Here is a 72,089-nt window from a genome sequence, read left to right as displayed (position 1 = left end):
GTCACAGCGGGATTACGGCGTACTTTCCTGAGGTCCGGGTGAAATTCCTAATCACCCAGACACAAAGATAAGTGGTTCACTTCATGAATTTTCTGTTTTCTATTATAAGCGCGTTGCGCTTTTGATTTCTTGGTTGAGGAATTCTCGTGTAAGGCAATGCCGACCCATTCCATTTGAGTTCTACAAATGAGATGCTCGATGAGCAGGCAATCTTTAGAGCAGTACCCCTTGAGTGACAATCTTGGTTATCGAGTATGAAGGAATACTCCCCAGAAAGCCCGTAAACAGAGTAGTGGGTACAACTGGGCCATACAGGTCACGCCGGAAGTAGCAACAGGCTAATCAGACATTGGCAATGATTCATAGTTTGGGCAAAGGAAGAGTTCATGTTTATGTTGCTTTGCTCGCCCAATGGGCCATGTTTTACGTCTAATTCATCATGGAAGCAGCTTCCTTGTCTGTGTCATCACGCTTGCTGCTAATTGTTTGTTCAGAATGTGTATTCATGCTATGTTGATCAATGTATGCACACTATGTGAGTAAGAGCATGACACTGCGCATGACACTGTTTAGTATATGAGTTAGGTAGGTAAGGTATGATATGGTTATGAAGAGTCAGTAACTAGAGTGGAGGTTAGGATCAGGAGTAACGTCTCTTCATTTAGAGGTAACTGTGTTAGTTATAGAGATATGTATGTTTTCTCCCCATCTTTCCTTTGTCAGTCCACACCCTTTCACTAACTGTGTCTTCCCCCTTTGGCTGCCATGTGGTTCTCTGTGATATTTATATTCATACGCCCGTGGCAACCACGGTGGGAGGGTCGATCTATTCGGCTTCTGTGGTTCGGGAGAGGGGGTCGATACCCTCTACTCCCTTATGAGTTATTGACAAAATAGCAGTAACTAGAAGGATGAAATGGACAAAATCGTGATCTCCTCACACGTGATTCAGAAGTCAAAAACAAGGGCTATTTATTAAGCACCAGATGAAGAAAATGGTGTATCGAGACTCCCTTGAACGCCCCAAAACGTAGAACAGGCTGCAAGGTCAACTATAAAGCAGAAGCCTTGTTTTAGGGCCTTACCGATGAGAGATGATGGACTAATTGGGCAAGTGGGTAGTAGTGTAACATTGTTTTCTGTATCAGAGTTTCGTTTTGCTTACGTGCTGCTAACAAGCCGAAAGTCTGAGGTTGGGAGAGAATGCCAACCAATCAGAGGGTCTATGTAGCAACACACTATACAATGTTACGAAGGCCAACCGGCTGCTGTTATTATGCTATGATCTGTATTGTATGTATTTAGAAGCGTACCCACTAGATAAGGGGCATCCTGTGATATTACTAATACTTATATGAAATATAGGCATATATGTTCCCTTAACCAATCCCTGCCTTCAATAGGTTTTACAGTTTGCCACAAAGGACGACATCATAGATGATGTACATTGAGGTATACAACCTTTGTGTAATCAAAATTGAAGTTTGAGTGTGCAGACTACAGTTTGTTCAAGCTGGCAATACATTTGTACTGCCATTTTCTTTGAGTCTGTCTGGTTATTTGGGTCTGAGATCATTTTTGGTAATTCCAACTAGCACATGAGGTGCTTCAAGGTGCTAGAGCACAGCATCCAGAGAAAATAGCATATGCACATCCAGGCCTGTCACGAAGAAGTCCCCTCAACAAGCTAACAACATTATGACATCCGATGCTTGTGGCTGTATAATTGTGAAATCTCAGTAGCCACCGTGCAATAACCAGACATAGCTGCCACCAGGATGCTGGGATGTACAATTTGCAGAATTTGACCCAGAGTTGTAGATGGGTAAAAAGCACCTCTTTATGTTGGAACTTTGGGTTCCAGCTGTTGTGTCCAGGAATGCACATATCATACTTGAAACTGTCCTATTGCCACTGCAAGGGCAACCAGAGTGGTATGTCAGGAGACTGTCCCAACAAAGGTACATGGGTGCACTATGTTTTTTGCATTGAGCATTATGAATGGGGCTCTGATTAACAGACCTAGAATTTCAGAAACAGCATCACATGCAACAATTTAGTCTTAAAAATAAAACATTGTAGGACCTCCGCACCCACAGATGGCATTCTGTTAATGTTTATCAGACTTAGCAGTGACAGGAGGGTTGTCAGTGATATCAGCGTCTGCCTCCCCTTCCTCCTCACCTGAATCCTCTGAAGATGTCTCCTGCCGGGTAAACTTCTTCTTTGTTTTCTTTCTTCTGGAGAAGAGGTAGGGTCTCCCGCGGTAAGAAGCCACCCTGATTCCCTGCCAAGCAGGGAAGCAGTGGGCCCCCTTCCCGCAGGAACCAGGAAAGAGGGAAAAAAGCAACGGCTCAAAAAAACCCTCTTGGAGATGCTAACAACTGAAGACTGCAGAAATGCCTTGGCCGATCCGGGTGAAAAGTCGATTGGAAAAAAACGCAGCGTAACTGCACAGCGTCCGAATGAGTGTGGTAGAGAGGACTGGTCAGCTCAGGACCTGAAGGGAGAAAGTCAGAAGAAAACACACAGGAAGGGAATACCACGAGAAACTGGAGCAGCAGGTTCGGCACTGGAAGGTAAGAGAGTTCCGTAGCAGGAGAGGAGGGAAATCCAAGCACCGGCGAGACGGGACTCACCGGAGCAGCAAAGGCGAGTGGGAGGCCAGGGGAAAAAAGGAAAGCAAAGGCGGCGGGGGGGTGCCGAGGGGAGAAGGAGAAGGGACAGGAGGGAAGGGAGGAGAACAGAATACAAGAGGAAAAATAGCACAGACTTGGAGCAAAGCGAAAGCACGGGAGCAAGCAACAGAGCGTACTGACAAAGTTGCAACGCACCGGCCCCGATAGGGGGCGGGGCTTACATAGGAAAACAGAGATACAGAAGAAAAAGACTAGAACGGCAACCAGGAAGTAGAGAGCAAACCCGGGACATCCTAATGGCGCCACCATCGCCAAGTGTTCCATAGTCTCCAGCGGCTCCCCACAGCCCGTGGCATGACACTGTTGCCTTCAATGTTTTTTCTGCTTGTTTTCCACTGGTATATTTGGAACTCCAGTATTCTCAGACCCTTGAGCTCAAATGAAATCTATAGATCAAGACCCTTTTGAGGTGAGGAGAATTATATTTCACCTCCTGGTGTCAAGGTATGGTCACAACGAATTTTCAGTCTCTTTAATGCTCAATGTTCCAATGTGTTGGGGTTGTTTTCAGTATTTGGTTAATTGGAAGGGCTATGCATTTACTGATAGCACCTAGGAAACTGCATCCTTTGTTCACTCTCGTCAGTTGTTCTGTCATTTCAATTATCGGTTGCCTAATAAGCCCAGCGTGCTTGGGGTGCAGATGCGAAGAGCAATCAAGGTATTCCTGTGTGTTTAGACTAGTATGGTGCTTAGTGGCACCAGGACATTTTTAAGCATATGGGGACATCAGGGCCAGCATAGCAGAGGTGGTATAGGGGTCCCAGCATGGCAGCATGGGGTTTCATGCGTAATGTCAGGAGCATACAAGGATGCATTCATGGCTTTACATTATTCTAGGGCCTGTTTTGCTACATGGCCTTTTGGTAATGGAAATAGGACATCAAATAGTTCTGTGTCAAGACGTCTACCAACTTTTGTGCAGCCCCGTTCAATAAACCTGCAAATTCTGCTGGCCTTTCCTGCTCTATAATGGCTGGAATGTGGAGCACACAGTCTTTCCTCCATTGGCAAGCAGCATTTATAAAAGCAAATGTTGCCCGGATAATGGGGCTTTGCTCATTGTTAGGTAAGAATTTGAGCAGTCACTACACATGACTTATCTCCTTGGTATTAGGTAACCCACCTTTTGGTATAGGTCCGTACTACACACGTTGGTAGTGTGACTGAGCAGCCAGCCCTATCTCAAGAGGGGTAAATGTGAGCTGTAGAGCTGTACAGATGAAATCAGTCAATACAAGTAACCAGGAAACACACACAAGGTTTCAGTTATAAATAATTGTTTATTTATTACACATATGTTTTAGTTTTTTTTTTTTATTATTATTTTTTATGTTTTAGTTAAGCATTCATTAAAAAGGCAATTGTTTGTAACGGTTCAAGCAAAGTTTGAAATCACTTTTCAAAATCAATAAAGTTGGAATAACAATGATAGTATTGCATTTATATATAACACCAATACACTTTTCAGACTCTGAGTTTCAGAAAGGAAGGGTTAAGGAAAAATAGAAAGGTTAGAACATACTTTCTTATCAACACAGGATAATTTGAATCCTCCAATGAAATCTAGGCAAGCTTTTCCCAGCAGTAAAAAGTGTTCAACAAATTACAACCTATTGAAGGACAAGCAATGCCAAACTCAATGAATTCAGAAAGGTACCTTTAGGGATCCAGGACAACGAAAGTCATTTGGACAATGTCTGTAGTTCTGATGCACTTCTTGGATAAAAGTCTTTTACAAAGTCAGATAGTTCAGAAAATCATTGTAGGAACACAAGTTGTTAAGCCTGTGCAAAAGGGAGTTGAAACCAACTCAGAAAGTTAAGCAAGTGCAATTCTCAAGTGCGAAAGCACGACTTAAGACAAGAAGTTAAGTACCCAAGCCCAAACAGTACCTCTGGTTTGAAGAAAGTGGTCCAGCTGGATTCTGTCTGGCTACAGCCAAGCAGACCCTGTTTCCTGAGGACTCCTGTGGCAGTGCTTGGGAAGACATTCGGCAGCTATGGGCTCTATTTGAATCAGCGGCACTTCGCGGTTTCAGTGCCTCGCAAACAGCAGTGATGCAGATTGAATATCTCTGGTTGGACTTTCCTTGCTCCCTCAGTCTGGGACTCTGGTGAGGGGACACTGGATTGGGATTTTCTACTTCTAGAGTGTCCTGTCAAGGGTCCTGGAACTTTTGCACTCGGTTATGGACACGAAACCCCTGCCATTGGGCTTGGGCAGCAACGGAGAGGCACAGCAAGTCAGGGATTGCGCCAAAGTGGAGTTTATCTCGGGGTTAGCTGGTACCACTAACCCAAGGGAAGAAGTCATCCCATCCGGAAGCTTCTCTGTCGATACAAAAAAGGAAGTCAGCACAGCAGCAGGGCTTCATCGGGCAATTCAAGGCCCAGGAGGTTGCAGCGGGCTTCGCTTCACGGTTTCTTCTTCAGATATTTCTTCCAGTGGTCGACTCTGCCTCTAGTACCAAAACCTTCGTCTTTTAAGCAAGTTTTCCCATTCATGCACAACCTAGGCTGTCAATTGCACAGCAGAGTGGCTTTCCTAACCGGACAGCCAGTCGGCCAATCAAGTCTGGTTTCCTGCAGGCACACCTGGAGACAAAGGACAGGGGAGTTTCGGGATCCTCCCTCACGTCCTGCCCTTTCAGACACACTGGAGCCAGAGGTGGGCTTCAGGGCTGAAGCCCACCAAAGGCAAAACACACAAAGTGCTCAAACCCATCTCAACACACAGAGTAAAAGCCAAGAAAGACCTCACAAACAGAAAATGGCAAAGAAAGAAGACAGTGGCCTTTTTGACATATATATATATAATATATATTATATTTCACTCAAAATAAGAGGATTGAGCATTTGACTCACCCTGTTAGATTATTCCAAATTGTGTCTTTATGTGTCCAAATGTTCAACTTTTAAGTTTGAAGAAATACCAAGTAAGGAATCAAATTTTGTTGGTCAAATTGCATAAGTCTTTGAGTTTCCTTAGCGTAGAATGTTTCTTTTAGGTCCTAAATGTAGGCTGTTATCCCAGAGAAAAAGAGAAGAGGAATAAATATAGGAAGAGAAGAGAAAGATAATATGATTTTTGTTTTTTGCATTGAGGGAAAGTAACAGATAATTCTGAATGTATTAGGCTGAGTTAGAGAACTTGTTCATAGTTAGCCTCTGATGATAACTTAAATAGAAACAAAAGCAGCAAACAAAGGAGGTAAAATCACCTCTATTAACAGAATGGACTACATTAGAGAAGGATGTAAACACCTCAATATGGAAGAATGCTATGAGAAACTATCGACCAACCCTACACCAGATTAAGAAAAAGAATGGAATGCCAAAATTAAGATCTGGTGCGAAAAAGGACTCTTCACAGAGAATAAATTCCATAGTCCACAATGTAAAGATTCCATCATGTTGACAATATATTTTCTACCTAAAGTGCACAAAAACTACAAAGACTTTCCACTACTTCGACCCATTATTATGCCCTCAGAATGTCTCAAGCTATATCCGAAAAGGAATTGCACTTGCTTGCTGTGCATCGTGGGGATCAGTGTGGTCATTCATTCATTTGTATAGCGCCTTTTACCATAATTATGGTTCCAACACGCTGTTGGTTGAACGCCCTCGGTGCGACATGAATCCAAATTGGTGGGTGCTATTATGCGTGTTGCATTTCAGCCAATTAAAGCTATTAGAGGGTGGCCAAAACCCTCCTAGTCAGCCATGTCTGTGGAAGGGCGCCACAGGGGTAAACTATGAACTAAAGCGAGGGGATGGTGTTTAATGAGATAGAGAGTTATGTGAGAAGCTACAGTTCGAATCCGGTGAGATAAGTCTTCTTCAGCTGGCCAAATTGCTTTGAAGTCCCCTATTAAGGATTGAGTCATATACGTAACTAGGTTTATGCGCGTACTGCAAAGTTTGTGGAGGTGCAGGTCCACTTCTGACCTACAGGACATTCTCGTGGAAACCATGAAAAGGGTACAACTTTGTAATAACTCTAGGAACACTTATTTTATTGGCCTCTTCTCCAGCAATTACTGGGACTGTGGCATTGATAATCCTGGAATCAGTGTAACAGGTTTCGCTACCATAGATAATACAGGAGGAGGTGGAGGGAGAGGTTTGGAAGATATATCCGAGTCAGGGGTGTGGGGGGTTCTGTGGCAGAGTGAGAGCCAAAGCAGGCATAGTGGGAAAGGTAGAAATTTCAGGGTTCACAGGCATTGCTCGGGAGGAATGCCTAAGAGAATGCTTCTTCTTGTCTATGTGGTGAAGGAGATTCATTTAAATGCTTTCTCTGACATCTCCACTTTTGCAGGCGTGGTAGAATTTTTTTTTCATATGCAGGCGGGGCACGAGCAGTGCTTTAAGTCGAAGGAACCGTCGAGGGGGTCTCAATTAGGGAGTGTGGCCTAAGAACGGGTGTTTAGGGTGGGTGGAGGGGTGTCAATTGTCCTGGGTGCGAAGTAGGAGAGATGGAGCACACTGCTCTCATTCTTTTGGTTTCTTAATGACAACCTCGGGTCCCCACTAGCATGCTGTCTATGGGGGTCAGAGCCTGTGATGAAGAAACAAAAGGAGTGGTAAGGTGCATCAGAAGGAATGATAGCAGTGTTCCCCACTTCTCTTGCTGTTTCTTCATGAGAGGCACCAATCTACTCAGGCAGCCCCATAGCTAATGGGCTGCCTGCGGGCTCAGCACTTCCGATTAAGAAACAACTGAGAGGCCGAGGCAATGCTATCATACTTTTTGGTACTCCCGCCTCTCCTCTAATCAGAAGTGCCAACAGTCCCTTGATCATGCAGCACTATGAGTGAAAGGGCTGCCTGAGGGGGTTGTCACTTCGGGTGCTAGTCGAGCGGGGGTGTCCCCAAAGAGCCCCAGATCTGGAGCAGTATTTGAGACTGCCAGGGCTCCACCTTGGCTATCTAAGGGCACTTATAGCGCTGGCAAGGCTTCGTACAGACTGTGCTGGAAAACCTAGGTTTTGAAACTTTAAAGACGTCCTTGAACACTTGGCTGTATTACAATAATGATCAGTCAGTGCCAAATGCCATGTTTAACAAGTGCCTTATAGCCACTGTTTTGCGAGCCCTATGTTCTAATGTGCATGTACTAACATCGAAGGCTTTACCGCCTAGTACCGAGTGGTGCTCGCTTCCATAGTTCTCTGTTTCTCTTTTGGCATATGGAAGCGAGTATTAGAGTACTGCTTTCCGAGGATAGGTCACTTTAGCAGACGGAAGTTGTCATATAGTAAATGGGCTTGCATGCCCCCGAACCGTGTGAGAACTGAAGAAATACCTTACCCAGAAAGAATAGAAATGTATCACTATATGACTCCCATTCTGAGGCGTGCATGATGTAACTTTCACAGACATCCACTTGCTCTAGAGCCCCTCAGTGCGCCGATGGAGGGGTACATGATGAGACTCTCACAGGAATCCACTTGTTCCAGAGCCCTTAGGAGTGCTGAAGGAGGGGTACATGATGTGACGCGCACATGGATCCACTTGCTCCAGAGCTCTTCAGAGTGCTGATGGAGGGGTACATGATGTGACTTTCACAGCATGAATTCACTTGCTTCAGAGCCCCTCAGAGTGCCGGATGGGTACATGATGTGACTCTGACAGGGATCCACCTGCTCCAGAGCTTATCAGAGTGCTGAAGGAGGGGTACATTATGTGACTCTCACAGGCATCCACTTGCTCCAGAGCCCCTCAGAGTGCCGGAGGGGTACATGATGTGATTCACACGGGGATCCATTTGCTGCAGAGCCCCTCAGAGTGCTGAAGGAGGGGTACATGATGTGATTCTCACAGGGATCCAGTTGCTGCAGAGCCCCTCAGAGTGGTGAAGGAGGGGAACATGATGTGACTCTTAACAGCAGGAATCCACTTGTTCCAGAGCCCCTCACAGTGACAGAGGGGTACATGATGTGACTCTCACAGGGATCCACTTGCTCCAGAGCTCCTCAGAGTGCTGACAAAGGGGTGCACAATGTGACTCTCACAGCTGGAATCCACTTGCTCCAGAGCCCCTCAGAGTGCCGGATGGGTACATGATGTGACTCTGACAGGGATCCACCTGCTCCAGAGCTTATCAGAGTGCTGAAGGAGGGGTACATTATGTGACTCTCACAGGCATCCACTTGCTCCAGAGCCCCTCAGAGTGCTGAAGGAGGGGTACACGATGTGACTCTCACAGCTGGAATCCACTTGCTCCAGAGCCCATCAGAGTGCTGATGGAGGGGTACACAATGTGACTCTCACAGCAGGAATCCACGTGCTCCAGAGCCCCTCAGAGTGCTGAAGGAGGGGTACATGATGTGACTCTCATAGGAATCCACTTGCTGCAGAGCTCCTCAGAGTGCTGAAGAAGGGGTACATGATGTGACTCTGACAGAGATCCACATGCTCTGGTGCCCCTCAGAGAGCCTAAGGGGTTCATGATGTGACTCTCACAGGCATGCACTTGCTCCAGAGGCCCTCAGACCGCTGAAGGAAGGGTACATGATGTGACTCCCACAGGCATCCACTTGCTCCAGACTCCCTCAGAGTGCTGATGGAGGGGTACATGATGTGACTCTCACATGGATCCACTTACTCCAGAGGCCATCAGATTGCTGAAGGAGGGTTACATGGTGTGACTCTCACAGGAATTCACTTGCTCCAGAGCCCCTCAGAGTGCTGAAGGAGGGGTACATGATGTGACTCTCGCAGTAGGAATCCACTTGCTCCAGAGCCTCTCAGAGTGCCAGATTGGTACATGATGTGACATTCACAGGGATCCACTTGCTCCAGAGCCCCTCAGAGTGCCAGAGGGGTACATGATGTGGCTCTCACAGGAATCCACTTGCTGCAGCGCCCCTCAGAGTGCTGAAGGAGGTGTACATAATGTGACTCTCACAGTAGGAATCCACTTGCTCCAGAGCCCCTCAGAGTGCTAGAGGGGTACAGGATGTGACTCCCACAGGGATCCACTTGCTCCAGAGCTCCTCAGAGTGCCAGAGGGGTACATGATGTGACTCGCACATGGATCCACTTACTCCAGAGCTCCTCAGAGTGCTGAAGGAGGGGTACATTATGTGACTCTCACAGCAGGAATCCACTTGCTCCAGAGCCCCTCAGAGTGCCAGAGGGGTACATGATGTGACTCTCACAGGGATCCACTTGTTTCAGAGCTTCTCAGAGTGCTGAAGGAGGGCTACATGATGTGACTCGCACATGGATCCACTTACTCCAGAGCTCCTCAGAGTGCTGAAGGAGGGGTACACGATGTGACTCTCACAGCTGGAATTCACTTGCTCCAGAGCCCCTCAGAGTGCCGATGGAGGGGTACACGATTTGACTATCACAGCTGGAATCCACTTGCTCCAGAGCCCCTCAGAGTGCTGAAAAAGGGGTACATGATATGACTCTGACAGAGATCCACTTGCTCCAGAGCCCATCAAGAGCCTGATTGGTTCAAGGTGTGACTCTCACATGGATCCACTTACTCCAGAGGCCCTCAGACTGCTGAAGGAGGGGTACATGGTGTGACTCTCGCAGGAATCCACTTGCTCCAGAGACCCTCAGAGTGCTGAAACAGGAGTACATGATATGACCCTCACATGAATCCACTTGCTCCAGAGCCCCTCGAAGTGCTGAAGGAGGGTACATGATGTGACTCTCACAGGAATCCACTTGCTGCAGAGCCCCTCAGAGTGCTGAAGGAGGGTACATGATGTGACTCTCACAGGAATCCACTTGCTCCAGAGCCCCTCGGAGTGCTGAAGGAGGGTACATGATGTGACTCTCACAGGAATCCACTTGTTCCAGAGCCCCTCAGAGTGCTGAAACAGGAGTACATGATATGACCCTCACATGAATCCACTTGCTCCAGAGCCCCTCGGAGTGCTGAAGGAGGGTACATGATGTGACTCTCACAGGAATCCACTTGCTCCAGAGCCCCTCAGAGTGCTGAAGGAGGGTACATGATGTGACTCTCACAGGAATCCACTTGCTCCAGAGCCCCTCAGAGTGCTGAAACAGGAGTACGTGATGTGACCCTCACATGAATCCACTTGCTCCAGAGCCCCTCGGAGTGCTGAAGGAGGGTACATGATGTGACTCTCACAGGAATCCACTTGCTCCAGAGCCCCTCAGAGTGCTGAAACAGGAGTACGTGATGTGACCCTCACATGAATCCACTTGCTCCAGAGCCCCTCGGAGTGCTGAAGGAGGGTACATGATGTGACTCTCACAGGAATCCACTTGCTCCAGAGCCCCTCGGAGTGCTGAAGGAGGGTACATGATGTGACTCTCACAGGAATCCACTTGCTCCAGAGCCCCTCAGAGTGCTGAAGGAGGGTACATGATGTGACTCTCACAGGAATCCACTTGCTGCAGAGCCCCTCAGAGTGCTGAAGATGGGCTACATGATGTGACTCCCCCAGGCATCCACTTACTCCATCTGTCAATGGGCAATTCGCCGATCCTCCTTCCTGCTAATGTGGTTTAACACAGCTCATAGCACACAATAGTGAGATAGAGCAGAGTACATTAACTATATTGGAAGGTTGAAGTGTGGGTTCAAATAAGTAATATTGGTGGCTAGTGGTTGCTGCTAGAAAAACATGAGGTTCGGCAACAAGGAAAGAAGGGAAGGGGAAGAGGGTGAATCTGTGTATCAACATGTCTAATGGTAATATTTAGTAGGACTGCATGGTAAGATTTGTTCAGTAGGTAAGCAAGGGGACGAGATGTAAAATGGTCTGTAATGTGAAATGAAAAGGCAGTGGAAGATGAGAGGGCTATGGTCCCTGGGTGCTCGTGCTCCAGAGCTTTGTGTGGGGTAGTAGAAGCCACTCAGATTGAGTTGTTGGCTTTATTGCTGCCCACCTCTTAGCATCCTCCCTTTGCCCCTGGGGCTATTAATCATTTAAGACTTAGGCTGCTCGTTTTGGTTAATATCTAGCGCCACTTTCTCCATCTATGTTTGGCTCACATCGTTCTTCCGCCGTGCTGTCTTCACCGCTGGAAGGATATGGGGAGGGGGCCACTCAGTGGGTACTGCTCAAGGGACCCGTGTAATCCTGCTTTTTCAGTGCCACCGTGCCTCCCAACCCTGCATTCCGGACACGACTCTCACCTCACGCCAACACACACCCGAGCACTGTGATCAGCCCGGCATGCTGGTAACACGCTGCCTGACCCCGTCTCCTTTTGGCCATTGCCAAGGAGCAAGCAGTCAAGCCACCATCATGGCAGCAGGTCGGAACTCACAGGCAGGCTGGCCTTCTCGGTTTCCCACACCCCACACATCTTTCTTTCTCTGGTTGAATGTGGATTAACCTTCTGGAATTGTATATGCCACTGAGGAAAGGAACTCGTGTCCTATGTGCCCATTTATTATGTGTAGCTTCATTATGGAAGCCACCCCTTTTGCTCCCCAGGACTGTTGTGATTTGTAGTGCGGTATGATGGAGATAGAGAAGGGACAGGTTCTCTCTGTTGCCATTGGCCCCGGCGGATTACCACTATGCTTGGTGGTGGGTTGCAGGCTATTCCATTTGAATGCTAGGGTCGCCATTTGATTTGATCTTAGTACACAGTATGCTGTATCCTGGACAGCCTACTGGACATCAAGTGGTTCCCAATGACTGTTTATGCCTGGTGGAGCTCTTGATTTCCCTAACATGTTTTGCAAGAGGATTATGGAGTGTCAAACTTGGACACTCTCCCAGAGAGTGTGGGAACAGCCCTCCCATCCGTGCAGCTAAGCTTCTTGTTTCTATGCATGGGGCCACTGCTTTTTCGAGGCAGAATAAGGACTTCTCCCCAGAGGACTCTGACCTTAATGTGGCCTACAGAAGAGAAGAGAAGGAAGAGCCCTAACCTATAGGTTTTTCCAGGATCTGCAAGATTGCTGATCCATGGCAAACACTAACCCATGGCCAGCTCTATTGTTGGAGGTATTTTAGGGAACCCTGAAAGACTGACTGAGAACCCCAGTTTCTTCTGGTTAAAGACCACTGGTGGCCCCCATCTCCTCGATAACCATGTTTCTACTTTCCAGCACTGTTTCTATTACCGGGCTTTCCCCACTTCTCGATACGTTGATTGATCTTGAGGCCAATATTAGCCAATGGCCTATGAACATCATTGGGACATCTGGTAACTTAATGTATTTCAATGATTCAATGTCATCCTGTAGGTAGATTTGCTTCCAGTGTCCTATAAATCAAACATAGAAAGCTGCTGTCATTATAAATGCAGCATTTCTACATCAAGAGTTGCAACATGTCCCTGTAGCTTGTGAAAACATAGTGTGACTTTGGGCAGGAATGCCAGGAGTCATGGGATTTCCCGCTATCTCTTTCATTTCCCATTGGATATGTTCTGGATCTAATATGCTTTAGATTTACCTTCATGAAGCAGGTGGCTGAGCCTATCTTTATTTTTTGTGTCCCATTTTCTCTAGTGACATGTTTGGGAGTAGTTCTACCACCCCTCACCAGAACACCTCAAGTCAGTGGACCCCAGGTTGCTCAGCCATGCAGCCCCACCCCCCACAGGGCTCTGTTTTGGAGGAAGAACGGAACACTTAAATACCTATTTTCATCAACTCATGCATGCACTGACATAGCATATTTGCATCAAATCTGGCCATTTTGGGAATTTGTCAAGATTTGTGTGCAATAAGAGAGGTAATTTATTCTAGTGTATGATTATCTGTGGATTTTATTTTATACAACGAGTTTACATAACAGGCTGGAACCCAAAATTCAGGGCTTTTCCCCAGACTGTATATGAGTGTGACACTATGAAATCCCCTCTCCTTCTTTGTAACTTGGTGTATCTCCCTGAAAAAAACACCTCTGGATATTTAGTTATGTTTGGGTCTGTCTGTGAAATCTCCTTACAGTATCGGTATAGGTTTGGTTATATCTTAAATCTCCCCTCAGTTTGGATAGGAGCACGCATCTTTAAAAGTCATTTCTATTGTAAAGAAGCCATGTCGCTGAAATAGCCACTCATAGTTTTGTTTGTGATTGTATGTTTCTGTACGAGCGAGAGGTTTTCCGTGTTGTAACCCCAAAATAGGACAGAAAGGCTTAATTCGCAAAAACATGGACACCTCTTTGCAGCCCAAATGTTGTACTGAACAGAGTTGCCTGAAGTTCCCAAAATGCTCAGGTCCCTTTATTTCACAACATTAATGTGGCTCATTACGATTTTGTGGTATTCTATTGGAATTACTGTCAAACTCAGTTACGGATCCCACCAATCGGTCCAGTGAAATTATAGCCAGATTACAAGTGGTGGTACGGCGGTGTTAGTCGCCATTCATGGAGTCCACAGTACTCCATGGGGGTTTTGGAGGAATTATTGTGCGTGCTTGTACCGCCTATAGTAATTTAGTGTTACAGTGAAGTATTCACCGCCAGCACTTGGGTGGAGGTAACTCCTCCACTTTAACACCAAACTCATCAACGGTGCTGGCAAAAATGGTGGTGGCAACAGAATTACAGTCAGATGATTTTTACAGCACTAGTACCAAACCTCATAACTTGTGTGACGAATCAACTTCTGGGGCACCAGTGCACCAGGGATGAATATCGGTTTCTAAACCATCAATCAACCCCACACTACTAGTACACCAGAAGGGATCCGAACAGATTGGAATACAAGTAAATTATAAGACCTCCCTGTCCAATTTTGGTAACGTAGATGGAACTGCAGGCTTATCTCCGCAAGATCATGGATCATTGGTTAGTTGCAACACAGTGAAAATACAATTATTACTCAATGATAAAAGGTACTGTCCAGTCAAGGTTGTATACAAATATCTACTTTATTATTACTACAACAGTCAGTTCTAGCACACTACAAAATACAACCCACGCTGTAAAGTAACACAGACAGTTTCACAAAGGAAAGGGATGCACTCTGGATACTGACAGGAGGGTAGTTGGTAAAGTAATCAGTTTTACTGTTCAAGGTTATTCGGTTCCAGCAGCAATGGGGCAAAGGGTCATAACTGTCTCTAGGGGCCTTCAGAGAAGGATCAGGGGAGGAGAACCACAATGTCCCTTGTGCTGAAGAAGTTCTTGGTGCTCGACAGCGTTGAGGCGGTTCCAGGGTGCTTCACAGCCCTTGGGACAGAGTTAGTGACGTGAAACAGCTGCGGTTACCAGGCAGCAGGTATTTCGGCAAGCGAGGCTGGATGGACGTCTGCAGGATGTCCGGCGTGGCGGCTCAGGGCCAAGAATCGGTGTCTCTGTGCTGGTTGGCAGATCTGGAATGCTGATTGAGGTGACTCGGGTAGCTCTGGTGACTGCAGCTTGACAACAGTCAGCAGTGCAGCCGGATTCGGTTTGAGGACTTGACTGTCTCGAAAATGCCCTTAAAAGATGGATGCTGGATAATGCTTGTGTGGCACTCCTCATAGCTTCTTCGCAGAGCTTGTGCTTTCAAGGTGGACGGCCCAAAGCTCAGGAAAGTGATTGCAGGCAACGGCCATGTCCTTTGTCCATAGACTCTCAGGAACTTCCCAACTAGGAAGCTTGCTAGCAGAACCTAACAGGGCACACTGTGTGCTGGCTGGGTACCAGTTCTGGGTGCATCCGATATCTCCCTCTGTTCCGTGGGTGATGTTTAGGGGAGGGATACTGCTTCCCTCTTGGGACACTTTGCCTTCCTTCACTGGCAGAAGTTGTAAGGTAGATTGTACCCTCAGCTCAGGTCTAAATTAATCCTTCTTCTTACTTCTTTCAAAGTCTTCAGATGATCTGCTGAGTGAGGGGTTCAACACTCTTTTAAGGCCAAATGGGCCACAGTGATTGGTGCAGGCTAGGTCTACCTTAGTGAACCAATCCTGGGTCCCCACCAACAATCTTCTGTTATGCATGAGGTCAGGACCAGGGTGCTCGGCAACAGGACAGACAAGAGGTGACAAAATATACCTAAGTCCCACCAATTTTCCTGCCTGTTGTAGATCAAAGTGTCTCCCTGGTTAACTGAGCCCTCTGTGACTCTTGATTAAAGCACAGGCTTCCCTTGAAGTATGGTCTAGTGGCAGACTACCAGTCTCTCCCAAATCGCATCCTTCCTCCCTTTGAAAGGGATCTGCTCTGCAGGGACACCTGAGGTAACTGCGGGACCCAGACAGGCCATTCACTGCCTTTCATACAGAGAGGTGGGAACTAGCTTTAAGTTGACACATTGCATACCAAAGGGATGTTAGAACCACCTTCCTGTATTATCTTCCAGCAACCAGTCTCTCCTCTAGGCTTGCTTCAATTATCTCGTTAGTATGCACTGCCACCAGATAGAGAAGTCAAAAGGAATGCAGATCCATGGAGCCTTTGATATTTAAATTAGGCTGCTCATGGCTGGAGGAAGGTGTGCCTTTCCCACTTCTGGGGATGCTTTGATGTACCCAGGGCTGTCACATTCCAGCTGAATATGTTATGTTAAATGTTAAAGATATTTATATTGCACACCGTCACCAACGCAGTTGGTCCTCGGGCGCTGAGGTGGATCTGTAAACAAGAAGGCGGGAGGGTTAGGTTAGTCGGGTGGAGAGGGAGCAGGAGAGGGAGAGAAGTGGTGTGCTGTTGGCGGCTTCAGTTCGGTTATCACCGTGTGTTGAGCGTTGGTGCAAGTATCGGACTGAAGCGAGACCTCGTGTGCTGTCGGTGTGGTGTATGTGCTGTTTGTAGGTTGTTGTTGCAGTGTGGTGAAGTGTGTGCGGTTTGCTGGGCGAGAAATGGTTGTGTCAGTTTTCAGGTGAATTAGGCATGCAGAGATTAGAGGATGGGTTAGTGGTTTGTATATCCTAGTCCTTGGAGATCTTTCCTATATAGTTAGTATTTCTGTGGTTACGCTTAGTAGATATTTTCCTTTAGTCCATCTAACTGTTGTGGGCAGTGGCACAGCGCATTCCCGGCTTTGTTGTATTATACCTACTCTAATGGATGGGGTTTGTCTGGTCACCCCATCTAATTTGGTGCTTTGGATTGGCCGTCTCCTATGCCCTCGCTATTTGTCGCCGGTGATCTGATGGTGCTTGGTGTGGTTCGGGCCAGAATGCTATTGGTAATTGTCCTTGTCCTTCCGACCTGAATTAGCTATTTATTCAGACATTTGTGTCGTCCTATCATAGCTATCTCTCAGTTGGTGAGTTTGGTATGTCGTGGAATGTCTTCCTTGGGTTCTGTTTGTAGTTGATTAGTTAGTGGGATCTGGAATCAGTTTCTCCACTTATCAATGTTTCAGCTGTTTGTATGCCCCTGTGGGCTTTCTTCTAGTTATGCAGCGAAGAGCCAGGATTTGAGGAGTTTTCTGAATAGTAGGTGGTTTCTACTCTTACGTATGTTCTTTGGTGAGTCGTTTGACAGAGGAAGACGGCGCCTGTAGGCTGTGTCTTCCCGGAGTACATGCGACTATGCGTTTTGTGCCGGAAGCAGATGGACTGTGTGCGGAATGGCCTCATACAGTCCTTGGAGGTTGATCTCCCATCATTCATTTTCATTATTAAAAAAGCCCAGATGAGCACACCCTCCCTGTGCGGATGGTCGAATTCCTCACAACTAGCCCAATGTAATGTGCTTTTGATTAGTGCAATGTCTGTAATTTTGGCGTGTCCTGTATACATTGTACGAGTGTCCGATGAACAGCACAAGGCCACGCAGTCAGACCCCCATGAACTGAATACATGTGCATCAGGCAATTGTCCAATAATTACATATACACTTGTTCCCCGCAAAGGATGGGTGGGGCCTGTTGGAACCAACACAACTTAACAGGTGTGCAATTTGTGAAGATATAGAGGCTTAAAAATAGTTTTGCTATTAAACTGTGCCCTGTTGCATGTTATATCACGATGCAGGCCACTTCTTAAATTTTAAATATGATTATTTTTAATTCATTAAGGTTAGAATTTCCAACAATTGGTCTTGTGTCCCCTGCAAGCGTTCTTGTCGTGATTTGTTTTAGCTACCATTGACAAAGGAAGACTTTGCGGATGCCAAAAGCTTGCGATCGAAAAGTTGACCAATTAATAGACGCATGCAATGAATCATTCTATCCAAACTCTATCGGGGGCAATACATCATCATCCCAATCTGGAAGGGCAAAACAGCAGCACTAGTCCAGTGAAGCAGAATAAAACCTGCTGAATAAATACGAGATAAGCTGCTATCGAAAATCCTGATTTAAAAGGTAAAGAAAATATAACAAGGCTATACAGACAACTGTACGCAAACATGCCCAAACATGCCATCAATAAGCAAGACAGATAAGATGCATAATTAAATTTGAGCCACTTCCAAGAAAATGGATTCCTTAACAACAGAAACCAGAAGGGCCATGACTAGGATAACAGCCCAGACATGTTGTTTGCATTTAATGCAAATGAGATTCAATAATCAGTTTGGGTACCACACAATAAAATTGTGTGTGGTTCTTATGCATTGAAGAAGTGATATTTACAACTTTGAAGCAATCATCAGAAACACTGTGTGGAATAGAAATAGGCCATATGCAAACATGTGAAGAATCTTGCATAATGAGCCTCCAACTGACTCCTGGGGAGCTGCTGATTGCCATTTTAGAATCAATCTTTGTCACTCTGCAACAAATAAATAAGTATAGCAGTGCTCAGCCGAGGCTACATCCTGCCTGAAAAGAAAAATAGGTACACATTGTATCACAACACTACACGATAGACAATTTGACTGAAAATATTAGTTCTTTCTAGGGGTATCTCACTCTCTCTCTCGGAAGATCTATGTGGATGCCCACAACGTTGTCAGTGCAAGCAGGAGTGTGCACACGGGCAAAGGTGTATGAACAGGCACAGAGATATTTTCGTGTGCAGAGATATGTGATTGTGCACTGAGGTGTGTGACAACACTGAAGTTATTATGTGTATGAAGAGGTAGAAAGTGAGTGAGAGAGAGTGTGTGTGTGTGTGTGCGCGCGTGTGTTCAATTGTGTGTAAGCACAGATAATTGAATGCATGGAAAGTTGTGCATGCATGCCCATAAACCTCTGTGCTTGCATCGCATTGGACCGGTGTCCACCCACACCTTTGCATGAATTCACCCCACCACAAACACCTTCACTCTTCTTATTCACTTTGCATCTTTCTCCCCATCTCTCTGACTGACCACGAAAAGAGGTGGATTAGGGCTTATGATCAACAGAACTGCCCCTCCCCGGGTTTCTTCTCTCTGCCTTTGAACTCATTGCTGTTCAACTACTTGCACCACCCCCTCTCTCCATCCTGCTCAAATATCACCCCTCGCTTGGAGGTACAAAGTATTTTTTTTCTTGACCTCATCCTCACACTCACCTCCCTCCCAACCTGGACCCTCGTCATCCTTAGGAGGTGCTTTGACATCTTGAACTAGATGCCATCCGCGGAAGAAGTCAATTTCCTGACCATGTCCCGAGCACTAAGGAGGACTCTGGGCACCAGGAAAGGGGCCTATCAGAACACACCAGTGGGACAAGATCCTGAGAGTCCTCCTCCCATTTCCAACCCATCCTAGCCGCCTCCCCCACCCCAATCAACTGATTACAGACACTGCATATGATGAGAAAATTAAGAGTTTGTCTCCCCTTTGTCTCTTCTCTGCTTTCCTACATTATTATGATGCCAGTGTCTGCACCCCTCTATCATCAAGCAGAGAAACAGTATGGTGACACCAGTGAGATATGCACAACTGCTTATTTTCACTACCGCAAAGCCCATGCTTCATTTGACATACTTTTTGCTGAGTGGGCACTCAGCCAGAACCCAACACGTGAGTGGGTTGCCCATTTGACATCAAGAACATTGCAGAGAAACATAGTGCTGGAAACCACGGGACAACCAGATCTGGCAGAGCCATGCAGGGAGGGTATGTAGAGGTGCAAAGATTGGACGTGACTTCTGGCTTGTACAGAAATGGCTGATTAGTCCCTTAAAGCCAAGCCTGCAGGGGGGACGCTGTTGAGCAGCCTGCAAAATGGCCACCTATACTGGAGCCTCTGGTGAGGCCACCCACTTAACTGGATTTATGTCCTGAAAAACAGCAACCAGGAATGCTGAAAATGAGTGTATATGTCGGCGATGACCCGTGGCACATACTGTTAGAATTTGGGGCTCCTTGACCCGGGGAAGAAGAGATCCTCGGTACTGATAGTGCACAGTGAGCCCCAGGTGTGCCGAGACATGCCAGCAGGGAGAAAGGGGAGGCATGGTGTGGAGGGTACCAATCGCCAGAACAGCTGTAGCTCCATACGCTACTGATTGCTGTGAGTGGACAGCATGGTAAGGAGAAGGTGAGGTGTAGGCCAGCAGGGGATGGCAACATAATGGCCATGCTCTAGGTACCGCGGGAGCGAGTGCACGGGCATCTGAACTCCAAGTGCAGAGGTACTTGGCCCCATTTAGATAATAGATTTAAGAGGCAGCGCTGATGCGGATGACGAAGTGTTGGACAGGCGAAGCAGTGTGAGCTGAGGCAGGACTTTATTGTGGCAGAGACCGAAAATACTGCTACAAGATATTAAGAGCAAAACAAAAGAGGTGATCGCTAGAAGGTTTAGAATTAATCTTAAACTCTAGCATTGCTCTGGGCAACCCTCCAGACCATCGTTCTTCACCTGCCAATCCATCACAAAAGGGGAGAGGCCATATGCAAATCAGGGTTGGTTCTACCCCAAAAGGGGCCGTCCGGCCCAAACTGCTTGGTCACATCCCTTCTGCATGAGACCACAAGGATCCCCAAACATGTTTCAGCCTCATTGGGCTTTATCAGTGAGGAGTAGCTTGTGTCTCTAAGCCCAGCAGGCACAGGACCCATGTCTGGGCATCCCCGTCCCACTCGGGGTGACTACAGCAAAACAAAAGAGGTGACGGCTGGAAGGTTTTAGAATTAATCTTAACTTCTTGTATTGCTCTGGGCAGCCTTCCAGACCATCGTTCTTCACCTGCCAGCCACCACAAAAGGAGAGAGGCCATATGCAAATCAGGCTTGGTCCCACCCCAAAAGGGGCAGTCCTGCCCGAACTGCTTGATCACATCCCATCTGAACAAGACCACATGCATTCCCAAGCATGTATCAGCCTCATTGGAGTAGCTTGGGTTTTTAGACCCAGCAGGCACGGCCCATGTCTGAGCATACCTATCCCACTGGGGTGCCTACAGCAAAACAAAAGAAGTGATTGCTGGAAGGCTTAGAATTAATCTTAACCTCTGGCATTTCTCTGGGAAACACTCCAGGCCATCGTTCTTCAGCCTTCCGAGCCAATACAAAAGGCGAAAGACCATATGCAAATCAGGCTTGATCCCACCCCAAAAGGGGCATTCCAGCCCGAACTCCTTGGTCACAACTCTTCTGCATGAGACCACAAGCATCGCCAAACATGTTTTGGCCTGAACAGTGAGGAGTAGCTTACATCTCTAGGCCCAGCAGGCACAGGACCCACATCTGTGCATAGCCGTCCCACTCAGGGTGACTACAGCAAAACAAGAAAGATGAAGGCTGGAAGGTTTAGAATTTAATCTTAACCTCTGGCATTGCTTTGGGCAACCCTCCAGAACATCATTCTTTTCCTACCAAGCATTACAAAAGGGGAAAGATCATGTGCAAATCAGGCTTGTTTCCACCCCAAAAGGGGCAGTACAGCTCGAACTGTTTGGTCACATCCCTTCTGCACGAGACTATACACACCCCCACACATGTTTCTGCCTTGTTGGCCCTCGTCAATGAGTAGTAGCTTGGGTCTCTAGGCCCAGCAGGCACAGGACCCACATCTGGTCCCATTCAGGGTGACTACTACAAAACAAAAGAGGTGATTGCTGGTGTTAGGAAAGATTTCATTTTATATGTAATTTTCCCTCCAGTTGTACACCCCCAAACTTTTTTTGCTGCTGGTTAAACACCTTAGTCTGACTTTGCCAGGGGAGCACAGCCTTCTGCTGCACTCCTCTGGACATTCGCTCACTTTCTATGGGGAAATTGACATGCCCTTAAGACAGTCAGTGCTGCAGGACTGTTTCCCTTAGTCCTTTTCCAATGTTGCAAGTGTTAGGCAACATGTAACAAGTGCCCAATGTACCTTACAGTACAGTTTACCTGGGTCTCATAGTTAATTACAAAGACCCTAGATACTCTCGTAGGACTTTTTGGGAGATGTGCAGATGTGTCATGGACAGGGCTGGTGGCAGCTTGTCGTTTCATATAATTTTAACCCTTTCCTGTCATTTAAACCGCGTTAACCGCGTTTGGCACGAATAGGTGGCCTTGCTCCAAAATGGCCCTTCCACGAGGTTCTTTGGCCTGTTCTTTGGCCATCTTGCTTCTTTGCCTTCCCCAGGTCGAGCCAACCCGGGTCAGTCCTTATTTGGTCATGCAGTTTCCCACAAAACGCCAAGTTTTTGCGGGCTTCTGCATGCCTTGTGTGTGTGCCTCCAGGATGTGGGCTGGGGTGTCTGTCCCCAATACACATCCTGGGTGGCAGAGAGTCTGGAGTGCTGTGAATGGCTGGGACCACCGTGGTCCATGATTGGAGTGTGTGTTTGTAAACAGATCTCCCATTGGGTTCTCTCCGTTTTGGCACGAAGGGAACTTTTAATAAGAGGAGGCTGAAAACACCCATACCATGTCGATCTCTGGAGTTCTCACTGAACGAAGGATAGGATCCAAGTATCCTGAAACTAAGAAGCTGAGTCGAGGAACCGCTGGAAGGTTTGGCACCCTGAGCCCACTGTCGTCGCGTGGGACCCCTCTCCATCCGGTCATCCTAGAAGGTCTGCGAAGATGCTTTGACCCATTAGAATAGTGGGACCAACTATTCTCGGCACCTTCAACAAAACCTGTAATTAAGCCTTCTTGGAAGTGTCCCTGAGCCAACCAGTGGGCTGACCAGCTTATGCAGGACCTTTGCTCTGTCTCCACCGTCCTTTCGAGGAGGCCCTCGAAACTGGGTATACTGCTAGCTCTCTTGTCCCTGGCACCCTCACATCGAATTTTGAACACTTGGCACTCCCAGGTCTGAAGTGAGACGAGTGCACCAGGACCGGAGTAAACGCGGTTACCGTGTTGCCCAGCCGCGGCAACAATCTTTGCAGCTGCGCTGCATTTGTTATTCTCTTGCCTCTGAAGCCTGCTGCAGTGAAGCTGGCCTGAGAAATCACCACTGTCCCGTTTGGGAATCTTCACAGTATCGCCACAACTGAAAGCCGCAGAGACGTCCTTTTTGTCGAATTTGAACCCGCAACCGAAGTCGACTCGACTGGCGAAGTTTGGTCTGGAGTGCACCTGTGGTTGGTGAGTAAACCTAACCCTAACTGGTGGCCCCTAGCACCTCCATCCATTATTACGCACAAGTGGCCCCTGGGGGTCTCTCTCTTTCCACTGCTAGTGCAAACTAGCAAACTATTTCCGAACCTTGGAATCACCTGTGTCTTCAAGTGGAGGCCCTCCTCGAATAGTGGGAATCTATTCTTCATCGCCTCACCCACCTTCCTGAGCTGCTAGAGACCCCTGAAGAGACCCCGCTTTGCCCATTGGAACAACCACGCGACTGCACTGCATGTACTATTGAGCATAAGGCTTCTCTCTTCTTAGGGTTTGGACTGGCTCTTAGTTAGGTGTGTGCTTGATGTTGAAGGGGACTAAAGACTATCTGCACTGCCTGTTTTCCTTCCCCTGTAGGTTGTGAACATATTTCGTGCCTTTAACCCTTTAGACCCCAATGGCCTTGTATATATCTTGTATTGATTGTGTTGTGTTGGTTTAGTAAGATTGCTGTGATTATTTTACTGTGTGTTGAGTTACAAAGGCCTTGTAATAAATGTGTTTATATTTTTGATATGCACACATGTCTGGGAGTAATTTGTAAGTGTCCTTGCTCTGTGTGCTCACTGAGGTCCTTCAGTCACCCTCACCCCTCCTGAGACTTAGGGGGTCATTGCGAGTTTGGAGGTAGCCATGGTTCTATTAGCGCCATGGTTGCCTCCAAAGTCGTGTCCAGGTTCCCTGAATGGGACCTTATTGGGTCATTCCAATCTTGAAGGACCCGGTAAGTACCCATTCAAAATACCCATCCCCATTCCCATTCGAGCCCCCATAGGGCTCAATGGGAATGGGGAGGGAGCTAATAATGGGTCCATTATTAGATCCCTGGTCCCTTAGCGGCTCCCGCTAAAGACGGCTGGTTTTACCAGCCGGCCTTAGTGGGACCCACCAAGGGACCTTGTAATGCAGTGGTAAGGGGTTAACGACACTGGCATCCTTACCGGCGCCATTAACCCCTTACCACTGCTCTCGTAATGACCCCCTTAGTCTTGCTCGCCTGCCATAAACTACCTTGATTGGACTTGCTTATCCAGAGGTTACCCTGTACCAAGATACTAGGCTGGCCTTCTGAACATCTGCCCACCAGGTCAGAGTTCAGAAATCCGTCTTAAATGCTGGAAGGTTTAGAATTAATCTTAACCTCTGGCATTGCTATTAAGAGGACAGCGAGGGATGATACATACCTCCCCTTCTCCCCCAAGTAAGCCTCAGCACAGGAGGCATTTAAAGACAAGAACTGCATAGGTATTGCTAAGCCTAGGCAGGGGAAGACAGCTTGGGTCCCCACTCAAGGTACTGGGCACAGTGATAAGATTTGATCATGACTTAAGGAGTGAGAGGGAACAGAAAACGGAGTAATATGGATTCCTATACTCGATAGACCACTAGACCCCGGGCTGAGTAAGGCAGGGCAGGGGTGGGTGGTGCATCAATTGAACATGAACAAAAAGCCCCAGAATTGCACCAAATACTGAGCAGTATGCAAAATGAATGAGCACCCGTTACTAACAAATTAGATGATATCAAGGCCAGTATTGGATACCTTAAAGCCCAAATGGAACAAGAAAGTGCCAAAAATAGACAAATCAAAGGGGTTAAACATAGGTAAAAGCCTGCATTAAATAAAAAGAAAAAGCAGAACAACTATAAAAATAAATCATAATATGATAGGACAAACTTTTTTCTCCAAGCACATTGTAGGAAAGTAGAAATAGCTAAAATCACATCAATAATTTTTGCCAGTTTACATACAAATTCAGCACTGATCATTGACATGGCACCCTAGCCATGGTTGCATGCCTTCAAATTTCTTTTTATTTATTTATTTATTTTTAAATTTAATTTCATACAGTTTATATAAACTTTTGAAATATGTACCTAAAGTAATAACTACATAAAACCCTAAAATAACATTAGTAGAAAAGAGGAAAAAGCAGAAAGAAAGAAAATTGAGGCACAGGAAAAGCAATTAGCTTGTTACACTACAGGACTCAACTCAACTAAATGAATGTTTGCGCATCATTGCATGTAGGTTTCTCCATCTCCAACTTCATTTGTAACTTTTCTAGGAACCTTATGAGTGTAACTGTCAATTTTTTACATTCGCTGTTGTGCATTTGGCGCCACCAATCCTCAGTACTGCAGGTCAAGCATTTGTCCATCTCTTTCCCTAAGTAGAATGTTCTCAGATTTCTTAAACTTGGACAGAAGCGGACCAGATGTTTTAGATTTTCCTCTTTGCAATCACAGAATCTGCAATTGTACTTTTCAGATTGAATCATTCTTCTTTGTTTCAGAATTTCCTTAGTTTTGTATAATTTTAGTCTGAATTACAGATACAGTTTTCTTAGACGTTTACATGGCCAGATTACCATGTATTTGGGGATGGTATTAAATCTTTTGGCTTCAGCATTTATGGTTTGATCTTCTTTCTCCAGTTTCAATCCAATCTAATTGGAGCAGCTTTTTCTTAACTGCATTTGGATTGGACCATAATGTTTTTTCGTCCATCGCCAGTTGAATCAAAATGTCCTTACATTGTTTTCTCCACATAGTTATTGCGGTTTTGCTCTCTTGATTTTTTTTTGATCACTTAGTACTTGAAATGATGGTAATTCAGCTTCATCCAAGGTCTTCCTGTACAGGGTTAATTTATTCCACATTATTTTGGCATTTAATGTGGATAAACCCACTTCATACAGGACACATGCAGTGGGAAAACCTTGTGGCAACTACAAGATTTGTTTCCAGAACATGCTTTCGCACCTGGCCCAGATCTGCAATGAACAGCCAAACATATTTTCTGCTCCAAAGATCAATATTGGGGTCACCTTGCTCTTATAGAACTTTATTATAGGAATATAGGAGAATTTTTCCATATTTTTTGCAAGATCATGCCTTGTGCTGTTAACTGTTTGCAGTTACTTACAATCTTTTTCGTCATTGGTTCGTCATTTATACTTGAGTTTATTACCATTCCTAAATATCGGGTATATGGTACTTTACTGAAGACTTGTGTTCCCAATGTCCATCTCGACTTGGTTGTCTTTGGTCGACCACCCCTTTTATTTTCGAGGACTAGTATTTCAGTTTTGGCTACGTTGATCTCTAGCCCTAAATCCTCAATATAGGTCTTTAAAGCGTTAAGCTTTCTTTGGAGACCAATGGGTGTCAGGTCGAAAAGGACCATATCATCAGTGTAGCGGATCCAACTGATGTGTATCCCATTCAACTTTGATGGAAATGACACTACGCCATCAAGAGTGGAACCAACCTCTGAGATATAAAAATTGAAGAGTGTCGCACCAAAGGGGCACCCTTGCTTTACCCCTCTTTCTGTTCTGATGGGTTTGGTTAGGTGACCATCCCTATCTAAGCGAATTTGTATTTGCGTCTCCGAGTACATTTCTTTTATGGCCTGAATGAGACTATGAGGACAGCCTCTCGTTTTTAACTTCGACCATAGTATTTCCGTCAAAGGCGTTGGCTAGCTCTATAAATGCCAAATAGACTTTATTGCTTGATTTAATGGTGTCTATTTTTAGCAAATTCAGGATGAGAAGATTTAAACTACATCCTAGATCTTTCACAAAGCCTGTCTGACGTACATCGAAGATCTTTTTTGTCCTTATCCATCTCGATAATTGATTTAGGAGTAGGCTTGCAAAAACCTTTTCTACCACGTCCAAAAGGGCTATTGGCCGATAATTTGCCAGATTTGTGCGGCTGCCCTTTTTAAAAATAGGAACAATGATGCCTGATTTCGATGTTGTTGGGACGCGGCCTTCTTTTATTATGTTTTGAAAGAGTATGTTGCAAAAGTCTGTCCATTCTTCAATGTTGTTTTTGAGCATGGCATTTGAAAGCCCATCTGGACCAGGTGCCCTTGAGGGACTGCACTTTTGTATGCAATGCAAGATCTCATCTCGTTCAAAGGCTAAATCTCAAAGATGACTTACATTCACGCTTGGACAAGATCTTTCTTTCTTTTTTTGGAACAAATGTGTGTAATGGTTTATCCATTGATCTTCATTCACCATATTTGTTAGAGCAGCTTTTTGTGGATTCTCTAGTTCATTAACTAACGACCAGAAACTTCTTGGATTATTTTGGTTCATAGCCTCCAGAATTACTTCAGCGTCTTTTTGTTCAAGTAGCCCACGGTGTGCTTTGATCCAGTTATTATATTTGTTCTTCACTTTTCTTATTGCACAACTTTACAACTTTGATCAGGATTAGCTTCACTGGCAATTCTTCTTAGGTCTGTCCTCAGATCCCTTTTTTTGGGCGATTTGTGGATCAAAGTTATGTCACTGGAACGTTGGTTTGTTACGAGAGCTTTTTTTTGTCTTGTAGACCTCCAACAGAACTTGATATTCAATCGGATCGATCTTCTTTTCTCCAACTTTTGGTCTTATATGTTCGGCCAATATGGGTGTATCGCAAGATCTGAAGCGTAGACGGTTATGGCCTGGTTCTAGCGATATTTGCTGCTTCCATTGCTCCGGGGTTTGACGATGTCTTTTCTTCCATTCAATTGTTACCACCTTGTGGTCACTTTGCGGAGACTTTATTACATGTAAAGACTTAATTTCATGTGACATTATTTCCGGTATAAAGAAATAATCTAAAATTGATTTTTGGGAGCCTCTTTCTCAGGTCACCTCGGGGGAATGCCGCCTGTTGCAGCTCCATTCATCATGTGTAAATTTCGGATAGCCATTCCTTCATGCCAGGTTTCTCTTTTTCTGTTCTCTTTCTGCTTTGGGCCATTTTTAAAACTAGATATTCCCAGAAACTTCATGTTGAAATCGGCACACAAAACAATTTGCCGGTTCAAATTTCCTGTCATTATACTATCAGTGGTGTCCAAAAGTTACTCCTCAAACTTTAGATGCTCAGCTGTGGTAGTGTTCCAGAAGATATTTATCAAGTGTGCTGTGTTTTTTGATCCACTTGAACCTTCGGTTGCTTCTAATCTGGCATATTGACTATGCGGCGAAATGATCTGCACTGTTTTTATACTGAAGCTGCTTTTTCTCTTCACTAAAATTAATTGGCCCGACATGGGTCTACCTTTGCGTTGGACAATTGATAGATTTATAGCCACTTCAAAGCCGTCAACACATGGCATCTTGTCCAACCACGTCTCCTGAAGACAAATTATATCAGCTGACCTCAGAACCTTCGGAAAAGACTTGACCAAATGAGAAAAAACCCTTGTGTTCCATGTAGCCAGCACAATGCTATTTGTTTTCTCTTGGCATTAGCTTTCGGAGTTGAATTTAGAGCGTTTGCTACCCTAGCCCAGCAATTATTTTATTCTTCGCCTGGAAGGTCACTCATATCAACTTCAGACAACACTGCATTACTGGCCTTAGGGTTCCTCACTGTGATTTTAATTTTCTTCATTCTCAGTCCTTCACGCATAGCCACCGATTGCTGAGCGGGTTCATCTGTTTTCTCATCGATTATCTTTTGTTGTTCATTTGTTGATGTCTTTGGGAGTGCGCTATTTCTTATTAGCGACCTTGCACTTTTATTTTGGCCACTTACTTCAGGATACTCAGTTAATTCATTATTTGCTGGAGCATTATCCACCTCATATACTTGGAAGCTTGCATCTATCAATTGTCTCTCGGACATCATCACTGACTCAGCGAGTTTCTGATCTTTTATGTGTAACAAGGCACACTTATGATTTGCGTCGTCCACAATTTCTACACGTTCAATTCCAGCACTTTTTGTTGATCTCAATACATGAATGAAGTGAAAAAGCTTTAGTATCAGATTTCTATTAATTGGCTGTTCTCCCCTTTTATACTCCATTCGTTCAATCAGGATTCTGTACAATGGAGTCGCACTAGTTGGCGTTTTGGTCCAAGGATTTTGCTTTTTGCTCCGTGAATCCACCAAATTATTTTTATTTTGTTCTCGAGTTTGTGGTCTGCTTCCTTTGTTAAGCATCAACTCCTTGCGAATGACATCATTTCTGAAAGCTTTGGTTGCGTTTCTCTTCTTAGGTTTGGAAGACTTTTTTCTTTTCCTCATTCATGAAATCTCCAATTCTTTTGTTGGGAATTTTTTCGGGTGTCGGCGACCATGTTATCCCATGTTTCGTCATATGAGCCCGTTCTTTGGGGCTTACAAAACTCACTGAGGGTTTCGTACTCCATCCGTCTTTACTTGCTTCCGGCTCGAGAGAATGTTTCTTCCACTTTTCCTCACTTTGGACGTACTTGGAGTCTCGTCTTCACCATCCTCTTCAGATATACTAAATGTCGCATGTTCATCAACTCATCGTCCTCCTTGTCCTCGTCACTACTCTCCTCTGTATCTTTATTTATGTCCACCCTCCCGCGTCCTTCATTCCTGCTCGGGGACATAGTTTTCCTTTTAAGTTCAACTGACTCCTTGGCAGCCTCTTCGTTTGATGTATCATTTAATGCTTTTATATTTCTAAAAAAATTAGCTGAATTTCGTGATTTTTTTTTTTTGCATTGGCATATTTTTTGTTTTTTTCTTGCATTTACCTTGTTTCAATTCGGTATCAGGTCTTTTCGTCAATTTCTGTATTTTAGTTTATGATTGCGACTTTTCAAATATGTCGAACCATTCAGGAATTTCAGTTCTGGAGGAACTGCTATTGGCTTGGTCTTTGGTTGAACCATTTGAGCGTCCTCCACAGCATGACTTGAAGAAGCTACTGGTTCCGCACTTTGCGGTACCTCAGGTGCAGTTGAAGAGGACGTAACCTTCGTAAGGTCTATGGCACCAGGCGCGCATGTCTTCCCAGCACACGCCAGTTCCTTCACTTAAGGATCAGAATCTTCTTTCGACCTTACATCCAAGCCTTTCACCTCCACTGTCAGCAATTTTGATAGTTCCTTCTCTTTGTTGGTATTTGGTTGAGTTTTCAAAATCTTGTTTCCAACCTCTTTTTCGGTCCGGCTGACAGTTGTTACGGAGCCTGGAGCAGGTCCAGTATCAACAGATTGCGTAGCATGGACCGCCGATAATGATCTCGCATTCAGAGTTTGCTTTGGATCTGAACTAGTCCTTCCATCTTGTTTCTTCTGTAGTAAGTTGAGGGCCTGTCTTGTTGCTTCTGCCAGCAGTCTTTTATCTTCTGAATTGTTTTTCAAGGAGTCCTTCAGAACTGCTAACGAGATGTCATTGCCTCGCCTTGTGACTGTGATTTGAGTCATCATGTCGACCAGATCTGCTTCCAGTTTTAAGATTCCAGTTTTAAGATTTTTAAGTTTAGTAGGGCTATTAACGTTGTCTGATCACGATACTTCTCATTCATGTTTTCGAATAGCTTTGTTAAAGGGGCCACTGCTATTGTACTGGCTGACATCAATATTGGACGTAATTCACTTATTACTTTTTACGGTTGACTTTTGGCCACCTTGCTCTTTTGGCACTTTGGACATAGGATCATGGTACGTTCTTTGTCTTTTGTTTGGTGAGCTATATTCATCGTCTGAAGACGAAGAGGAAGTTGCCGTGTTCGCTTCTCTTTACTTCTGTGTTGACACTGTCGCAACTACGGACGCATCAAGGTTATTGAGAATCAACTTTCCACCCTGGCTCTTGCAGCGTATTTGTGCACCAGAAGCCTCACTTTCCGAACTCAGATCATATCTGTTCCTTTTTTGAGATACCGCAATTCCTTCATTTCTTGTTTCGAATGACGGAGTGTTCGATTCTAGACTCACTAGAAATCTCATGACTTTATCCTGATGATTCAAACTGGTATCATTAGTGAAACACTTGCATTTTTTTATTTGTTATCATTGAATCGGCCAGCTTGCTGTTCATATCTGCTAAGTCTCTGATAACCTGATCTGCGATTACCAGTGAGTTGCGTCGGATACTGTGCTCACTTTAATTTTAAATATCTTCTTGAACCCTCTGAGAGCTCAAGGGTTTCCATGCGTCATCAAAGCTCTCTTCCATAAGTAAATTATTTGAGGATACCATAGGCATTCCATGCATCTGGGCTTGTAGCACACTCTGCCCACTGCTAGGTGTAGGACGGCAGGTTATTTCGATATCAACAGATTTCTTTTGTGGGGGGCGCTGCTTATTTATATTTGCAACTATCTTCCATGCCATTAGTTTTAATGGGGGAATAGTTGTTGTGTTACAGTCTCTCATTATGTCTTGTTGTCCAAGCATTGCATGAGTATTTCCTCTCCAGGCATCCTCCTTGTACAAGGAGCTATATATACTATAATCATTTTCGCCAGTTTACTTACAAATTCAGCACTGATCATTGACATGGCACCCTAGTCATGGTTGCATGCCTTCAAATTCCTTTGTCTTAAAGTATCGTGAGGAGGCCAAGTGAAGAGAAAGCCTTGTGGAGTTTCTTCTGCATTCAAACAAAAAGGAACATAGAGGAAGATCCTTATCCCATTTGGCTGTAATGGATGCTAGAGGCAGATTTCCAAGACGTATTTTTGCGTAGACTATGCTTGATAGGGCCAGTTATCACAGTTAAATATTCTTCCACTGTATACATGTCCTTATACAATAGATATTCATATCCTGTATCCACTCGAGGCACTTTAAAGTGAATTCACCCCAAACAAACTGTGTATAAGTATCCATAACTATTGCTTTGTCAGCACCACTCGTGAGAACCATCCTCGCACACACACATTTTTAAAAGGTAACTCTCTTACCGCATCATGGAACTTGTTATGACCCACCCCTGATCAAATGAGGATTCAGAACAGCAGTGGTTTAAGGGCAATCACTTCTTGAATGCAGAGCAAACCCAATTCCATATGGACAGGTTCATTGTGTGAGCTACCTGGGAGGAATAACAGCCTTTGCAGAAAATTATTTTCTGTTGTTGCAAGAGTGTTAACTAGAATCAGCACGGCGGAGGACGATATCCACAAGCTTAAAAACCAAATGGCCAAAATGGCCAAAGATCTTAAAATGTCCCTGCAAAAATGTGATGACCTGGAATCCAACTCTAGGCACAATAACATCCGCATTATATCACCCCCCATGAGAATATAGGCGAAGGCCCTATGGAAAAACTAGTTGAACGTTTGCTCCACCAGTTCCTGGGAGACCCGACTTTCTCCAACACCTTTGTTGTGGAGAGGGCACACTGCACACCTGCTACTAGACCAAGGCCAGGAGCGCCACCAAGACCAGTTATAGCTCGACTAATAAACTCCAGAGATATGGATAAGATCCTGCGACTGGCCGATGAGAAGGGAACACAATCATATGATTCGACTAAAGTGCACATCTACCCGGACTTTTCAACTGCAGTACAAATGTAGCAGAGATCTTTTGCGGGAGTCAAGAAGTTACTGATAGAAAGAGATGCACAGTATGCTATGCTTTTCATGGCCGGATTACGGATCCATTATAAAGATAAACTATATTTCTTTACGATACCAGAAGAAGCAATGCACTTCATTGAGGCAAATTAGCCCACGGAGCAGGGAAGGGATGCCGGTGAAGGAAGAGGTAGAAACAATGGATGAAGAGATTGGTTAGAATACGCCTTGTGTAACTGGGCGATTTCATACTGATACGGACATTGATAGTGTTGATTATGTTCATAATATGGTATAGCGCAGTGATCAATACCTTGTACATTTTCAAGGGGCATACTCTGAATATTGTTTAATGAAGAATCCTTTAAGACATGTGGGTAGCTGATGCAAAATGTCGAGGCCGTAAGCATCAGCAGCAGTTCCCCCTATGCTAGGATGCTGGGTCTTGCTGTGAGGTTTAATGGGGAGGGTTGGGTGCAATGACATCACCCTGATTGGGAGGGGGATGATGGAGGGAGGAGGAGGTTGGAAGGAGGATAGGTTATCAAAAATTGACTTAGCAGACATGCTATGGTGCAACAATGAGTATGTTATACATGAAGCAATCTACAGAAGAGGATAAGGGCCTTCATTGTGAATACCAAGGTACACCTCGGGTGAATCTTATGTTAATGGATATTTATACCACACACTGTCACCACCGGAGTGGGCCCCTGGCGCTCTGGCAGATATGAAAAAACAAGAGGGTAGGGTAAGTTAATAGCACCGAGCGGGAGAACGAGCAAGAGAGCAGTGATGTGCTGTTGACAGCTTCAGCTCGTGTACACTGTTCGCTGAGCTTAAGTGGGTTTTTCGGTTGGTAGCCTTCATGTGCTGTTGTGTGGTTTGGTTTGTTGTTGCGGTGTAATGAAGTGCAAGCCGTTTGTTGTGATTTAGAGGTATGGTTGTGTTTAGTTCATACTTTGAGAGGTGTGCGCATATTTTTTTATTTGTAGGGTTGGTTAGTGGCATCACTATAAAGATCGGATGCACGCTGATATCCACAATTCCATCTAGATGTGATTCATGCTAATCTTCATAATTCTATCTAGAAGTCATGTAAGCTAATATTCAGAAATCTGTCTCGATAGGACGCAAGCTAATATTGAACAATTTTGTCTGGATGTGATGCAAGCTAGTATTCACAATTCTGTCTGGATGTGACGCAAGCTAATATTCACAATTCTTTGTAGATGTGATGCAAGCTAATATTAACAATCCTGTCTGGATGTGACACAAGATAATATTCAATAATTGTGTCTCGATGTGATGCAAGCTAATATTTACAATTCTGTCTGGATGCAACGCAAGCTGATATTCACAATTCTGGCCAGAAGTGACACAGGCTAATTAATATTCGCAATTGTGTCTGGATGTGATACAGGCTAATCTTCACAGTTCTTTCTAGATGTGATGCAAGGTAATATTCACAGTTCTGTCTAGATGTGACACAAGCTAATATTCACAATTCTGTCTAGATATGACACAGGCTAATATTCACAGTTCTGCCTGGATGTGGTGCAAGCTAATATTCAACAAATATGTCTGGATGTGACGCAAGCTAATATTCACAGTTCTGTCTAGATGTGACACAGGCTAATATTCACAGTTCTGTCTAGATGTGATGCAAGTTAATATTCACAATTCTGTTGGGATTTGACGCAAAATAATATTCACAGTTCTGTCTGGATGTGACACAGGATAATATTCACAGTTCTGTCTAGATGTAAAGCAAGCAAATATTCACAATTCTGTCCGGATGTGAAACAAGCTAATATTCACAATTCTGTCCAGATGTGACACAGGCCAATATCCACAGTTCTGTCTAGATGTGACACAAGCCAATATCCACAGCTCTGTCCAGATGCGACACAGGCTAATCCCCACAGTTCTATCCAGATGCGACACAAGCTAATATTTACAATTCTGTCTGGATGTGATACAGGCTAATCTTCACAGTTCTGTCCAGATGTGACGCAAGCTAATATTGACAATTCTGCCTGGATATGATGCAAGCCAATATCCACACCTCTGGGCCTTTTTCTCCCTCTCTAGGATTCTCAAATTTAGATTTGTCTTCCTTCCTATCTTGGTATGCCTGGTGCCTTTCCTATGCTCGCCCCCCCTAGTGCCGCCGTCTTGTTCCCACTCTCTCCTGCGCACTTGCCCCTCTCTGTCTTGTCTGTCTACCCCTCTGACCTCCCTCCTACTCATGGTGCTCTCTGTCTCCCCTATCTTTTCAAACTGTTTCTCTATTGACTATCCTGCTCTCCTCACTAAGTCTAGTAGGAAAAAGTTTAAAAAGGACATCCTGGTCTCCAACCCAGGCCTCCCTATCGCTGACACCTACATCAGTGCCTCCTCCAAGGAAACTCTCACCTACATCCTCTTTGTCGTTCCTTCACCTGATCTATGGACCCCCCATATGGTCTCTGTGCTCTCTCCTTCCTCCTCATTAATGGTGGCACCCGTTGGGACACCCTCCTGGCCTCCTTCCTATCCTCTAAGGTCATAATTAATGTCTACTCTAATGGGACCGTCTTGGTCCAAGGCCCTCCGGCCAACCTTCATCTCTTTGATAGACACTTTCCACGCCTTATCAACTTCCTTTCTTCTCCTGCTGTCCCCTCCCCCCTTTTCTCGGCTACCTTGCCTTCTACCTCCCTCTCTGCCCCCTCTCGGGCGCTCTCTACACTTCCGCAGGGCGTACCTCTGATCTGTACCCCTCTCCGGGAGTCTTTCAAGGGGGGCAACCTTCTCCACATTGCCACTCTGAACTCCCGCTCCGCTGTCAAACACTCCTCTGACATCTGCCGCCTTCTTGAAGAACTTGACCTAGATGTCTTCAGCCTCACTGAGACATGGTTTACGGCCAGCTCTGTCACCAGCTTTGACACACTCCTACCTGATGGCTACAAGATCCTCTCTGCTCCCAGGCCCAACCGCTCTGGTGGTGGCGTAGCCCTTATCTTCCCTGAGTGGATTCCTGCCTCTGTCATTCCTACGCAGTCCTACTCCTCTTTTGAATGCCTCGTCTGCAGGCTCTTTTTCTCGCCAAGCCATTCCCTTACTGTGGCTACTATTTATCGGCCACCTGGTCGGATTTCTTCCTTCCTCTCTGAGAGGGCGGACCTCTCCTCCTCACTCCTGGCCTCAACCACTCAACTCCTCCTTCTTGGAAACTTCAACATCCACCTGGATGCCTCCTGTCCCCCCACTGAACTCTTTCGCGACCTCTGCAACTCTCTCTCACTCACCATTCTCCCCTCTGGCCCAACTCATTCTGGAGGGCACACTCTCGATGTTCTGATCTCTTCAGACCTTCCCCTCTCTGTCCCTCTCTCCACTCCTCTCTCCTGGAGTGATCACTTTCTCCTCTCCTCCCACCTCACCTTCCCTACCCCTCAGGCAAAGCCACCTTCATCACTGCCACCCCCCTTCTCGGTCATCCGACCCATGAAGCACGTGTCAGTTGAGGCTTTCGCTGCAACCTTCTCACTCCCCCCCTTCAGCTGAATCCCACCCTGACACAGCCCTCTACACTCTCCACTCTACTATATCTGATACTCTTGATATCCTTGCCCCTGTCATGAGAATCCGCCTGAAGCCCAAAGCCAAATGTAACTCCTGGTAGGACTCGGATCTCGTCACCCTAAAACGCAAGTGCAGGGTGGCTGAGAGGAAATGGCGTGCTTCATGTTCATCCTCTGACAAACTGGCCTGCCGCCTGCTCCAAAGGCAATACCGGCTCTTCGTTCTCACCAAGAAGAGAGCCCTTATCCAAGCCCGCATCTCTTCAGCATCTAACAATTCGGCTGAACTCTTTAAAATCTGCAAGGAACTGGCCAACCCTGCTGCAGTCTCTACCTCGCCTGTCCCCTCCCAGGCCCTCTGCACAGCACTGGCCTCTCACTTCATTTCTAAAACTCAGGACATCCTGTCATCCCTCTCCTCCTATCACCTCCCTGCCTCTATTCCCTGCTCTTCCTCTGGCCCTTCTGCAGCCACCCCTCCTCCCTCCTTCTCTGCCTTTCCCCTTTTTTCTGCTGATGAGGTTTCCAGACAAGTCCGATCTATGAAAGTCTCGTCAAAAAGGTTCACCCCTGTTCCTCTAAAACTATCGACTCGCTGGCTCCTGCCGTGGCTGACTTCTGCAATCACTCCTTCGCCTCTGGAGTCTTCCCATCCCCCTTTAAGCACTCCCTTGTGCACCCTCTTCTTAAGAAACCCCCTTCCGACCCCTCCAGCCCGGCTAACCATCGCCCAATCTCCATCACTCCCTTCCTGGGCAAGCTCCTGGAGAAACTGGCCATCTCCCAGCTTAATCTCCATGCTGAATCTGTTGGTAGTCTTCATGACCATCAGTCTGGCTTCAGAGCTGCCAGAAGCACGGAAACTGCTCTCCTGAACCTCCGTGAAGACTTGCTCTCCAACCTTGACTCTAACACTCCGTGTGTTCTCATTTTGCTCGATCTCTCTTCTGCCTTTGATACTGTCAACCATGCCCTGGCGTGGCTGACCTCTTTCCTCTCCAATCGACCCTCCCAGGTCCAACTGGGGTCCTTCCTCTCTGACATCTTTTTCTCTACCTGTGGTGTCCCCCAGGGATCTAACCTCTCTCCCTGGTTGTTCAACCAGTATCTAGCGCTCCTTGCCCACCGCATCGCCGCTCTCTGCCCCAACTTTCAGTGCTATGCGGATGATACCCATTTCATTTTCAGGCTACCCTCAGCCTCCTCCTCTCCTTCCCTCATCTCTGACTGTCTGTCTGCTATCCAGGAATGGTGTGCCGCCAATGACCTCTGCCTTAATGCCAGCAAGACTGAGATTCTACTCATCAGCACACCCACTCCCTCCTTCCCTGCAGCTCTCTGGCCGGCCTCTCATGGCCCTCTTCCTGCTCCTACCTGCAAGGCAAAAAACCTCGGGGTCATCTTTGACTCCACACTCTCCTTCTCTCCTCACATATCTGACGTCTCTAAGAAGTCACACTACCAGCTGCACCTCCTCAGAGGTATTCTTCCTTTCCTCTCCTTCCCCCAGAAGCTCACTGTCTCCAGAGCCCTGGTTCTCTCTAAGCTGGACTACTGTAACATCTGCCTGCCTCTACGCTCCGCCCTCTGCAACTCATCCAGAGCAGGACTGCGAGACTTGTCCTTGGCCTCAAGCCCAGGGACTGTATCTCTCCAGGACTGAAATCTCTACACTGGCTCCCAGTGGCTGCGAGGATTAAGTTCAAAACCCTCTGCATTGTACACAAGGCCTTCTGGGGCCTGGGGCCAAAATACCTTTAACTCTCTCTTCCTAAATATCTTCCTTCTCGAGCTCTTCGCTCATCCGCCTCCAACTCTCTCAGGGTCAGCCGCTTCTCCAAGCAACAAGTTGGTGGTAGATCTCTCTCCGCGGCAGGCGCCTCCCTCTGGAATAGCCTTCCTGCCTCCCTGAAACTTGAGGAGAACCATCTCCGGTTCCGGAAGCACCTCAAAACCTTCCTCTTTGCTTCTGCTTTCTCTCCCCCTCTCCCCTGCTAAATTCCTGACTGAAATTGCACTGAATCTGCAACTGGGCCACTCTCACCGATCTCAGTCCTTGGCCCAGCCACTCTCCCCTTGCACTACCTACCTGGCAACCCCTGCACTGCGGGACTGTCTCTGTATCCCTACAGCCCCCCTTCCCAGCACTTGTCTGCACTTACCTTGCACTTTCCACCAGCTGGCCCTTATTATTTATCTTGTTATTCTACTACCCCTGTACTGCACTTTCCCCTCTCCCTTTCCCCTTGCACTTTTCCCTTCCCCTCTACCCATGCACTTGCACGATCTGAATGACACCTGGCCTAGTAGGATCGTTGTCTGTCTTCCCTTTGTTCCCCTTCCCTGCCTCGTTGCGCCTTGAAACACTTGTGTATAGGCGCGTTATAAATACCATATCATATCATATATCATATCTCTGTCCAGATGCGACACAGGCTAATCCCCACAGTTCTGTCCAGATGTGACGCAAGCCAAGATTCACAACTCTGTCCAGATGGAACGTAGGCTAACACTCACAGCCCTGTCTGGATGTGGCACAAGCCAATACTCAACAATTCTGTCCCGATGTGACATAGGCCAATATTCACAGTTCTGTCCGGATGTGGTGCAAGCTAATATTCACAATTCTGTCCAGATGTGGGAGAGGCCAATAATCACAGTTCAGTCTGGTGTGGCGCAAGCTAATATTCAGCAACTCTGTCTGGATGTGACGCAAGCCAATATTCACAACTCTGTCCAGATGCGACATAGGCCAATATCCACAACTCCGTCCGGATGTGACGCAAGCTAATATTCAACAACTCTGCCTGGATGTGACGCAAAATAATACTCACAATTCTGTCCCGATGTGACACAGGCCAATATTCACAGTTCTGTCTGGATGTGGCGCAAGCTAATATTCACAATTCGAACCCATCCATAACTGCACAAAATGTAAACTGTGGCTAACTAACCCAATTGGCTTGATGCAATGTATGGTAACCTTCCAACTTGAAGCTAGAATCAAGTGGGGTAAATGCTGACTATAGCTGATAAGCAATAAGTAGGCCAAGTGCCTAGGCAGTAGGATATAGGTTAGTGAGACGGGACGGGTGGGGTAGTTAATGTAATATTGTAATAATGTAATGCCTGATATGGCTGACTAACACATTCAGGCTAAATGCAAGATAAGGTTACTATACAAACTGACAAATATTAATATATTGAGTTGGAATATCAGGGGAATGGGGAACCCAACAAAATCACGAAAGGTCATGGCTTATTTGAATAGACATAGAATCAATAGCCTCCTCCTCCAGGAGACACATGCTAATGGTAAAATAAATAAAAACGTTGCTAAGACTTGAGGGAGTAACAGATATTTCATAAACTATTGAACCCATTCTAGGGGTGTAGTCACCCTAATACATATATTGCTGACATTTAAGCTCCTGGACCAGCACATAGACCTGGAGGGGAGGTACATAATGAGACACTGTACAATACTGGGCACTGAAATATTGTCAGCAAACACAGATGAGCCAAATGTAGATGACCCTGTGTTGTATGACACAGTCCTTTCCTTGATTGAGATATACACTCTAATACCGACTATATGGGGCGGGGACATGAACACCATATTAGATCTGCAGGACGAACGTACTGGTACAGCACCTAGGCCACTCTCCAAGCCGGCACGCACATAATTAAAGGCATGGGGAGACTGGAACTGTGCAATGGACAACACTGCATCCGATGACACGCAAGTACACATATTACTAGGCTGTTTGTCTAAACCTACCTGCCTTTATATCTACAGGCAGACGAACGTCATTTGTAACTATGCTCCGCTCCTCTCTCTGTAACTAAGTACCTTATGTTTTCTATGTTTACATAATCTTGCTGCTTACGCCTTCATGTAATAGCGCCTCGATGTCTATGGGCTGCAGTGCGCTCTACAAATGTAAGAAATTAATAAATACATTACTCCTTGGTCCATGACATGGTCTCAAGAATAGACCTGGTAACACGATCATTGTACCGCATGCGGATAGTACATAACATTAAGATTCTCCCACGTGCCTGTTCAGACCATTCATCCATAAGATTGTGGATGACATTGGGGGAGCAGAGAACGGGATGTGCAGTGTGGTGGTTTAAATCAGCAGCACTGCAGGATGCAGTGTCTAAAGCCAGCATGGGAGATCGTACATATAAGTACTTCATACACAATGACAACGGTACAGTGTCCGTGGGGACAGTATGGCAGGCCTTCAAGGTATATATAAGAGGCATTGCCATATTGACAGAAATCGGAGGCCTCAAAACCATTGGGAAGGACATTGTAGCTAGTGAAACTAAGTATGCATCTGACCCAAAACAGTCCTTGCTGGCGGATTTCAAAGCAACATTAGATCAATTCAGGGAATGTGCGGAGAGGGTAATTAAATACTTTGCCAAACCCATGGTGGCTATGAAATATGGCGAAGGAGAGCGACTGGGCAGGGGACTATTGCGTCTGATGAGGCTAGAAAAGGTCCGGACTACATTCTCTTCATACGGGATCAAGGGGGGACAATATGACATACCGATAAGGAGATAAATGCTGCATTCAATTACTTCTACTGTAACATATGTGGGCAAAAGGGGAATACGATTATTGGACAAGATTCCTATAGAAAAACTTTCGAGAACAGCAAGAGATCAAATTAATTCTCCATTTACAGTAGAAGAAATTGTAAAGGTAATAGCTTATTTGCCCAGAAATACATCCCCTGGCCCGGACAGCCTCAGGGCTGAGTTATACAAAGAATTTTGTGCATTGCTTGCTGGGAAGAGTCCTGCCAGAACACACAGCTACCCACTACACTGCGGGGAAACAACAATAATGGTACTCCTGAAGCCTGGGAAACCCAATGAGGCCTGTGGATCGCATAGACCACTCTCACTTATTAATGTAAACACGAAACTATACGCTAAAGTTATTGCTAACAGATTGCTACCTCTGATGCTATACGTGGTTCATCAAGACCAAGCGAGCTTCATTTCAGACAGATCAATGGCACTAAATATACGCCGACTATTTAATGTAATGTCCTGTATCGCTACCGAGGTCTCAACAGTGGCAATCTCTTTAGATGCTCAAAAAAATGTGATATGGTGTTCTGGGATTTCCTATTCTCAACATTGTCGAGGTGTGGCTTCGGTAGCAAAATCATAGCCTACGTAAAAGCATTATAGGCAAACCCTGTGGCCAGGGTGTTGGTCAATGGAACCATTTCTGAACCCTTTGAGTTGGAAAGGGGGTTGCACCAAGGCTGTCCCTATCCTCTTTATTACTTGCATTGGCCATAAAACGCATGACTGATTTAATTAGGGCACGACATGCATGACAGGGGATACGTATTGCTGGTACCCCGTAATAATTTAATTATATGCAGATGATATACTCCTTTATATGAGAAACTCACGGGACAATTTGGACCCTATTATGGAGGATATCACACATTGGGGAGAATTCTCTGGCTCCACGGTTAACTATCCTAAATCAGAAATGTTTTCCCTCACAGATAACACTACAAGGCTTAAATGTGCATACCAATTGAAATGGGTGCAGGACCACATTAAATATATAGGAGTTACAGTATCCAGGAATAGTGCACTAATATATGCCTGCAATTACAAGGCATATGCAGATATGCCTGAAGCCCAACTAAGTCTTGATCATGCAGAATTGAATGAAAGAGCATAAAGGCACAGCTACAGAAATATTGCAATACTATAGATTACGAGCTACGTTCTCGAAGGATTGGCAGTCTTATCCCTTATCCGGTTGAAAACGAAAGTATGGCATATATCTCAAATTCCTTTGAATGCCGTAGAATAGTGGCAACTCTATACAAGATGATTGCTGACCTAATGCCAGACATGTCACTTAATGTTAGAAATAAATGAGCTACGCACATGCGGACAGAGATTACAGAAGGGGAATGGTATAAAATGTGCACTTTTACTCACCAAGTATTACTGAACACTAGACTCAAGCTTATACAATTTAAAATACTAAATAGACTGCATTACACACCAGAGAAACTCAATAAGATCTACAAGGAAAACAGCAGCTACTGTCCCCACTGTAGAGCGGCAGTAGCAGGGTACATAAAAATGTTATTGATTATGTTGCCCTACACTTACTAGATTTTGGTTAGAGGTATGTGAAACACTGAATGATTAAGTCAGCATACCAGTCCCGGCGACACCCAAAGGTTGTCTATTTGGTTTGGGGGCAGAGAAGATTTTGTAAATCTGGGGTGTCTGTTGGCGAAGAGATGTACACTAAGAAAATGGGACCAAAGGACGCCGACAAGGGAAGAATAGCTGAGAGACGAAGAGTAGGCCAATGATTGTGAAGAATTATTTGTCACACTATTGCATAAAACATCTAGACCAAAGGATATCTGGGCAGACTTCCGTAGTTGCCTATCTAAAAGGGAAGTGAACTGATGAATATCTGATGCTGGCTATTGGGGTGTGTGACGAATCAAGTGATTCAGTCACTTCCCCCAAGGGGGGCACCCCTTCCTGCGAGGCTAGGGAGATGAGCCCACTACGCAACATTCCACCAAGAGGGGCGGTAAATGGGACCTCACTGAGAGAGACTCCCATCTTGGGGATAAGGACTCCCCTTTCAATAAGGAACTCCCTTCTTATTATCCCCCAAAATACAGTACAACTTAATTAACTGACAGACAACTAAACTTCTCTTACATGTATTATTATAATATAAACCCAGAAGAACAATCTCGACCTGATACTGTGAAGATTAAGAACATGAGAGTAATGAAGAGTGCTTGTCTCCCAAATACTGACACGAAGAAGCCAACAGAAGGCATGGTGAATGTGAATGCAACACTAAGGAAGGACATTCCTTGGAAGCTGGGGAGGCACCAGCAGTGTGTCATAAAAAGAGGAGAGTCAAGAGAGCAAGAAATACGACACAGGAGTTTCAAACTGGCTGGTTCGAGGACGCTGGAAAACCAAGGGAGACACTGCCTTGCATGTCCAAAAGCAGCTACAGAGAAGAAGAAACAGCAGCACACTGTCAGACCAGCAGGGCGAAGGAAGTTCATAACAGTCCCTTGAGGGACGCTCGTTAAGGGCCAGTGAAGAGCCCTATCATTCACATGCCGAGTAGGCAATACGTCAATAACAGACCCGAGGAGGTCTGTTCAAAGGTACAGGACCCCACCAACAAACCAAAGGAAGAAGGTTTTGGCATCGAATGGAACCGAAGGAAAACCCCTTTCTTTGCCGAAACTGCAAACGAAAAGCAAAGCGTGTCGGAAGAGCAGCACGGAAGGAACCAGAGAATCATCCTGGCAGATCACGGCAGAAAGAACGAGAACGCTGACACAATGACGCAGAACCCCTTTTAAACAGGCACAGGGGAGAGCAGGGGACCGAGGTGTAAAGAGTGAAGATCACTCAGGGTCCCTGGTTCCTCGTCCCAGTGATTGGCAAACATATATAAAGAGTGAAGAGGACTCAGGGACCCTGCATCCTCGTTCCACTTATTGGCAAAAGTGTATAAAGAGTGAAGATCACTTACGGACCCGGCATCCTCGACCAGTGATTGGCAAAAGTATGTGAAGAGTGACGATCATCCAGAGGACCGACATAATCATCCCAGTGATTGGCAAAAGTATAAGAAATACTTAGGAGTATATGATACATCCTCCTCTAAGTGGCAAGGCTGTAAGAGTAAGACAGAGACGTTCTCTACACATCTCGAGAAGAAGAAAAGTGTTTGGAGAAACAGGAGAAACCAATACACAAGGGCCTAGGAGGAACTATTGAATGAACTGAAGGAGCTATCACAAGGAATAGCCAGAGACTATTTGAAGTTATCATATTGAAGAGACTTGTGCTGAGAAGCATCCCCCAGGAGAAGGGAGTCATTCTCCTGGTCTTTTGTAATTTATTAATAGAGGTAGGGGGTCAGCTTAGGCTAGTTTTGACAGAGCACAGACCATTAAGTTTGGACTTCACATCTGAGGACGTGCACCCTAGTTTAGTTTTGTTTTGTTAGGTAGGGCATCCCATAGATTAGGGTTAGTGAAGCGCTTTCTTTATCATTTAAATAAAAGCAAGTTGAAAATGACACCTTATTGTCCATCTCCTCCTTCTGACCTACCACAGGTGGCTGGAGGGAGACGCGTAGGATGAAAAACAATGATTGTAGCTTGTCTCTGGGACATCACAAAAGGGACTGTAACTTTAGTAATGTGTTTGTATACAATATTACTGCACAATAGTGGAATAATTGCAATGTGATGTGTCTGCCAAGCATATAAATGAAGTATAAAAAAAAGCCAAGTGAACAGGATTACATGATAATGACAGTAGACCAATCAGAAGACTCCAGGATGACTAAACGGGAATACCCAATACCAGGCTTGGTTATTAAATGGGACATCCAATTTGCTATAAATTCTCAATCAAACAGGCCCGTTAGGGTCAATTGTCATAAACCGGCAGAGACATATAGATGCCACGAAGAAGAAAAAGAGAAATGCAAGAAGAGGCCTCATCTTTGCAGGTTAACCTGGCAGATCCCCCATGCGTGCAGAAAGTCGAGAGGAGGTGAAAGGAGAGAAAATGCTAGAGAAACCTGGAGCACTCCTAGAGGAATGCATATTAACAGGAACCCAAAGAACACTGGTTTCCTGAGGAAAAGTAGAATAACAGGGCTTTACCCCATGAAAGGACAACTGAACACGACGCTAAGGACAATCTAGAAATGGTTGCAGTATAGTGATCTGTGTGCTATATCCTAAAGTCGATAATCTTAGTGAGTGGGTACTTTCACCCTGAGACTGTCAAGATGTGAACAGGGCACTAGATCACTGGGAGTGTAGAGAAAGTGAGCTGGGCAATTGTCAAGAAATTCCATTGACACTGTATCACTAGTAGTGATCTGGGTACTATATAATGTGGTATTTATATATACTGCTTCCACCAAAGTGCTTTAAATAGAACATATGTACATACAATGTCACCCAACCAAAGTTGGTACTCATTTATTGACCACGGAAGGATGAAAGGCTGCAGATCAAACACAGATCACAGCAGCGAGCGTTAAACTTGCTGAGCTATCTTATCGGCTATATTCCTGAGAAATTAGAGGAATTGTGCTCCGCTCTATATCCCTGAGTCCCTGATTCACCTGTCAAGAACTAAGCTGCGCAATATACCCCCGGGACTGTGTTGAAAGTGTCAGTTAGGGAGCTGGCCACTGTAAACATGGATCTGTGTTTTGACTGTCAAGGAGCGAGTTGAATGCTATAGCTGGATCTCTAGTCACCCTACCTATAAAACATCAACAGGGCCAGGGGAAGGCAAATGCTCCCCAGCCAGCCCTCTGAGAAATTGTGTTGCCTGTGGGAAAATAGGACATAAAGCCTAGTTCTATAATGAGATAAGGGACGGAAAACCTATAGCGTTCAGAAGGTTGCATCACCCTGAAGAAATTTGTCAGGCATATTTGGTAGTGCCAGAGCGATATGAAACACCAGTGCACTCTAATAGGGATTTGAGTACAGGATATCCGTCAGTATCCCTCCATGGCCATGACACCGAGACCCTGGTGGCCTCAGGGAGGTAGACAGATAGCAGACAGGCTGGATGCGGCATTCACTGTGCATTGCTACCTGACGACACTGTGAGGGGTGTTTGCATATGTGGAGTCCAGGAGAATTAACCTCTAGACGTAATAACCTGTTCCATGTACTTTACGGCCAGTAGATGCCCAGGACCCAAGTTACAGGCCCAAGCAAAACAAAGGCTGTAATGCCAAACCCTGGTGCCATTAACAGCCGTTAAAGGTTGTGCAACAGGTTGTTTTTGATATTAGCACCCTGAGGCAAACCCATGGGGTGCAAAGAACAATGCATTTAACTGAAATAACAGGCCAGGGATGAGAGTCAACCCGTTGTTTCTGCCAAAGAAATTCTCATCTAACATGGCAACCATGGAGACATAGGTTGGGAGACCCTCATTCAGTTTCACTTCAGTCAGGGAAGGAGGTAAAGTATGGTCTCGTGGTGCTGGACAGGAAGAGGTAAGTGTGGGTGAGGGCGAGGGTACAGAGTGGAAGGAAAAGCAGCGGGGTGAGGAGGCGAAAATGGCCAGAGGTTGCTTGCAGCTCATGGCTTGCTCTGAACTTGGGTTTGGGTCGTGAGATTGTGGATTGTAAGATTCAGCACAGTTTTGAAGCAACCTGATAGGCTGACGCACTGACAGGGGTGTTGATTTGGGCAATGAGGCCACCTCCATCTGAAGCAATCATGCTGGGACTACCACAGCCAGTCATATTGTGCACAGACTTCCAACAGGGCAAAAAACAGATGGCCAAATAAATGCCCGAAGGATTCGATTATTTGAGGGGTCAAAATGATCCCATCAGGGAAGGAGACTCAGATAGAAAATTCCAAGGGTCCCTAGTCCCCAGACTTCCTACCATGAATTGAGATGATGAGTTCAATGGCAGTAATTCCTGAAGTGCTTGGCATCTTGGGGCTTCAGCCATCTTGCATTCCATGGATTCTAGAACAATCAGCACTGGGAAAAACAAGAGGACAAAACTTCTTGGAAAACCACCAGGTATGTAGGCTCTAGAAAGAACAGACCTTGCATTCATACCTCTAATGTATATGTCCCAACATCTCCATGAAAGGCACAAAATAAGGGAGAGCCAAAAAAAGGCCTGACCCCATACAAAGGGCTAATGATGACCAGTAAAAGCATAGTGAGATGGGCACTATATCCCTGGAAGTGGCCTGGGCTCCATATCCCTGGGAAGTTACTGCTGTCAAGAAGCCAGGCTTGCTATTATAACACTGAGACTATGTTTAAACTGTCAAGAAGTGAAGTGAGCTGGTCTCTATAACCCTGAGGAAAATATTAACCTGAGGCCGTCAATAGCAGTCTGCACTTTCAAAGTTTTCACCCTAAACATTTAAAGGAAATCCTACCCTACAGCCAACTCCTCAGAGCTAAGAGAATTACTTCAGAAGTTGATAAACTGCAGGAGGAATATACCATGATGAAAACCAGATTTAAAGACAGATGCTTCCCAGAAGACCTTATTGACAAAGCCATACTCAGAACAGAACTACAGAGCCGTGAGGACCTCCTGGACCAAAAAGTCAAAAATGAAAAAACAAGCTTAATCCACTCATTGAAATACTCTAGCCAAAGCTTTCAAATAAATAGAATAATACATAGAAATTGGGATATCATCAAAACAGACCCCCAACTGAACCACCTCTTTCCTGAACCACCGATGCTGGCATACAAGAGAGGCAGAAATGTTTGTGATACACTGGTCAAAGCAGAAAAACTCAAACCTACTAATCAAATTGTTCTGAATAAACCTAAAAACGGTACTTACCCATGCCTCAATTGCCAGCATTGCTCCAATGTGATAAAATTGATCATATTCGACATGGTAACACTGGCAAGAAGATACCACTGAGACAATATGCAACCTGTGATTCTAAAAATGTGATTTATGCTCTATGCTGTCCTTGCGGAAAATATTATTCTGGGAAGTCCACCAGAAAAGCTAAAGAAAGATGGATGGAGCACAAATCTAACATCCAAACAAAAAATTTAAAATCAAAAGTATACAGATATTTTAGAGATCACCAGCACACAGTGGCACAAATGAAAATGGTAATACTTGAGGTTATACACGTACTCCCCAGAGGAGGTGACCTACAGAAATTGTTATCCCAGAGAGAACTCTTTTGGATTCACTGCCTTGACTCACTCTCCCCCCTTGGTATGAACTAGGACTACTACCTGGGCCCTTTCTTACAAAGCACCCAATTGGCATGGACACCATTGCCACGCTCTAATTGTTTCCAACCTGATGATATGATTTGTTGTAATCTGTGTTAACCTCCTCTACTTTATGGTATGTTATGTTGCATCAAGTTGCGCTTTTATTGATCTGATGTACCTTTTTATTGTTCTCTCCATGTATGCACATTTACATCTAAAAGATTGTACGTCCCTATTGGGACAGGACAACACCATTACTGATCAGATTCAAATATACATGACTGACAGATCTTTAGGATGAAACCTGTATTTTTTCTATTTTCTCTATTTACTATTTCGATCCAGTGGTGTCATTGTGGTATCTGAACCACTTATTTATCCCTTTTTATCCTTTTTTATTGCTATTTGTGTCAAATTCATCAATTTGGCATTATTCAAATAATAGACTCACTCAGTCCTTCAAAGTCTCTCTTCCGTGGTCCTTTTCTTTATAAGCACCTTTCGCGTAAGCGCGGCACTACGTCATCTAGTCACTTGATCTTCTTGCTTAGTTTTGAGCAGTATTTAACTTTAAACATCACCTATACGCTTCTAATGTTAACGCGCATGCGCGGACTTACTGCATTTTGTTTACTTTGTTCTGACGCCACTGCGCATGTACGCGTGTGGCGTCAGAGCTATGACGCTCTTTTTCCAGCATCGGGCTAATGCGCACGCAGCACTGTGCAGCTGCGCATGCGCCCTTACGCGTTACCATGCCTTGTTGGTATTTAAGAAGGACCGCCATGATAGCACTACATCCTCCATCGGCGGGATGCACTCCATCATGGCTCCTTCGCTTTAATCCTTTCCTTAAAATGTAAGTATTGGGGACAAACTATGGCTACTCTGCCATTGCTCTTTCTTGACCTAATGATTTCCTTTAAAACTTATGCTATGCTCGTGCTCCCACTTTACTTACAGTTGAGCGCCAGAGGGAGATGTTCTGTAATCGAAATTCCTTTCCAGTGCGATACCAATTGGTTTCGATGTAAGTGGAAACTTATTTTTTTATGCAGCATATACTTCATACCATTTCACAATACTTTTATTGACTCTTGGTATAATTTCTTCTTTAAAGCACAGTATTCTACCACTACTTGGACTGGTAGTCCCAGAAACTACTTCGTTTTGAATCTTTGGAACTTTCAGTTATCTGCCTTGGCCATGACATTAACCCTTAGGGGTAAGTGAGGTCTTTGCCTTTACTCTTCTTTTCTAAACTAAATTTACTGACTGGACTTAGTTGAATTACCTTACATATGACTAGTTAGACTCCTTCTAGACCTTTGGGTTGTGTTAAGTGTTTATGATTACTCTAAAAAGGACTAACCCCCTTTAGTATGAGCGGCTTCAAGCTCACTGACTTTTGTTATTAAAATTTGCAAACGTGTGTGTTTATTGGTAATGAAATATATCTATGTCTTCCGGTGTGCAGTTATAATGTCGAAAACATAATGTCGAATTACAAAAATGTTTTTTTTGGGTTCCGCAGGTAAGCAAAAAGGTTAAAACAGAAAAAACAATTTAAAAAGGGGAGATGGGGGGAACCCCCCCATTTCGAACAAAAAACAAAGAAAAAAAGACATTCACATTTTTTTTCTTCGACATTATGTTTTCGTCATTTTGACTTTCGACATTATGTTTTTCGACATTATCACTATAAACCATGTTTTCCTATGAATTGATCTTAAATGATGCTTTCTATTCTTGTAGATACAAGTACAAACTAAGATGTACTCTTTTCTATTTTTTAGAAATTTGAAGAATTGTTATTTTTCCCCTGAAGAAGAGTGTGAACTCGAAACGCGTTGGGCTTTACTTTGTACAATAAATTACTATGTTTTTTCATTGAAAATTGAGAGATGGTATTTCTTTTAACTATCTTACAAATGGAATCATTTATTACTAAAGAAACAATATCAAACTGTTTATATGAATCTTTGACCACTTCATCAAATGTTTGATCTGTTATTCAGATATTAGATAGTATGCAGGGGACGGGAGTTCCTAAAATTCTTTTAGGAACAACCACTTTTTTCGCTGCATTTATATTGCCAGGAAGGAAGCTTTGCTCTATAACCTGAGGACTGTCAAGAAGCATGGGAGATGCTATATCCCAGGACTGAGGGACGGAAATTAGGCAGAACACCAATAACACTTCCAGAAAGGAAAGCACTAATGTTCTACAGTTTATCCCTTTCTTATTGCCATTGCACAGATTGTTTAGATTCCTATTTAGAGAAATCCATAGGACCTGTAGGCATTCCTCCCATCATCTAGCATGGTAGGTGTTTTTTAAACATATAATCTGTTGTGTGTTCTGTTGATCTGACCCCTCTCTGGCTAACTTCCACAGCCAGTCCAAGCATCACTCTGGAAACGCGTTTGCCTTCCTCTCTGATTATCCACTCTGTCACTTTTCTTCCTATCACACTAATCACTAAAAAACTTGAATCATTGCCTCGCTATCTACCTGAAGTCAGATCCATCCTAATAGTTCTTCATCCTCAGTTAAATATTACTACTTTACTAACGTAATCTTCTCTCTCTGCTGAGCACCACACACCGTGGGTAATAATAAGCAGCGCTCAGATACCTGAGGGTTCGTAGCGCTATATAAATGCCTAATTATTATTATTATTATTATTATTATTATTATTATTATTATTATTAATTATTATTATTATTATTATTTTTATTATTATTATTATTATTATTATTATTATTATTATTATTCAATCCAATGAAACTCTCCTTTCTTTACCCTACAAGACATCCTAGCACCACCTCGTCCCTGCTGCATCTCCTCATCCATCCCTGCCAATGGTATTACTTCTTACTTTTTTTAAATATCCAAATTCAGAGATGCTGACCAACCTTTTTTCCTTCCTCTTTCCTTGTTCCTATGACCACTTGCTTCTTCCTCCTCCTCTTTTCTGTCATTTCTTTCTGCTTCCTCCACAGAGTTGGCACCCATCCTGTGGGCGGTCAACCCATCATTTGCTCTTCTGGACATCTTTGCTGCACAGACCATCAAGGAACTGGAATTATTTGCCAATTTCTCTTGCATCCAAGATCTTCCCTGCTACAACATTGCTGCTGCTCTAGCCATCCTCTGCTGGCCCTGATTGCTTTGCAAACTATTATCCTATCTCTCTCCTTCCTGACTACTCATAAAATCCTTGAAAGTGCAGTGTCCAAGCACGTTACTCCCTACCTGTAGACAAAAGGCCACTATGACTCTCTCCAATCATATTTCGCAGCAAACACTCTCTGGAAATGGCACTCACACACCGGAGTGAACTTTTATAGGGCTCCCACACATACCCCTCCTTAAAACCAGTGCACTATGATTCCCGGCCTTAAAACCAGTGCACTATGATTCCCGGGCATGAGCTCCATCTAAGAGGTGACAGGCTAATCCAGCACACCCTCCATTGTAAGGGTCTCAGGGACCCTAAGGATGAGCTTGTCGCAACTAATTCCCTTCCTAAACTCAGGTACCACCCACATGGAGAGTGAGGTCAGAGGATGGCCTCTATGAGGCTCACATCTTGCAAGGCGGCCTTGTGTAAGGCCAAGAACCTATCCATCTACATCACCTATCTTCCCTCTACCCCCAATTAAAAACTGTTGCCATCTACATAATATCTTATCTATCCCTACTTAAAAGTTACCCTACTTAGCATTCCCCTAATTCCCCAACTCTCTACTCCCCCTTGCTTAACATTCACCGAGCATAGCATTAATCACATATACACATGACTACTCAGACATAGAACATACATCATACATAGACTCACAACATATATACAACATAAAACACTATATTACAATGGTGTGACTGCTGTAGTCAGTCACCCCTTCACAGTACCTTGAGGTCTGTCCTGGGGTGCTGAATCTGAATGGATAAAGGCTGGAGAGTGCAGGTTGCAGGCTGGCTAGTCCTGTTTACATTTGCTGGTGGGGACCCATACCTCACAGGTCTGGTCTGGGGCCTGGACCCTCTTCTGTCTTCAGAGTGGCCCTGTCCACCACGCGGGGCCACCCCCACTCACTGGTAGCCTGCATTCATTATGTTGTCCTGGGTGGCCACCCACACTCACCACCGTGACCCGCGTTATATATATTATTCTTAGGGTGGGCCCTGTTAGCTTAGGGGACCACCCGATATAACCGCTGTGACCTGCAGTATGAATATTATTTTACAGTTGACCCCATTGGCTGGGGCTCCCACCTGACATCACTGCTGCAATCCCCGGGATGTTTCCAGTTCACAGGGTGGGCCCTGTTGGCTGGGGGGCTATCCCGATCTCACCGCTACAGCCCGGGCACCATTTCTGTTTCTGTGGCATCTCTGTTGCTATGGGGATGCTGCCACGCTCCCACTCCAGCCTCCTCCTGGCTCGCCCGCTCAGCAGTGTGTTGTAGCAATGCAGGGGGCGGGCCATGTCTTCACCCAGGCCGCCCAGCTGGGCAGCCTGGGGCTTTCTTCACCAAGGCCGCTCAGTGGAGCACCCAGGGACTTCACGGCCATCTCCTCTTCACCTGGGTGGGCTGCCGTGCCCCACCCAGGGCTTCCATTTTCACTGCTCCACCCCTCGGGATGGAGCGGGCTTGACTTCAGCTGCGCTCTGCAGTCCCTCCCGTTTGCTACTGACATACGCTGCTCGGGAGGATTTCTTCAATGACAGGCCCGCCTCGCTGGCCTCGAGGTGGGCTTTTGGGGTCATGGCTGGGCAGCCCGGTCATAGCTGCCCCCACACACAGTCCTGGCCAGGCTGTTCTTAACGGGCAGCCACCGCCACGCTGCCCGGGCCTCAAATCTCTCTGGGGCCCGTCCGGTTTGGCCCCTGGGTCGGGCCGACAGGCACCACGGCCAAGGGGCAGCCGAGCTGCCTGTGATATAGCAGCTCGAACCTCTGCTTACAGTCTCTGCAGAGTCAACCATTGTGCAGCCCAGTGCTTTTCAAAGGATTAAGGCCCCAGGAGACTGCTCGAGGTGGTGACCGACCCCCCCGCCCCAGGTTAGTCTGTCTCTTTTTTCTCTCCTTCTCCTTTTTCCAACAGCCCATTCTTGGGCAGGGGAGTTATTGTTATGTCTTTTACTTTTAACATTCTATCAAGCTCCATGGTGGACTGGATGGATTCTTCCACAAACACACACACAGAACATATAAACAAACACTCACTAACTACACTTAAATAAAACCTTTTATTATTACAATGGTCTCTGTGTCTTTCTTTCCTGGGTGTTACCTCAGAGTGCCAGTATGTAGCCCAACTAGCCACGCCCCTTGGGGCCACGGGCTACACCTTGACCATTTTATCCAAGTGAGTTGAATCGAGATGTCCCTTGGGGGATATGACTCATATGCATTTGTGGCCCTTTGAGAACCATTATGGCCCAAACGGTGGGGCTACTATTTAAGATGCCATTTAGTCTTTTGTACTGATTTTGGTTGGTAGCAGTATAATTTAATACAGTAGCTGTACAACTCAAATAGTAGCCATTTTGGCTCCCAGGAAGACTTTTTTCTACCGGGAGACTCTGAAATGGAGTCTCCTATGTTGTGAAATCCAGTAAGCAGGCTACTGTGCTTTGTTGAACTTGAGTATGATTGGGTGGAGACCAGGAATGACCATGTGAATCATTTTCTGATGCGTGGCCAGGAGCTGTGGGTGTTTCATCTGAAGGGGGTGAACATCTGGGATTCTTCTAACATCCTCATCCACTGAGTTTGCTTGGAAGAATGCCCATAAAGGTTGGTGTGTGGTATCTGTCCTCCAAATGTTTGTATGGTTCATGTGTGTATCATTGGTGGTCTGGATTATTCAAATTTTCTGATTTGGCAATGCAGCTGAAACTATCAACCAGGATATATGTCTACTGCTGGGGTTTGAGCCTGAGGCATCCAAAGAGACGAATGACCCAAGGACGAGGACAGACACTCTGCTGCAACATATGTTGGAGTCTACACAACTGGGCAGTAGAGCGCTGCCTCTGTGCATTGTCTGATGCTCCTTTCCCTTTATCCAGCCAAGACAAATGGATCCACTCTTCAGAAGGCTTCTTTGTGACTCTACAACTCCTAGTGCTTGCCAGTGCTGCTTGATCTATAGAATCAAGCACCAGGTCCTTCTGACATCCCAGCATAGCCGCTGACTCCGTTGGAAACTTTTTTTGATGTTTCATTTATAAAGTGAGTACTGTTCTCCGAGCATGGCCACCTCCAGTTGCATGTCATGCTGCACTTTCTTTGAACCATGGCCTGAGGAATATTGCTACAGTAACTATTAATGAAACAGCAATTTCAAGACACTGGGGTTCCATTTCTTTGCCTGTACATCTTAAGAAGGTCCCGTCCTACATCAGCTGGGATTATTGTTCCAGTGTCCCGTGGTCAGGGTCTTCATTTGCTGACCTTGCCCATCAGGTTGATAACTTTGATCCGACCTGCTGCTGCTCCAAGGACTTTACTTTCCAGGCTCCACAATGGTGTGGTGTGGCATTTCCCATCAAAGCTTCATCTCAGAGGCCCTTAGTAGCCAGTAGAGGTGCTTCTGCCCCCTATCCCCCCAGAGTCAAATTGTGCAGGCTACGAACCTTAGCTGTTCCAAGCCAACTTCTTCATTGGCAGCTCCTGTTGGAGGTTCCCTTATTTACCTCTAGACCTGCGTTTCATGCTTCGGTGGCTGTAGGAATCCTGTGCTGAGTTTGCCCTTCCAAAACAGAACCTCAGTCCCTGCAGATATGGACACTAGTTACCTTTGCAAACTCCCCTCCTGGAGAGTGGTGAATGAAACTTTGCAGCAGTACTTGATTTTAGCGGTCCTTGTCCCTCTGCAGGTCTTCTTTGGGAGCCTTGTGTCTGTGTGATCCCATGTACAGCCTTCTTACCTAGCCCCACTGAATAATACTACTGGGCCATTGCCCATTTGGGGGGCAGAAGAACACTGTGTTTGGGTGCTTTAATGTTTCTTGAGGTGTGTGAACCTCACTAAATGTGGCCTTTGTGGGCACTAGGTTACATCCAGGGGTGGACTGGGAACCAAAAGAGGCCATGGAAATAATTTTCAAAGTGGTCCCATATTACACATTTTCAGCAAGCCCAACACTTTTCCTATGGAAATAAAAAAGGTGACCACATAGAAAAGACGCGGAAGCCTACCGGGGAAAAAAGTTCCCTATAGGCCAGTTCACCCCTGGTTACATTTCATGATTATGTGAGATCACTGATTCTAAACGTTACTTAAGATGTACTTACCCATACATATGGTCAGTTATTTCCAATGCACAACTTAATTATAAAAAGTATACTTTTAAAGATTTCTTATGTGGATCTTCCTGTAAGGGGTTCAACACGGTGCACCCATTGCGCCTTATTATAAGTTTGCCGGTCCGGTAGTAACAGCGCCGGTAAACTAGCAGCGCTGTTACTACCGGACCGGCAAGCTACGAGTTCTGCTCGCGGGTATATTTTCGCCCGCCAGGTCTGACCTGGCGGGCGTACCAGCACCCGCGAGCAGAGCATGTCGGATGCACCAGCACCATTCACGAATATTTTCTGGCGTCCGTGAATGGCCAATTACCGGGTTTGTCAAGGCCGTAATGACCCAGTAATTTCTCATTCGCGGGGCTGGAAAAAAAATGATACCGGAGGCAGCCGTGCCGCTAGTATCTTATTGAGGCCCATTGTGTCAATGGCGCTCTCCTTATGGCCCTTGCTCCACTGTCTATGGCTAGAGTGAATAAACGGAAGTCATTTTGGGGTAACAGTACCCCTGTAGTCTCCCTTGCAACAACCAAAAAAATCAATTTTTTAAAAATAATATTTTGTTTACATTTTTTTTAAATGTAAGATGCTGGTCTGTTGCCAGCACCATGCAGCTCTTTATTTTTGGAGTGATAAGCTTTCTTGTTCTGGCCTCTTAAAAAAACATGCGGTTCCGCAAGTGTAACACTTTGACATTGAGCCTAAATAAGAAAGAATAGGAATAACAAATAATTTCTCTTTCTGGAATTCTATACAGTAATTGCTAGACTCATTAAAGGTTTATTTCAGGCACACTTCAGGGGTAGAGCCACTGATTTAGTCTGTTCTTAAACACCTCATCTCAATCATTCATCCTTCTGAGGTCGATAAATGAGTACCAACACAGGTTGGGTGATATTGTATCAGGTGATATTGTTCACAGCCCGTGGGCTGGATGAAATCATGTGTAGTCGGTGGGGACCGGTTTCTGCCCACGTTGGGTCGGTTTAAAAAAAATAATAATAATTTGGAGAAAAAAACAAATATGAAAGCATGTTTTTTTTTTCTGCCGTTGTCTCTGTTACGATCATCACAAGACATTCCATCTCAGTGTCCTCGGTCATTTGACAAAATTCTTGTGTCTAAAAGCTCAAGTGGCCATTGACTTAATTGTGCCACAATGCATGCTTTGCTCACACCGGTTTAATGTGTGGCTGACAGTGAAGCCTACATGCAACAGCATACAAATTAAAGACTGCAAAATGCATAGGCCCTCATTACAAGGCAGGCGGTGGACCATGGTGCTTTTAGCACCATGGTCCATGCCGGATTCCGCCATGGTGGATGGCGGAATTACCGCCCCATTCCAAGGTGAGTGGGGCGGTAATTCCCCATTCACCATTTGCCCTTCCCCATTCCCATTTTTGGCCCATAGGGCATAATGAGGATGGGGAAGGCGCTAATTACGGCACCGTAAATTACGGTGCCATAATTAGCATCAAGGTCGCTTAGCGCCTTGGACTTTAACGCCTGCAAAAGCAGGCGTTAAAGTGTGAATCAGGTGTTAAGGGTTTAACAGCGCTGTTAACCCCTTAACGCCTGACTTGTAATGGGGGCCATAGTGTGGTTTCCCGATTTGCATCCAGGCTGGGAGACAGAGGGCCTCATTACACGGATGGCGGTGAACCATGGCGCTATTAGCGCCATGGTTCATGCCGGTAAAATACCGGCACCGCCTTGGTGGAAAGGGGAATTACCGCCCTATTCCAAGGTTGGCGGGGCGGTAAATCCCCCTTCCACCATTGCCCTTCCCCATTCCCATTTTTGCCCCATAGGGCTCTGTAAGGGATATTCAATCAACACTACAGCTAAGTCAATGCCTAGTCTGGGATGCTGAGGAAAACCCTTATTGATGTATTTTTATATCCAGTTCAGTACTCTGGATGACAACCCTTGTATAACACCCCTCTTAGAATCCCCCTGACCCCACTGAGCCAAGAAGTAGGTTTGTTTTGCAAATTAAAAGGTTTATTTGAAAAATTAAACAATATATATATATCACACTTTTATAATAAATTAATATCTGATAGTACACTTAGACATATGATGTTGATCAACAATGGGTAATCTGGCACTAGCACACTTCTTTACAATCAATGAGGAGTTAGTATAGGATGGATAAAGTAGCAAAAATACTTTTATGGTTTCAAGGGAAAAGCAATGAGGAATAAAATGCAGTACAGAAATACTTGATATGATTTTAGCAAAAGATAAGATAATAACTTTTTCTCTGGATATTCATCCCCCTCCCCTATGCAATGTAAGAAATGGAAGGAGATGGAAAGAGGAGCACACAGTTCTCAGGAATGCAATCAAATACAATACGAATTTCAGTTCCCCCCCCAGCAAGCTTAGAGGAAACAGGTAGGAGTTTGAAACACAGGCCCAAAATGCTTTTTAAATGTGATGGCATTGGATGGGAAAATGTGCCAACTGATTTTAATTCCCTCTAGAGATTCAGGGTGAGTGGGAGATGCGTGTTGGTATTAGTTCAGGCTCACTTTAGCGATGCTCTATGAGTTATTACCAAGTTGCAAACGGATTTTAACAAAAGAAAGAATGGAGCTGCTATTTTGACAAGTGGAGAAATTGAGCCAAAATCGCAAATCGCTGTAAATTTCGCGAGTGCGTAAATCATGATTGCGGAAAAAGCATAAGGATTAGGAAGTCGGTTCTAGGCTTGTTGGAAAGCTTAGATTCTAAGCTTTCAGAGGAAGGTTCCAGAGATACGGACGATTAAAAAAAGGTAGTTTTTCGGATTTAAAGTAAACTCAAAATGACAGGTGACAGCTTGCAGCTGCAGAATTGACAGGTGACGGTTGTGCAGCTTTAAAAATGACAGATGACACTATTTCTAGGAGGCAGTTCTACTTAGGTTAAAATAGTTTGGATTAGATTATTTTAACTAAGAGATTGGTTCTGCACAGTTCTGCTAGGTACTCACAATATAAATTTGAACTAGGCCTCGTCATGGATCTGGTCAACATGTCCGGCTGCGGTTCTGTCTGCTCGGCGGGTCAATCAGGCACTGGTTCTGCTCACAGCGATCTGGGTCAGCTCTGCTCTGCTGGTCTAGCCTCTCTGGATTCTGGATGTAACACTGCTTTCTGGGTACTGCTACAGGTTCTTGCAAAAATTCTCGGCAAAACTTCAAGCAGCTCGCCCGGCTGTTGAATAGTTTGGTTAGTTTTGAGGCCTGCTGAAGAGGATTCAGCTGGTGGATGCAGGCCTCTCTGCTACAAATTCTGGAGTTAATTTCTGCTACAGGTTCTGGAGATTGATGGATTTGAAGTCTGGATCTCTGGATGTGAAGTCGTCGGTCAGCATGCTCCGCAGCAAATGGAATTGAATCTCTCTACCTATCCCAGCAGTCTCTTTTTATGTGTTTTGGAAAGTGGGTGTGTGCATTGGTCATAACTAAACCTACCCCTCTCACTTATCATTGGCCAATTCCTTCTCTCTCCCTTGATTGGGGGAAGGAAATGTGAGTCAGAGTGGTGCTGTAGGTTTTATGGTTGGAGGAACCTCCCCTTGTCAGATTGCACACAAATCTATTTCTGACCCAAATACACATTTATCTATGTACCATTTTTTAAATATTATAGGTCCAGTTAACATATTTTCAGTAGCACCAAACCATCCGATCCCTGTCTTTGTACGATGTTGTGTCCACTGATGACAGAATTGTCCCCTTTTCATCCAGATAACGACCTCTAAACCTTTCCAGATTTTACACAAATGTGCACCAGGGATATGGGTTACAGATGATAAAGTGTCAGATTTTTAACATGCATACATTTGGAGTGAGACCCTATTTTCCGCTAGCAACCCCCCAGAATACACCACAGGGTCCTAACGCCTCTCGAAATGTTCACAGAAAAATCACAAAAATAATGATATTACTTATATAATTCTGACAAGTCCGCACTATGAGTTATCTATCTTTTTAAAATTATGCCCTGGTCAAAAAGGGGTGTGGCTTCCCCATCACAGGGTGGAATAACTGGTTCATCCACTTCCCCCAAGCCAGCTTGTTCACAGAGGCACAGCTGCCCCCCATTTTCTCCCAAGAGGAAGCTATTTTACGACGCCCCCAATATAACATTTGTCTGAGTAAAGGACAGGCCTTTGTTCAACTCCCTGTAGTCCCCAGCTGCTCCGCCCCTAATCTAATCAGAGAGGTGACAACTCCTTTTGGCAAGGGGAACAGTGGCTGAGCAGGTTTCAACTCCTGTCGGGGGTAGTTATCAGGCAGAATCCAGTTTCATTAAGCCAGGTTTCAGCTAAATGTTACTTTTTGTTCCCAGTTTAAATCACTTCCAATTTTTACATATACATTAAATAATGACTTCCTTCAAGTCATTTCAGAATATAGTTTTACATTGTATCCACCTCTTAGCAAGTCTTTCCTTGGTCTGGTTTTGTTTCATTTGTTCAGTTTTACACAAAAGTCTGGTGGTTTTAAAACGCTGGCTTTCTGATAGTGATGAGTACTGGTAATGCAACCATTTTTGGGATTAAGAAAATTAATTCCCCACATTTCTGAGTTGCTTTTTTGGCAATCAGCATTGCCATTCCCAATGGTTTCAGGCTACTGTGTGTGTAGCCCAATGGTGGTTTTAGGCAGTGCCCTCCTGTGATCACAACATAGGAAAAAATGGGTGGCAGCCTATTCTTCATGTTTTCCCTGTGCACTCTCTGGGGAGTTCTAGCCATCATGATGTTTTCCATGCCAGTACTGCACAGTTTTATGGTAGGGCTTGTATGCATGGGTAAAAACACCCCACAAGCCCCCCCTCTTGCGATGGCCATTCTGTCCTTTCGCTGATGGAACTCGCAAGATATGGGATGTTCGCCTCTTCTTCTTCCAATTCCATGGATGGCACAGTTCAGCATCTTTTCCTCCCTCCAGTCGATCAATCAGTTCTCCTTGCTGGTCCTGATGGGAGGATTGGGCGGTACCCCGGGCCCCTCGGGTCTCTGCTCCCGGTCCCCGGTCGTCCTCCTTGGTCAGTCTCCATGGTTTCATCTCTCCTAGGATGATAAAGCAAAGCGGCAATACCTATTCGTAGACATTTCTTCACCACCATTAATGGTGTGGCGAACATATACATTTTATGAATCAGAAGATATGAACATATACATTTTCTTTTTTAAATTAGGAGACAAGAACATATATACATACAAGGATCACAGAATTTTATAGGCTATATGTGGAATATTTTAGGGTTGGAACTGAATTATTCTGGAGCGGCCCCTCTGGGATTCCAGTGGATTCCTCCAGTTGTTGCAGAGTGTGCCTGGGATGGCAACACTGTAGCTGATTTATATGTACCCACTTGTCTTCCCCTTCCACCAGACTGCCTTTGGGGATGCAGATCTTATAGGCAACAGGGGAGATCTTGTCTATAATTTCAAACGGTCCCTTCCATGTAGGCAAGAATTTTCACTGTTTGGCCTGGTTCCTTTGGAAATTGTATACCCGATCACCCACCTTATATTCCTTTCGGGTAGTTTTTAAATCATAGTGGGTCTTCATGCTCTCGGCTGATCTTTCTAGATTCCGCTGAGCATAGGCAAAAGCATGCTGAAGGTGTTTCCTTAAATTCTCCACATACTCATGAGTTGTGGAGGCATTTATCAGTGTCTGCTCTTGAGTCCTGTAGAGCAAATGCTGGGGAAGCACCATCTTGCGTCCAGTCATCAACTCAAATGGTGACATTTTAGTTGCTGATGAAGGGGTAGATCTGATGGCCATTAGGACCAGAGGTAATCGGATATCCCAACTTGGCCCAGAATATGCCACCAATTTTTTTATGCTCACAATGGTTCGGTTATATCTCTCTATGGCTCCAGAAGAAGCTGGCCTGTAAGCAATGTGTAGCTTCCTTTTACCCCCAGTATCTCCCACAACTTTGTCATTACTTCACTGGTGAAGTGGCTACCTCTGTCTGACTCAATCCTTTGAGGTAGACCAAAACGGGTAAAGATGTGTTTAATCATCAGGGCAGCTGTTTCTGCCTTGCTATTTGGGGCTGGGAGACATTCCACCCACTTGGTAAACAAGCATGTAACGGTCAACATGTACTTGTTTCCTCTAGACGAGCGGATTACAGTGCCTACAAAGTCGATTTGCAAATCTGACCATGGCAGTGTCATCCCCCTCTTTTGGAGAGGCGCACGGTGTGTGAGGGATGATGGCTGAAATTGTGCACACACAAGACACCCCTTCAAGTATTGGTCGAGGTCCTGCCCCATGTGTGGCCAGTATGCAACCTCTCTTAAGATTTCCAGTGTTGTGTGAAACCCCCTATGACCGGCGGTGGCCGCATCATGGGCGTGACTTACATCAGGCTTCGGAATGAGGTAGGAACCACCCACTGATCGTAGCCAGCTTTGGATTTCCTTACCAGCAAACCGTCTTGGATTCGGAACATTTTTGGACATTTCATCAACACTCTTAGGTCCTCTTTCCCAATCTAATCGGTATCCGTCAGGGGAAAGTTCTCAAGGTCCTCAAGGTGTTGGTAAAACTTACCAATAATTGGATCCCCCTTCTGAGCTGTAATTAAATCAGCATCAGGGGTCTCCTTACTCCATTGTGCAGTTGAAAGATCATTGTGAGCATTTGTCTGGGATCTAGTGATAGCAGTGACCTGGATTTCCCCCAACAGGGACTCTATTTCTATTAGATCCCCTTGGATGGCCCCGGTTTTGGCCAGCTGATCAGCTAAGTCATTTCCAGTTTTGTCTGGTCCCTCTACTTTGGAATAACCCTTGATCTTTTTCCAGTAGATGGTCATCCCATTCGATGTGACCAGATCATCAATGTTTTGGATTAACTTCCCATGTTTCAGGGGTTTGTTATTAGCACATAACATGCCTCTGGTTTTCCAATTAACCAGGTGCTCCACGAACCCGTTCCGTACATAATCCGAATTGGTGATTATGACCAGTTCGTGGAGTTGATGTTGGACAGAAGTGAGGATGGCCTGATGCACAGCCATCAACTGTGCCACCGGACTACTTCGGGGACCAATTATGTATCCAGCGGAAGGTTCTGGAAACTCCTTCACCCAGGCATTCCCTACGCCGGCCACCAGTTCTTTCTCCCCGTTGTTGTCAACATGGTAAGAGCATCCATCCACATAGACAGTGGGCATTCCCTCACACTTGTCTTCTTCAAAGACTTTGTGTGGGGAATTAAGGTATGCCTCCATGTTGTCCTTGATTTTTAGACTTTCGTCCTCGAGACAGTTTTCTCTGGCACAATCATGCAAGTCAGCCAGACCTTGCGCGAGGGGACTCTTCTTGTTTTGGCCATATCTGACCTCCACAGGAAAGCCTTGCATTGACAGAATCCAGGAAGTAATTCGGGAATTACTCACATTTCCGGCCCGGATTCTGTCACTTTGGAGATATTGCAGAGGCTGGTGTGGAGTCTCCACTATGATGTGTTCCCCCTGGATAAACGGGCGGTAATTCTTCAATGCCCACACCGTTGCCAGAGTGCCTTCTCACAATCGTTGAATCTTTCCTCCACAGAGGATAAAGTTTTGCTCCCATAGGAGATTACTTTATTGACCTTGTCATGCTTTTGGTATAATACTGTTGTCAAGCACGTATTAGAGAACCCCGTCTCCAGGAAGAACTCCTTGTTTCTGACAGGGTAAGCTAGGCAAGGCTCTTGTGAGAGGCTTCTTTTGAGTTGTCTTACCGCCTCGGATTGTTCTGGACCCCATTCCCACTTGACCCCCCCTTCAAGAGATGAATCAGGGGTCTAGTGATCTCTGCGTAGCCTTTAATGAACCTTCTGCTGTAATTAGTCAGTCCAAGGAGGCTCCTTAGTTCCCGCAGAGTTGTGGGGTCTTTCAGTTTCTGGAGTGCTTCCACTTTCTTTTCTTGGGGACAGAGACCCTGAGGAGTAATCTCATGCCCCAAGAAATTAACACGGGTTCTACACCACTGTGCTTTCTGAAAGGAAAGTTTTGCTACGGCGGCCCTCAACTGTGTCAGAATATAACGGATCTCCGCTATGTGTTCCTCCACAGATGAACTTTTGATGAGGACATCATCTACATAAGCCAGGTTACCCCTCGCACCCAGGTCGGGCATGGCCTTATGTAGGAAAATGTTGAATTCATTGCCGGAGTTGAGGTATCCGAAGGGAGTCCCGGTCCATGTGTACTGCTGGCCCCCAAAGGTAAAAGCCAGTTTGTATTGGTCCTCCCTACTGACAGGCACGGTCCAGTATCCATTGGTCAGGTCTATTGCTGTGAATACCTGTGACCCCTGAATCTGGGCCAGCCCTTGGTCAATGTAGGGCAGAGGCCATCGGGAAGTATGGACCCGTTTGTTGAGCTCCCTAAGGTCGGCGCAGAGTCTCCACTGGCCGTTTGGCTTCAATATTCTCAGCACCGGATTATTGAAGATGCTGTGTACTGGACGGATTATTCCCCGGGACTCAAGGTTCTTAATTATTTCAGTAAGGGACTCCATGGATGCGAGAGGCAAACAATATTGCTTCACAAACACTGGAGTCATTCCAGGGTCCGTGGGAATTGTTGTGGTGTGGATGTTGGTGCGACCACAGTCATATGAGTCTACCGCAAAGAGATCTTGGAAATCCAAGAAAACTTGTTTCAACTTTTGCTTCTGTTCCAGAGTAACGGGGGCATCAGCTAGGTTGACTCTCTCTTCCACCATCTGCCTGAAGCCTGGAAAGACTTCTGGTTTGGCTATCTCAGCGGCCTCCTCCAGCTTGGTGGAGAAGTCCCCGGTCAGAGTGCTGATTTGGACTGGAGGCTTCTGGTGGGAAAGGCAGCCCTCATGGACCTGGAAAATCACCTCATCCCTCCTGAAGTCACAAGTCACATCTTCCTTACCATAAGGGCAAGAAGTGTACACCAGGAAGTTCCCCCCATGCCAGGTGAAAATCCTGTCTGGTGTTGTATTGTCCTCAATGTCACTGTCAAAACAGTCCTTGGGGATTGGTCCTAACAGTTAATTTCCTAAATCAATGGAGAAATGTCGGTCATCAATCGCCATTCCAATAATGGTGCCTGCGGCTAGAGTAATACTCTTTAAGCCGCTGTTATCCACCTCTATTGGAATGGTGTCATGTTCTATGTTGACTAATGGTGTTGGGTTTACCCCTAACCCTTGCTGTTGGAGAGAAGCATTTAGATGGATATAAGCATCAGGGTTTTTCAATTTTTGTCCTCTTTTGACTTTCACTTCCAGGGAGAATAGTCGGGTCCTTTCTGGGATGGTGACTTCCTCTTTGATCTGAATTTCAACTGCATAAAGTAGCAATTGAGCTGACCTAAATGCTTTTTCTGGATCATGAAAGCCCATGGGATTATCCGCTAATCGGGACCAAGCTTTGAAGTTTATTAGGTCCAAACTAATGGCAAAGCGATTGAGAATGTCACTGCCTAAGTAAAAGCCGGCAGTGACGTCTCACACGACCCAACAATTATGGACTATGCTCTTGTTGCCAATGGAGATTTTGAGCATATAACTGCTTGGCAGGAGATGTTTGGAATTAGGTGCTTCCAGGTCTATTTCCCATTTGTCTATCAGTTTGAATGTGGGAATGGCTGGGTCTTTTGGGAGTTGGCGGAACATGGCTTCGCTGATGAAGCTCTTACCGTTGTTCACACACACTCGAGCGAGAACAGAGTCCTTCCCATCATTTAACTGAACAGGGATGAACAACTGCTCTCCAATTTGCTGAATATCAGCCAGGCTCTGAGCTGATTTCACATCTTTCTGGACTATAGGAGTGGGAGTTTCTGATTGTGGATTAGTAAAGAATTTCAGGGTGTTTCCTTCCAGTATGGAATACCACCTTAAGCTGGAAGGAAGGTTGATTTTCAGAAATAGAGAGGACCCCCCATCTCAAGTCTATTGTCCTGCTGCTATTACTGTCACGTCTGGAATTTGGTTGTTCTGGAAGTGAAATTCTACTTGGTCCGATTTTTGTTCAACCACGTGGCAGGTGCCATTTAAACTAACATGGTTGACACTCTGTTTTAATTTTATTGGTCGGCTAGTCTGGGTCCAGAGGACTTTGTTTACGCAATCTATTAGGGGTGACAACCTTCTCAGGAGGTCATTCCCTAGTAAACAAGGGGTGCCCTCTGGAGTCACTACTATGACTGGGTGTTTCACCTTGTGTCGCCCAATTTTGATGTCCAAATCTGCAATCCCCTCGACAGGAATTTCCTTCCCGTCAAAGTTCTGCAGTTGTCCAGGAAGAGAGGTGAGAGGAATACGGTAATTCTCCCCCCTTCCTGCATTTAGTTCCTCAAAGGCCCTTTTGGACAGAAGGGTAGCTTGGGATCCAGTGTCCACGAGTGCCAAAATTGTACCCTGCCCCTGTACTTGTACCGGGGCATAGTATCTTCCCTCCTTCTCCTCAAGGGGGCACAGATAATGCACATTTTTGGACAACTGGTGGGCTAACTTTCTGGGTTTGGACATTGCTAGCGAAGAGATTTGGGCAGAATTCTGTGGAGAGCCTGGGGAATCTGAAAGAAAAAGTTGGCAACTGGAGATCAGAGCCATTGTGGGTTCCCCTGGTTCCGGTTCTGGGCCGCCCCGCCCTTTTTGGAGGCAGTCATCAGGATGGGTTTGACCCTTGGGATTTTGGTATTGTCGGTTCTGGGATGAGATGATGGGTGGCGGTAGCTCAGTCTCCACATCTCCCCAGTCTGGATTGGAATCCCTTGGGACCCATTTTTCCTTGGGAGGAGTTCCTGTCATGATCTCTGCTTCCAAAAGATCAGGACTTGCCCGACTCCCTTGGAAGCAGACCCATAACCCCGGTTCCGAGTGCCAGCCAGTCCCAATTGGGACCTTTTGGACCCTGTCCTGGCGCCAGTGGCACCAGGCTCATAAAGATGCCCAGTCCCAGCGCTGGAAGCGCCGGGCTCATAATGCTTGGGTGGACTTACCTGCAGCAGACCATGCTGCTTACTTACCTGCCAGTTGAACCCCTGATCCTCTTCTGTTTGGGACTACTTTTCCTGTTGGGTGGGGCAGGAGCCACTCCCTAGGTTCAGAACACTGGAACTCTTCTGGAAAGCAGGAACTCTTTTCTTACCTAGGCGTGGCTGTGGAAGGAGACACCTAAGCACTACAGGAGGCTATTTAAACCACACCCGATGGATGAATCTTGCTTTGCGTTATTCTGCATTCTCTGCAGCAGAACGCTCATCGTGTCTTCTGCTTCTGATCCTGGGCCTAAGGGAACAAAGGCTTACCATCCTGGAATCCAGTCTTCAGCAGCACCTGTAAAGACAAAGAAAGAACAGGTTAGCACTACGGTCTTCAGTGGCAGCGCATCTCTTACCTGGTCCATCGGCTGTCACCAACGCCTTGCGCTGCATTCCGGCATCTGAAGGACAAAGGCTTACCTACTCTTCGCATGCTCCGGAGGTCCTCACACTGCATTCCGGCATCTGAAAGACAAAAGCTTACCAGCTCTTCGCACGCTCCGGAGGCCTTCGGTGCTGCATCCCGCATCTGAAAGACAAAAGAAGGTGCGTTTAAAGACATTGGGCAACTTTATTACTCACGTGCCATTACTCCTTCCCACGCCGAATCCAGTGGGTATTCCAGCACCCTTCAGCTTCTCTAAAGCTCCGAACTTGTACCTGCAAGATAAAAGGGACAGTTAGTGCGGATCGTGAAGCAGGCTACAAGCGCTTACTTACGTGCTTCCAGGCGCTTCTATTCCTCACGCGGGTTCGATCCTCAACTCTCATCAGCCCGCCATCCACCATCACCGGAACCCTGCAAAACAAGAGATATCATTACAAAAGACTTTTAAGACATTTGAAGTGCCCAGAACTTACAGTTCGTGCAGTTAACGACGGACAGCAGTCCTCTGAGGTCAAGAGGCCTGCACCCTTATCCAGCGAAGAAACTGGTTACGGCACCCTGCCCCGAGGCAGATGGAGAGCTCGGCGTTCACTTACCTAAGGTGAGGGCGTTAACCTTTGGGGTTCTACAGGAGAAGAGAAAGGGAAGAGGAGAGAGGCACCCAATAACCCCAGTTCATTAATCCCATATTTTCTATCTGCAGACATTTTACTCTTCGAGTCAGACATACAGTGCACAGAGGTCCAGCCCAAAGAGCCAACCGTGTGTTACACATCACCTTTGAAGATACGGCATTCACCCAGTCAAGACCGGCGCCTCTGCGGGAATCAGGTGAGCGTTGCAGAACGCAAAGCCTACCGCAAAACTCCCACCCAGGCGCTATGGAAACCTCGGATACCGACCAGCTAGCCCAGTTACTTGGGGAACTAAGAGCAGAAGTGCATGCAGCCCGTCAGGAAACGAATGCTCTAAGAAGGGAACTGATTATTTCCAAGGAGCGAACAGACGATCTCGATAGACAATTGCTACAGTCACAAGCCGGACAAACTCCGTTACCCGCATCAGGGGCAAAACTTCCTTCAACATCCTCTACGAACCCAGTGCAGATCAACCTACCTGGGAATGTACCTCTGGCTCCGCCCGAACGATTTTCTGGTGACCCAAAGAGGTTTGCAGTATTTATTAATCAGTGCCGGTTGCACTTCTTATGCCGGCCAGCAGCCTTTCCAACTGATCAAGCTAAGGTAGCTTTCGTGCTTTCGTACCTTAGTGGCAAGGCGGCAGACTGGTCAATCCCTCTAGTTAACCAAGATGATCCGGTTCTCCATGATTTTCAAGCTTTTCAGCTCAGTATGGAAAAACTGTTTGCAAGACATTCACGGGGGCAGGCCTTGGACAATGAGCTCCTTTCATTGCGACAGGGTAATCAAGACCTTTTGGCTTATATTGCGTCTTTCAACAGACTGATAGTGGAAACTCGATGGCCGGAGGACAAAAGGATTACGCTGTTTTATAGAGGTCTACGTGGAGAGCTCAAAGATGTGTTAGCCCAAGTAGTGAATCCCCCGCAAGACTGTTCGGACTATATTGACTTAGTCGTTCAAATTGACCACAGACTGCAGAACAGGAAGGCCGATCGTTCCAAGTTTGATGCTCGAGTATTTTCCAAACCACCAACTCCTACCAAAGGAGTAGACTCCGGGGAACCCATGCAAATAGGGGGCCTGAAAGGACCACTAACACAAAAGGAGCGGGAAAGGAGAAAACAGCTGCAATTATGCTTCTATTGCGGAAACTCGGGACACTTTCTTCGAGACTGTCCGGTGAAACCAGCCAAGAAGGCAGTAGGAGCTGCAGTTACCAGGGTCACAAACTCTGAGCAGGGAAACGACCTCCCCCGACAAGAATAGAGGTCCTCTTGCCGAGTGTTAAAACCAGTTCCGTGACCTCGCATTTCGTGATACCTATGGTCCTCATTAGCCCTGAACATCCGGATCGATTACATGCGATTGAAGCTTACGTCGACAGCGGTGCCATCGGCAATTATGTGGATCATGAAATGGTTTTGAGGATGAATCTGACTCTTTGTCCAAAGGCTGTAAAGGACGTCATTACTACGGTGGATGGTACGGAGATAGCCTCCGGACCAGTAACGCATACCACCCAAGAAGTGACGCTAGTAAGTCAAGATGGACACCATGAGAAGATCGTGTTCGATGTGATCAAGGCCCCTCAGTTCCAGATTATTCTAGGAATTCCTTGGTTAGAGAAGCACAATCCTCAGATCGATTGGCGAGCAAGAACGGTTCAGTTTCCAGAATGTGTCTCTACTTGTCACCCTCGACCTGGTGTTGCACTGGCAGCAATTTCCTCGGAGGCTCCCCAGTTACCTCCTGAATACCTAGAATTCCAAGGTTTTCCGGAAGGATCAGGCTAACTCTCTACCTCCTCATAGGTCTTATGACTGCCAGATAGACCTGATACCTGGATCTACTCCTCCTTGTAGTAGAATTTATGCCCTCACCGAGCCTGAAAATCTTCACCTCCGACAATACCTGGATCAATACCTAGCGAATGGGTTTATTCGTCCTTCCAAGTCCCCTGCTTCCTCAGCTTTGTTCTCCGTTCCAAAAAAAGAAGGGGACCTTAGAACTTGTATAGATTATCGCGCCCTGAACCAGATCACCGTTAAGAATAGATATCCGTTACTTTTGATCCCTGAACTCCTGGACCAAGTCAGAAAAGCATGCATATATACAAAGCTGGATCTTAGAGGAGCCTACCACTTGGTACGAGTAAAAGAGGGCGATGAATGGAAGACGGCCTTCCGCACCAAGTATGGGCTATTTGAATATCAGGTCATGCCCTTCGGACTTTGCAATGCCCCGGCCGCCTTTCAATATTTTATGAACGATGTCCTCAGAGAGCTCATAGATGTGTGTGTTGTTGTTTACATTGACGACATCCTCGTTTATTCTTCATCGGAAACTGAACATCGGAAACACGGGTAAAATTGGTCCTCGAGAGATTGCGTCAACACAAACTTTTCGCTAAGTTGGAAAAATGTGTTTTCAACGTGACTGAAGTTGAATTCTTGGGATTCATATTATCACCTAGCGGAGTGCGTATGGATTCAAAGAAGGTCGATGCAATTCTCAAATGGCCATCGCCATCCTCCGTAAAAGGTGTTCAAAGCATGTTAGGCTTCGCTAACTTTTACCGCAGGTTTATCCCCGAATTCTCTCGAATAGTCCAGCCCATCACCGCCTTGTTAAAGAAAAACAAACGTTTTGAATGGTCTACCGAGGCGGAACAAGCTTTCCAGAATTTGAAGACTAGATTTATCTCTGCACCGATCTTAAAACATCCTCGCCCAGAACTCCCCTACATCGTTGAAACTGATGCTTCGAGCCTTGCCATGGGGGCAGTTCTATCACAAAAGGACCCAGTAACCAATCAGTTGCATCCCGTGGCATTTTGGTCCCGCAAATTCTCGCCTCCTGAAATCAATTACACTATTACTGATAAGGAACTTCTAGCTATCAAGTCCGCCTTTAAGGCTTGGCGGCATTATCTTCTGGGGGCCCGACACACCGTTACTGTGATTACAGATCACCGAAACCTGCAATATTTGAAAACCGCAAAAGCTCAATCCTCTAGGCAACTCCGTTGGGCACTATTCTTTGCCGAGTTTGACTTCATAATTACCTATCGACCTGGTACAAAAAACGGTAAAGCTGATGCCCTTTCTCGGATGGGAGTGGAAGAACATTTGATCAATCCTAAACCTGTAACTATCATTCCCGAACAAAGAATTCTAGGTGTAATCGCCACACAATCCATAGAGGAAGTTAAGGATAAAGCCAGGCTACTGGTAACTCCAGCAGACATACAGAATTGGCATCTGCAGGGAAAGGACTTTACGGTGAAGGACAACCTATTATATTTCCAAGAACGGTTATACCTGCCCAGCACAGATTTACAGAAAAAGGTAATCTCTTGTTATCACGATTCTTTAATGGAAGGACATCCCGGTATGACCAAGACCTCGGAAAAGATCAAGCGCTACTTCTGGTGGCCGTCTTGGAAAAAAGATATCAGTGACTTTATAATGTCCTGTGGAGTATGCGCCCAAAACAAGAGTCAAAAGGAAAAACCAGCCGGCCTCTTACGCCCTATTGACATCCCGCCTCGCCCTTGGCATACGCTTTCTATGGACTTCATCACCGATCTACCTCCATGCTCCGGATACAATACGATCCTAGTAATCGTGGACCTATTCTCCAAGATGGCGCATTTCATTCCACTCAAAGGCTTACCAACAGCAGCAACTCTGGCCCGACAATTTCTCGAAAACATCGTCCGACTGCACGGTTTTCCTTCAGTTCTAATTTCGGATCGAGGTACTCAATTTATTTCTCATTTTTGGCGAAGTTGCTGTCGGTCGGCTCAAATTGATGTGAGACTTTCGACCAGCCACCACCCTCAAACCGACGGACAAACCGAGAGGACCAATCAAACTCTGGAACAGTATTTGCGCTGCATGCTACAACAAACTGAAAAAACTTGGAAAGATATCCTTTGGATAGCCGAAAATGCCTACAATAACTCTGTCCACTCGATAACTGGGAAGACCCCGTTTTTTCTTTTATACGGTAGTCACCCTCGAACCTCGGAGTTGGATCCACTCCAAGATCTTGGAACACCAGCAGTAGACCACCTGCATTCTACAATCACCCAAGCCTTTAAGGAAGCCGTTTCTCACCTTCAAAGGGCTAAAGAACAATACAAGAAAGGAGCAGACCAACATCGGAAGGAAGCCCCCCAATATCAAGTAGGAGATCAAGTCTGGTTATCCACCAAATATCCACCTCTAAAAGGACCAGGCACATTCAACCCAAGATACCTTGGTCCCTATTCCATCACTACCATAGTAAATCCAGTAGCGGTCAAGTTGGATTTGCCCCCTCACATGAAGATACATCCGGTCTTCCACGTCTCTCTATTAAAACCCGTGCAACCTCAAACCCGACTAACTACATCTCCAAAACCTATTCTAGTTGATGGAGAACTCGAGTTTGAAGTCAAAAGCATCCTGGATTCCAAGATCTCCAAATCTAAACTATTTTACCTGATTGACTGGAAAGGCTACGGTCCCCAAGAAAGATCCTGGGAACCTGCAGAATATGTCCACGCGCCTCGTCTAATCAAAAGATTTCATCGAACATTTCCTAACAAGCCCAAACCCCCGGAGAAGCCCGGTTTGGGAGGGGCCTTGAGGGGAGTGCTGTCATGATCTCTGCTTCCAAAAGATCAGGACTTGCCCGACTCCCTTGGAAGCAGACCCATAACCCCGGTTCCGAGTGCCAGCCAGTCCCAATTGGGACCTTTTGGACCCTGTCCTGGCGCCAGTGGCACCAGGCTCATAAAGATGCCCAGTCCCAGCGCTGGAAGCGCCGGGCTCATAATGCTTGGGTGGACTTACCTGCAGCAGACCATGCTGCTTACTTACCTGCCAGTTGAACCCCTGATCCTCTTCTGTTTGGGACTACTTTTCCTGTTGGGTGGGGCAGGAGCCACTC

The sequence above is a fragment of the Ambystoma mexicanum genome, chromosome 1p (assembly GCF_040938575.1).
Source record: "Ambystoma mexicanum isolate Mex_15411 chromosome 1p, UKY_AmexF1_1, whole genome shotgun sequence".
Lineage (NCBI taxonomy): Eukaryota > Metazoa > Chordata > Amphibia > Caudata > Ambystomatidae > Ambystoma > Ambystoma mexicanum.
Note: the sequence above shows the minus strand (reverse complement) of the source record.